This window comes from Lissotriton vulgaris, chromosome 1_1 (genome assembly GCF_964263255.1).
Source record: "Lissotriton vulgaris chromosome 1_1, aLisVul1.2, whole genome shotgun sequence".
NCBI lineage: Eukaryota > Metazoa > Chordata > Amphibia > Caudata > Salamandridae > Lissotriton > Lissotriton vulgaris.
Window position 1 is genome coordinate 640,409,056 of NC_141685.1, and position 72,089 is coordinate 640,481,144.

Sequence of the window (72,089 nt, forward strand, 5' to 3'; positions counted from 1 at the left end):
AAGAGGAACACCATTGTCAGTACCATCCAGACGTATGTCCAGGGCGGGACCAGGTAAGTCTTTTTGAACCAGGAAATGAAAAAACAAAAACATGTAGGGGACGGATCAAGAGGGAGAGATGATAGAGGAATATGAACAAGTTCATATTGTAAAAACTCCTGTGTTTGCAAAGAAGGGTCAAAGATAATGTTGACGTCAGCTGAGGTCAAAGAACTAGCCCATTGTATGCAACGTGGCTGCAAGGCTTTGGAATTCGGTACACTAGCCTTCATGACTGCTGCAAAAGCAGGCACTAGTGAAACCATGAAAATGTGTTTACCCTCAGCCAAAGAGTGTTCTTTTAGAAGCGCCATCTGGACCGCTGTCAAAACCTTTTCTGTAGAAGAGAAATGCATCTCAGCATGAGTATAAAGATGCGAATTACAAGCACTGGGGATGGTGTCCCTTTATTGAAAGTCATGCAAGTGAATTCTAACGCACCCGTTACAATCCATATGACATAATTAGTTGTATTATCGCTCATTAACTAGAATTGAGTCACAAGCAGATCAGACTGCTAAGTACTGTTGTATGTTCCGGAAGCCAGCTGAAAGACGAAAAATATGGTTGTATCAACACATATAGCAGATTGATACCCGGGCATAATCAGGAATAAAAGTTCTGCCAAAATTAAAAAAAATAGCAAAGATTGAAATGTTTTAAGTGTAGAGAGAAGATGCAAATTAGCATATTTCTCCAGAAAGTGGGGGGCAAACCCATTTACCTTTATTATTGAGTTTAGAACGAAGGAAAAGTGCTGCCTAAAAGGCAATATGTGATTTTGCAAAATTATAGCCTAACTTCTCAAAATATGTGACTATAAGATCCACGCGCAGAAGATGCTGAGTGCTTTCATCATCCGTCAAATGAATGTCATTGATTTATGAAAAGGCATCAGGGTCAATCTCATGTCAAATTGAAACAATGCGTGCCACAAGCATGCCGGGGCTATTCTTATATCCCTTTGCCAATCTCGAAAAGCGTCTCTGATTACCTAGGGCACTGAACGCAGTCAAATTGCAGCTTTCCTGTTGGAAATATCCAAAGTAGTTTTATAATTTTCGAACATTGTTGTTTACTAATGCAGAACTATGTGTTTCTGAACCGCAAAGGTACGAACATGACTGTTCAAATGCTTGTAATCTAAAACTACATAATATGAACCGTCTGGTTTAAACATCGGAAAAAGGGGATCATTTATCGATGAAACACAGGGTTCAATCACACCCTGATATTCCAATTGGGACAAGATGTCACTTACGAATGCTTTGTGCCACATTTAAGTAGATACTGCGGTCGGGGCTCATGCCTAGAACGTAAAGGAATTAAATGAACCAGGGAATCCTCTTTCCAACCCGCCTGATTGTGATATAACACTGGAGCTAGGGATAATGCCCACTCTGAAGCATAAGCAAGTTTATCCTCAGCAGGTACATATTGCGAAAATCTGGGTAGAATAACATCCTCCCCTCTAGAGGAAGCAAGAACACTGCTTTAACTGGGCATTTAATATCACCTTCAATTTGAAGGCTTACTACATTAAGCCTATCAGGAGGAGCAACTTGAGTATCAACTTTTTGTACTGTAATAAAAGTGTCAGTTGCTTTCGCCTCCAGACACTGGTGGAGCATCTGCCGCACTATGGTAACCTCTGCCGTGCTGGTGAGGAGGGTTGCTGCCCAACGACTGTCAAAGAGGAAGGTTCTCACCACCTGAGGCATACATTGCAGTCAAAGTGGCAATTTTTTTCTTCTGAAATGGGGTACGATATTGAGGTAGTTCTTCCTGCTTGACTTTCACGTCAAACAGGGGCTACGGGTCACGTCTCGCTTGCGTAGACTCGCCTTGTCTACAATGCTGACGCCCTCCTCCGCCAAATTGTTGATCTGACGATTCCTGAAGGGACGAGGAGAACGAGGATCAGGAACCTGGATCCTTTCCTGTGTCTTAATTTTTGAGCAATAACACAAATCATATCTATGTTCAGAAGCATCAGTTGGAGGTGAACCAGCACGAGAATCAGGCTTTCTGTTCTTTCTGCCGCTAGTTTTTGTTCCAAGCCTATTTAGGAAAGACTGGATGACCCTCCTTAAGTGTGGACGTTTACTCTGTGCCTGTGCAAATGGTCAAACCCTCAAGCTACTGCCACCTAAATATCTGCAATAATAATTGCCAACTCTACCCCTGTACTAGAGAAAGTGGTCTGCTTGGACAGTTGTCAGGCCTTAAGATTAACTGGGCCAAATCTTTACTGTTTCCACTAACGCCAGTTACAGTCCCAGTAGACAGTGGACTACGGATTTGGTTCAATATTTTGGAATTCAAGTGTATTCAAGATAATTATGGCAGGGCCCTCAGCAGACTTGAAGACAACATAGCCAAATGGATCAGGCTCCCTCTTCCATTGATGGGTAGAATTTCATTAATTTAATTAATGAAAGTGATAGCACCACCAAGATCCCTATTCCTATTTCAAAATATCCCCATTCTTCTCCCGGCATACATGTTTGCCTCCATGAGTTTTCTTTTGTTTAAGTTAGCTTGGGCAGGCAAATAACCCTGGGACAAGTTGCAAACACTCATGTTGCCATACTCTATGGAGGGTCTCAATGCCCCAGATCTAGAATTATATTACAGGACAGCCCAGTGTTCAAATGCTTCTGCATGGATACATGGCCCACAATCCCTCCCAGATTTATACATAAAAAAAGTCGCAGGTGATCCGAACACACTCCCTCAGGTAATATTTAAAACTCCTTCAAGAAAACATAACACCTCGGACTCTCTCAATGCTACTGTTCATGCCTGGCAGAATCTACTAGATAGGCAAGCAGGCGCCCTATTGTACTCGCAGTTGACCGCCTTGGAGTTGTGTACTTGGCTACTGACGGGTAGAGAAAAGGAAGTCTTCTCAGCTTTACAGAAGATAGGCCGCAGGGGAGGTTGGGGATCTGTTCCAAGACAGGGTTCTATGCAACTGGGAGGATATTCAGGCGGGGGCGTGCATATTCGACACCAGACCAATATCAGTACTTCAGAGTTAGGTACACACTACTAGACTTATTGGGTGAAGACCTACTAGAACCGGCTGAGGTACCAGTGCTTTCTCACATCATCCGATCTACCACCCCATCTAAAATGATTTCTAGCATCTACAGCCTTACACAAGCCCACAGACGATCGGCACTGCTAAAAGTGCAACAGGACTGGAAAAAAGATTTAGGTTGCACAATAGATGACGACAACTGGAGCTACTGTTGCAGGCTGCCTAGGGTAGTTTCACGGAATGGAAGACACCACTTCATCCACTTTAAATATATAACTAGGTTGTATTACATGCTGGGCAGACTACTAAGACATGGTAAAAGAGACTCAGCGTCCTGCTTTTGTTGTGCAGAGCCGGATGCCAGGTTTCTTCCCCATGCCTGGTATTGTCCCAAAATCTTAGAGTTCTAGAGTAAAGTGCCCTTACTCTTAATGACATCACTGGTCTTTCACTCTATCCTAGCCTGTTTCTGGCATTGTTGGGGTATAATCAAAGAATTATTAAAAGTGCACAGCGACTGGAGCCAATTGGTTTGCTACTAGCCAAAAGGTAAGTAGCTATGCGGTGGGCTAAAGGCCCTTCTCCAACTATAGAGGACTGGACAAAAGATATGAAATACTGCAACACGCAGATAGTTGTACACAGCAAATTATTACATCCTCAGAACTTGTCCAAAGGTTTCTGGAGCCTATTTCAACAGTATTTGATTGGCAAAGAAACAGGGGAACCTGAGGGGGTGGGTGGCAATGAGTCAGGCAACATGCATGGAGATTCCTGTATTGGGAAGGACATGCAGACCTAATTGATTGAGAGATGGGGTTTGGGTCATTGCTTCATTAAAATTGTACAAGAGAGCACATCAGCAGGGGACCCTCCAGCATTTTAACTGTATATGGGCTTGCTTTTTATATCTCTGTGTATTATGCAACTAAGTCAATGTATTGTGTACTGTACTCATAACTTGCCTATGTTATAACTGTAGTTATATTTTGTTATCTAAAAAGCAGTAAACAACATTTTAAAAATTATTTTAAAAAAGAATCGGCAACTGTTGCTGACAATCCACTTACATACTTGTAAGCAAACTGCCTCACCTTTAATGTTGGCTAGAATCACATTGGATGCAATAGGGAACATTCCGACTATCTTCATCCCTAAATCCTGGGCTGGACCAGCCCCGTGTTCATCCTGTACCCTCTTCAGAACGCTCGGCAGAACGCTCATGGGGGGGATACCAAAGCACAGAGTGTACACAGAGCTAACACCCCAGGTGGTACAGTCAGCCAAAGAAGGAATCAGACCACTCAGCATACTCATTGTAAGGATCCTGCGTTTTTCAACAGGAGTGGAATGTGGAAAAACCGCCTCAAGCTGTTCACATTTTTGTGTAGCCAAAACAGCAAGTCATCCTGATTTTGAGGACATCGCCGTGTCCTGGTGGTGGCGAAGCAGGTCCAGCCGGAACTGCCTGTAGGGCTTGTGACATAAACTGTATGACACGTCTATGAAGATGAACCAATTGTGTGTACAATAGATGCAGCTCCATGATAGTAACATTAAGATAATTTGAATGTGGTGTAAAACCAGCCAAGACAGACCAAGTGATCCCATAAATAGACAAGGGGCCCAATCGAACAAAAAAAAAACAGGGTGAGGAAGGGCACCATTAAACCAAATTGGATGCTCCCCGGATGTCAACGGAACTTCAATTAATGCATAAGGACGATACGCTGCTGGAGGAACAGCAGGCTTAAATTCATGAAACAAATTATCATTAGCATTAACTGCTGGAAATGTAACCCAAGGGTAAAATACTTCAAAGCGGTATGAGGGATATGCCTCAACCACGAAAATAATGTTTGACCCTGAATTGGGGATTCCGTGTTGAGTTAAGTATGCTGTAACCGCCGTGCGGTTATGTACCACAATAGCGACTGGCTGTGCCATGTTTATAAAGAAATCAACAAGTAGCGTAAAACAGGTCCAAACCTCCTTCTAAAATTCAAGCTTGAAAACCTATAGAAATAGGTATACCCTGCAAACATAGGAGGCTAAGCCCCCACCACCACGGACATCTCTGGGAACCAGTGAGAGGGTATCATGGACAAGCATAAGGGCGACTCAGGGGTCTCATGAATAAGTACCAGACCAAACATTGACAGCGCCATGTTGCAGGAATGCTGCCCAAAAACAGAACTATGCTCAGGATTATGGAACCTTGGTGTATGGGGACTGAGTCATCCTACCACTTTAATACCCATAAGCCCAGGACCAACTAGCTATAGTGTCTCACTTGCTCTCCTACTCAGTCACAGAGAAATAAGTGATTAGACACCCCAGACCACAACACTCCCAGAACTCTCAGGAATCTCTCAAGACACACCCTTTCACTCACACTCTTGTACTTGTCCACAATAAGTTCTGACAGAGACATGAAACACTTTAAAATATTTATTTCAAATAACGTGCCCTAACATGCAGTATACATGCCACAGTAAGCAGGAGAATACATAGTACAAATATAGTCAGCATAGCAGCTACAGCTAATCCATAATTCATGAAGGGAGACGTCATCATGAAAAGACAATAGAGCCTAACCTCCCTGCCCTGGCTAAGAAGCAGTATTATTATATATTAGAAGATCTCTGGGCTTTGTAAGCAGACCCCATTCCTTAGCCTATAGATGGTAGATCTACATCATAGGTGCTGTCTCGCTTCTTCTTCCTGGAAAGGTCCCGCTCCAAGTGTGTGCCACCTATTTGTGGGTTCCAATAAGACCAAAGTACCCTATCCCAAACAACAGCTGCATCAGTATGTTTTGTCTAAGGGCAAAGGCCTGGCCAGAACAAAATAACAAGGGGCATTGTTGTTCAACGTTGCTCACAATCTTCAGTCAAAATCCAAGTATCCTGCAGAGTGTGAACACAGTGATGAGTTCTCATTTGAAAACAGCCATAGAAATGATTGCAAAAATAAAGTCGTGTAGTAACTTGTGCAAATCAGCGGGCAAGCTACAGTGTGCTCATGCTAACTTAGAGAAGACGATAATGTCCCCATGGGCCATGTGACATTTCCTTCTTGACAGTTGTGACATCTATTTAGTTTGGGTTAATCACATGCTGTAGGAGTACCTTCCAGTGTTAGTATACATGTGTTACTAGGTGGAGCACCTAAGTATTCAATATTTACAAGTTACCAATGGAGTCACTTAAGGGATCTTCAAACGTGATTGGTCACTGTAAGTGGCACTCTTGCAGGTATTAACCTAACATAGCACTGTGTGTGTACGTGATGCTGTATGTTTTGTAGGGATGATAGAGTCAAACCATTGTGACTATTCTAGGATGAGGTTGGTGCCACACTGATGGTAGTCACTTACACACTTTCCCTAGCACCGTTTTGTAGTAGTATCACTGTTGTTTGCTGGCTAGTATGCAAGGTAATATCACCCGCCTAGGCAGAAACAACATTTAGTCTTACAACTGACTGATTGGCATTGTTGCATGTCATGCATGTGACCTTGGGTAATGACGTGCTAGTTAAGTAGCAGATGGGAATCAGATAAAATATTTAACATGCACTGTGCATATTTACCCCTAGCTCACAGAAACACATTATCCTTTAGATAATAGGTATTTTCTTACCAGTCAGCACATCCACCATGGTCTACTTACTCTAATCAAGACCAGCCATAAAACATACACATTCCAGAAAGTAGTTTTAGTCACACATGAACCAAGGAGCAAGTGGCAGTCCTTAGGGCAACAACCCAACATAGTTTGTGAGACATTGGATGTCCAGGCAGAGTCCATGGGGGATACATGTTATGCGACATGTTGAGGAAAGGTGTGTTCCAGTGAGGAGGAGGATCAAATTGCCATTCAGAATGAAAGTCCACATAGACAGTCCACACATGAATGAGATCAACAGGTGGACAAGCAAATGGAGGACAGTCCCTGTTGAGAGGTACACTGGCATAGCCATAAGCACAGGTCATTGGAGAAACTGACTATGTGGCACAGAGATATGCTACTGGACAGATGTTCTTTACAAAGAGCTGCAGTTCACTTCCTTTTGTGATGTATGTAATGCCTCCCATGAGGGTGGTGTTAAAGGTCCCGGAGCTGACGAAGGCACACACACATCAGGAGCTGAATATGTAAATCCCCTGTTCCTAGCTGCATGTCCTTGCAGCAATATTGCAGTGGTGGGAACTCATTGCTGCTATGTAGGAGTCCTGCTTCTGCTCCACGGACTCCAGGATATTGCTTATTGTCCCCAGCTGGTTGGCAACGTCGTTGTGGCCACTCTGGCAGGGCATTTGCTTAGTTCTTTGCCTCATGACACCAGTGATGTCAGTGAGGGACTTTCCAAGCCATGGAGTGGATGGTAGATGCCTCTTACAACCTCTTAGGTGTCTTTTTTGGGACTGAGGCGCCTACGGGCTCCCTCTAGGGTGACCGCCACAGCCCCCCATCTCCACTCACACATCATCTACCAGATCCTGCTGGACTCCTGCCACACAATGGTGGAAAACTATTTGAGGGTCCTAGGTGTCCTGGGCTGCCAGGTGGTGTTTGGTAGGTCAGAGGCTGTGAGAAAGTTTCCTCTTTCTGCATGGTATGCCCCCACTTTTTGCTGAATTGCTGATGTTCTTTGACTGAGTGTGCCCTTGGCTCCCACTAATCAGGTACCCAGGGCCTATGTTCCATCCCTAAAATTGCATTGAAGCCTAAACCCAAATGGCACCTCTGGCCACAAGTCAGCCCCTGGTAAATGGTACCACAGGAACTCAGGGCTCTGTGACCAGAGAAGGCCTCTAAGGACTGCAGCACTTATTGTGCCACCCTTAGAGGTCCTTTCCCCTGACACTCACACACTGCCTTTGCAGGCTGTTTGTCTTGGTGCAGAACAAAATGAAGAGTTGTCATGGTACACATCCTTGTGTGCCATGCCTACAAACCACTGCCCTGGTATAGATCAGTCACCCCTCTAGCTGGGTGGAGCATGCCAGTGGTGAGGGACCCCTACAGTGCCCAAGTCCATTCCTGGGCATTGTAAGTGCAGTGCTGCGATTAAGAGTATATGGTGATGGGTGTCATTACGAACTCCACAGCACCATAATGGCTAGTATCAAATTTCTCAGCACATTAAACCCACACTGAGGCCAGTGTGGGATTTAATGTCAAATGCACAGCAGAGGGCATCTTAGAGATGCTCCCTGAAACTTGACCAACTTCTAGTCACCCGACTGAGTGGCCACTTAGGTTGCCACCAACAGACATGTTTCTGGACCCCTGGGTCGAGAGCCTGGCACTCTCGAGAGCCTGAAACAATGCACATCCTGGGATGAGGTGCCAAGCCTCTTTCCCCAGGATGGGCAGGGTTCATGAAGGGGAAGCTTCAAAGGCATGCTGCCTTTGTGAGCCTGCCCAGACCAGTTGCTGCTTTCAGCAACCTGTCCTCACTGGTTCCACCCCCCCTTTGGGTGGGAGAACCAGCGGGAAAAACAGGTGAGGTAAAGAGGTGTACCCACCTCTGCCAACTCCCCCCTCAGGTGGGGGAGGTGAGCTCAAAGCACAATTCTGAGTCCCCACCATCTTTAGGATTGGGGGACCCAACCAACCAGGGACAGGCTCCTGTCCCCCTCCCACTAGAGAGTGGCATGTTAGGGGGTGTATCCCATTGGTCCCTGCCCTTTACCTACCTGTACCACAACTAAATCTAGTATTTAGGGGGCACCCTGAACCTTGCTTCCTCAGATCCAGAAAAAACAAGAAGAAGGACCGAACAGCCATGCAGCCATCTAACAAAAGAAAGACACCAACTGACTTGGCCCCAGCCCTACAGTCCTGTCTCCGCTCGAAACCTGCGAAATGCCAGTGTGTCCTGCAGCCAGCAACCTCGAAAACCCTGGAACACCTGCCTGCCTTCCCTTCCAAAGACAGATTCTCCTGTGAACACCGGATTTGTTCAACTGCAACCTCTGGCAGCAGTCGGAAAACACAAATCCAGCCCACTCTGCACCTGCCGATCCAGGCCCGAACACAAGTGGAAAAATACCACAAAGAGGTCACCCCGGTGATCCTGGCCCAAAATCCGGCAACCCCTGACCTGTCCCAAGCCTCCAGCCGATGCCTGCAGTCTAAATCCAGAAGGCCCCCCCTAACCGTGATCAGGAGCTGGTAAGAAGATCAGACCCCAAAATGCACCCCTGCACCTGACGACCCAAGGCCTTGTGTGCCCAAACCAACGGTGCCTAACCAACCATTAACTTCCCAACTTACCTCTCAAAGTGGTGGTCGCACCCAGAAGTCCTTGATCTCCCTGCCTGCAGTGCTTTTGCGAACCGGAGGTTCTCCATAGAAAATAACAGGACGCCCGACGTCGAAACAGCACTCTGAACCTGGCCGCCTCAGTGCCGCTGAGGGTGCACCTTTTGCGCTACTTTGTTTCCCCATTTGCCCTGACCTAAACCCTAGGAGATTTTCTCCACAACCCGTTGGCCTGCTTGCCAGCAGCCACGAAGCGGAGGCCCCATATCTCCCGTATGATAACATTGGCCCTCAACACTCTGTACCCGGCCGCTCTAGTGCTGCTGAGGGTGTAACAAGAGTGCATCACTGACCCTGCGGGACCCATGAGTCTAACCCCGGAACCTTAACTCCCACAGTCAATAACTTACCTTTGAACTGATAACCTGTTTTTCTTCCATAGGATAACATTGACAATTTTCTTCTAAAAGTTTCTACGTGTGGAGTTTTGAAATGAATGAATAAATGAATATGTATTTATATGGCGCATGGCTACCCTAGGGCATCCCCGCGCACTATAGGACAACTAGAACGTAACCGCTACTCATGGAAAAAAGAAGGTCTTTAACAGTTTCCTAAAGTGAAGATAATTGGGCAAAAGACGAACTGAATCGGGAAGTTGATTCCACAATTTTGCTGCATGGAGCATAAATCTCCGACCGCCAATGCGTGCACGGCGGATCCTGGGAACTATCAGTAGCTTTTTAATATTGGATCTCAATGTCCGGGGGGGCCTGATATAATTGAATCATCGGTAGAATCACCGATGGGCCATTATCGGTAATGGATTTGTGCACTGTACATATCGCCTTAAACCAGATTCTTTGTTGAAGCGGAAGCCAGTGTAATTGACAGAGCGCTGACTTAGCTGAGGTATGCCTCGGGACATTCAATAGAAGTCGTGCCGCGCAGGTCTGAACAACTTGCAAGATCTTAATAGTCCCCTGTGGTGCCCCTAGATATAATAAGTTAGAATAATCAAGACATGATAAAATAAGGGCTTGCACCAGCAGACACCTAGCGTCAAAAGGGAGGAGAGGAAGGATCTTCCTCATCAGTCTAATCAGACCATAGCAAGTGGCAGCCACTTTACGTGCTTGTACAGAGAAACTAAGGTTAGAGTCCAGCCATACCCCAAGACTCTTAATCTGTTTCCTTGGTAAGGGGGGGCCTAAGCAACTTGGCCACCAAGCGTCTAGATTAGAGGGAGCAGCATGTCCCAGTATCATGATATCAGTCTTGGAACCATTAATTTTAAGAAAAGAAGACTCCATCCACTCAACTACATTTACCAAGCAGGAATTCAGATTGTTACGAGTCATTCCATGTTGGCTGAGAGATACCACCAACTGGGTATCGTCGGCGTAGGTCACCAGCTGGATCCCCCAGGGAAGCACAATGCCTGCAAAGGGCCACATGTAGATATTAAACATGGTGGGGCTTAAAGAAGATCCCTGAGGAACACCATACTGTGAAGGGGTCTGGTTTGAGAGAGCCTCACCTTCAAAGACCCTAAAAGATCTGCCGGAGAGGAAAGACTGCAACCATTTGAGGACCGTTCCTGCTACCCCCACCTCCCTCAATCTTTGAATCAGGATAGAGTGATTTACCGTGTCGAAGATGATAGCTGCGCAGCCTCCGGCATCCACAATTTTTCTAGCTTCTTCCACGACCGAATGAAGGGCCGTCTCAGTTCCTTGCTTAGTTCTGAATCCTGTTTGGGTCAGATGTAGAGCATTATTGTCCTCTAAGTGTGCTGACAGTATAGAATTGACATATTTCTCAGCCAATTTACTAATGCCCGGTAGTAGAGAGATTAGGCGATAATTAGCCAAATCCCCAGGATCTAAAGTCGGCTTTTTTAGAAGTGCTTTAATTCTAGCTTGCTTCCATAGCGGGGGAACCAGTCCAACCGAAAGGAAAGCATTAATTACATTCCGAATTACTGGAACTACAAACTCTGATGCTAATTTCAGAATGGAAGGGGGCGCAACATCGGCCGGAGACCCAGACTTGAGGCTCTCCAGGAGATGCTGTGCATTAAGAGGAGACACCGGGGGAAAAACTTCCAGCCTTGGATATGGGAAGGGCGGGGAAGAATGTGTATCCACCTCTTTGTGTGGGAATTGCAAGTAGATGCTGGCAACTTTGGTGGCAAAAAAATTGGCGATCTCATCACAACACTCTTGAGCCTTGGAAGGGTCAGGAAGGGGGCTAGGAGGCATGATGAGGGATCTAAAACATTTAAAAATTTCCTTTGCCGAGTTAGCTGCTTGCAAAATTTTTCCCTGGTAGTAGCTGGATTGAGCCACCTTTATATTGTCCTTGTACAGTCTCAGAGCCGTTCTATAGTTCGCCTTGCTAGGTTGAGAGAAGTCCTTCCTCCATTTCCACTCGGACTGTTTACAGGCCTGTTTGAGCGCTCTGAGTTCAGGGGTATACCAGGCTTTCTTATTGGACCCCGTTCGCTGATCAAAATGTTTTTTGGGCAGGGTGAGATCTAAAGAGGACTCCAACCAACTAGTCATCATTGGCCTTAATATGATTAGAACAGGGGGCGGGGTGGAGTTATTAAGATTTATTACCCATTCCCCCACTAATAGTTTTGACCAGGTACGCCCCAGCTTTTTAGCTTTTGTAAAGGATTGAGGCAGGGCCGCGGGAGTCCAGGTGAAGGCAAGTAGGGAGTGATCTGACCAAGGCACTGGGATGATTTTATTCAAGGTAACATTGTCCAGGTTGGGGGGCGTGGCCAAGCAGCATGGCCGACAGGACGTGAGCTCCACCAGCTCCGTCCCGAAGACCGTCTAAATCCTGCCGTTTCTCCTGCCCGGACCCTCTCGTCTCCGGGAATGCACGTCGGAGAGGCAGTGGAAGTCCCGCCGAACTCCTGTGCCTGAGGGATCGGACCCGTGATCGACAATCCGCCGCGGTCTACAGCCTGGCTGATCCTGAGGGCGGCGCCGGCGTGCTCCTTCACGCGACACCGAGGCTTTGGCCTACTTGCTGGGCCGGACAGCGGGTGATGTGTGCAGCTTGGGTCCGTAAATCGATACCCGCCGGCTGCCCGCTGTGAGATCCTGGCCCGGACCGGGCGACGGTGGTGCCGGAGAACTGCGGCCCTACTGTGTTGCGGTAAGGAGGGGAGAGGGACGGAGGTGTCGGCCATCTTACGAGGCCCTGCCGGGCTGAAGTGCGGAGGGCCCGCCCCTCCTTGATTGCTGGAGCTACACGACCGGAGGACGGGGCGCCTTCATCTGGGAGCGGGGGCTGTGGAACCAATCTGCCCTGGCCCCCCCTGTGGCGCGGAGGTGCGTGTGGGGGCCCTGGTCTGCTGTGATCCTCTCAGCGCCCGACCACTCTGGATCTGCCACTCCTGTGTCCCCTCCCGCTGCCTAGTATCCTGTGCCCTGGGGCAGATCGGGATCCCTGACACTCGTGGGACGCCGAGGGGGCTCACGGGGAGGCTGTTGGACCCGTGGACGTACGGCGCCCCTCCCCCGGCTGTCTGCCCTTTGGACTTGGTTTTGGGCGGCCTCCTTGGGATCGGTGGCGACCGGTAGAAGAGTCTGACTGTGCCCCGCCCTGCCCTGCAAGCTGGTGGAGGTGAACCCGTGATACTGCGCTCTGGTGGCATCTGAACTGTGACCTGCGCTACCTACTGCGATCTTGGTCTTGTGAACCCGGGCACTGCCTGCCCATTTTCTTTCCGGCGCTGTGGTGGTGCGCACTCTGCCCTGCTTGGGTGCCTTCCCAGAGGGCCCCGCTGAGAACATTGCTCCCTGGGGCTGCAGATATGACAGGCCGGACTGGCCGTGGCCCTAAGGCTACCCAACCCAACACGATCACACAGTATACTACCCCTCGCCTGCCACCGCAGAGGATCACGCGCCAAACGGGCGTTGGAGATGGAGATGGGGAGTCACCGGAGCCGTCCAGGGCGGAACTTCTTAAGGCTATACAGGGTTCGCACACTGCCCTAGAGCGCCAGATTGAGACAGTGTCCGTGGACGTGAACCTTTTGAGGACTGACCTTCGCAAGGTGGCGGATAAAGTCTCGGACGCAGAGGGCAACATTACTCAGCTGCAGGGGGAGGTAGCGTCCCTACAGAAGTCACTCTCTCAGCTTGCTTCTACTACCCGAGCTTTGGAGAGACGCGCCGAGGATGCAGAAGGTAGGGCGCGCCGAAGTAACATACGGGTCCTGGGGGTCCCGGAGCGGCTGGAGGCGGGGAATCCTGAACGTTTCCTGGAGACCTGGATCCGTGAGCATCTCTGTCCGGACGGTTTGTCCAGTGTCTTTATTGTGGAGCGGGCCCACAGAGCCCTGGTGCCCCCTCCGCGTCCTGGCGAGGCCCCTAGAGCCCTCATTGCAAAAATCCTAAACTATAAAGACCGAGACTGCATCCTCAAGGCGGCGAGGGAATCGGGGCCCCACACGATCGAGAACAGTCGCATCTCCATTTACCCCGACTATACCCAGCAGGTGCAGGAGCAAAGAAAATCTTACTTGGGGGTCAAGCAGAAGCTACGAGCCATGCAGCTGCAGTATATGCTCTTATACCCTGCTAAGCTCAAGGTGCTCTCCCAGGGCCGGGCACACTTCTTTGAGACGCCGGCAGAGGTATGGGAGTGGCTCGAGATCAGAGGGGATGACCTGCCCCCGGGTGAGAGAGGGGGATCGCGTGAAGTGTGGGGGACCAGGCCGCAGAAACGACGACGTGGCAGGAGGAATCGCCGTTCTGGATCTCGTGATCCTCCTGAGACTCGGCCCACGGTGGGTCCGGACGGAGCCATATTGATGGAAGCCTCGCCTGACAAGACTGAGTCACGGTTGCATGGTGCGGCTGCACCTGATGACATTTTGGTCCCGGACACCCTGCTGGTGACGCCGGTGAACGCGGAGTCTGCGGGCCTAGTGGTCCCGGAAACTGCCTTACAGACTCTGGACTTGGAATGACCCTGGCCCTGCCTGCACTGACTCTGCTGTGCGATTGCTGTTGTTATGAGGTTCCCTATTGCCCAGTAGTGGTTTTAAAATCTCTGCTCGTTCAAAGGGGATGTAGTGGGTGATTGTCCACTGATCGATGCCTGCATTTGACGACTGGGTTGCATGTGCACCGAGTGGGGGGGTTGTGAGTGTGAGCTGCTCCTCCCGCGCTGCTGACTTAGGGGGGGAGAGGTGTCCGGGGTCGTATACCGGATTCTTTTGGGTCTTTCGGGGAGCTGGGAGGGGGGGTGGGTTGGGTTGTTTTGTTGTGTGTGTGTGCGAGTGGTGAGTGTTGAATGGGGTGGCTGTGCACGTCCTGGCACGGGCGGGGGAAGGGCGGGGTGGCGTTTCTCGTTGTTGCTATCCTATTGCTCGTGGGTGGTGGGGTTTCTGGGGTTCCAGTTAATATTTCGTATGTTGGGGTTGTTGGGGGGCGGGATTTGGGGTGTGACACTGATGACACTGGCATTTGGCGCATGTTGCTTCTGCTTAGCGGGACGCTTGCTTTGTGCGATGCATTCTTGAACTTCTTTGTGGCGAGGGCCTACTGGCGACAGCCTAGGCTGTGTGTAAACTGTTGCCCAGCTGGGCATGTATCGTGGTCATGGGGGTTAAATTCTTAACGTGGAATGTGCGTGGCCTGGGTACGTGCACTAAGAGACACAGGGTCCTCACCTTCCTAAAACGCCATGGGATTTCAGTTGCTTGTTTACAGGAGACCCACCTGGATGATGATGGTGCGCAGCGCCTAGCCAAGAAATGGAGAGGCCAGCTATTTCACTCCTCATACTCTACATACGCTAGGGGGGTCCTAATCTGGGTGGTCCCTGGGGTTCCATGCGCTGTCCAATATGTTGATGCGGATGTGGAAGGCAGGTACATATTGGCGAAACTCAGATTGGACGATAAGGTCCTTCTGGTCTTTAACACGTACGCGCCGAACATTGATGATCCAGCTTTTTTCTCCCGCATGCAGGACCTGGTGGCTCCTAGCCTGGACGCGCCCCTCCTTTGGTGCGGGGACTTTAACTGTGTCCTACATCATGAACTGGACCGTAATCCACCCCGGGCGGGTACTAAGCCCCGTATGACGGCGTGTTTGCGGGATGTGATGCATAATATAGGGGCGATCGATGTCTGGCGCGCGTGTCACCCCGCACAGAAGCTTTACACTTGTTACTCCCCGACCCATGGCACTCACAGCAGACTAGATAGAGTATTGGCGGCCAATCTCCCCTCCTCTCTCACGTTGACAGTCACGCACCAGGCTCGATACCTGTCGGATCATGCTCCGGTCACGTGCCTGGCGCAATGGCCTGACCGGACGGAACGTCCCCGCTCGTGGAGACTGCCGACTGATCTGCTTCAGGATCAGGTGGCCCGGGACCATGTGGCGACGTCCCTCTCCGATTATCTGGAACTCAACTGGGCGGGGAGTGACTTGTCCTATTCCACTAAGTGGGAGGCACTAAAGGCGGTCGTCCGCGGTGCATGTATGGGCCTGACGTACGGAGTCAGGAAACAACTACTATCAGACTTACAGACTGCGGAGGCGGAGCTCTTGCGTGTCCAGGCCCGCCCTGACCCGGACGTCACGGATCAGCGCGCGGAGGGCCTGGCCCTTGGATCGATCCATGATATTCTCACGAGGCTCGATCGCTTTACGCTGGGGCAATATAGACAGAGGCTGCATCGAGAGGGGGATAAATCTGGCCGCTTGTTGGCCTGGATACTTCGTCGGGAGTTCACGGCTGAGCGTATAGTAGCCCTGCGGGCGGCCAATGGAGATATGGTCCACTCGGAAGCTGCTGTACTCACGGTTCTGCGGGACCACCTGGGGGCTGTGTATGAGTCTGACCAGTCTATCTCTGAGGAGGTCTACCACCCATACCTCGAAAACATTGGCTTGCCGACCCTCCCAGAGGCAGCGGCAAAAGACCTTGATCTCAAACTGACGCTCGGTGAAATCTCCGCGGCGATTGCCGCCCTCCCACGAGCCAAAACCCCTGGCGGGGATGGATTCCCTGCAGAGTTTTATCATACGTTCGGGCACACCCTGGCCCCCCTCCTTTTGCAGGTTTACCATGAAGCCTTACGCACAGGTGACCTCCCACCCACCTTGAATCAGGGTGAGGTTTGTATGATCCTGAAACCAGGCGGTGACAGTACAGACCCCGCCTCGTATCGTCCTATCACCTTGATTAATTCAGACGCGAAAATCCTGACCAAACTGTTGGCCAATCGCCTTGCCCCGCACGTCGCTCAGCTCGTCCATCCGGACCAATGTGGCTTTGTTCCTGGTCGCAATACGGCGATGAACCTACGCCGCCTGAACCACGTATTGCACGAGGTCCGGGGGCGAGACACTCCCCATGTGCTGGTCTCCGTTGACCTGGCCAAAGCCTTTGATACAGTGCATTGGGGATACCTGATGCATGTACTTCTTAAGATGGGATTTGGTCCTGGCTTTCGAGAGTGGATACGGATATTATATAGGACGCCCCGGGCCAGGGTGCGTCTGGGTTCGGCCCGCTCTGATGAGTGGACGCTGGGGAGGGGCACCAGACAGGGCTGCCCATTGTCCCCCCTCTTATTTGCCCTCGCAATTGAGCCCCTGGCCATATCGGCCCGTAAGGAGTTGTGGGAGTGGGGTATCGTGGTGGGGGACACTACAAATATCGTCTCCCTTTACGCCGATGATGCGCTTTTCTACCTGACCTCTCCGCTGGAGGCCCTCCCCGCTCTGTTGCACCTCTTAGACCGCTTTGGTGCGGCCTCGGGACTGCGCATAAATGTTAACAAGTCCCTGGTGTTCCCGCTGACGCCTGATGATCTTGTCCCGCCGCCGGATTCTCACTGTGCGGGCCTCCGATGTGAACGTCTGGCGTTCCGGTACCTGGGTATTCAGGTGGCCGCCTCGGATGAGGCGCTTTTAACCCATAACATGGACAGGATCCTTGTGGCACTCCGCAAGTCCGTTGTATTCTGGAATACGCTCCCTCTCTCCCTTATGGGCCGTCTAGCAGTTGCTAAAATGGTGATGCTCCCTAGAGTTCTATATGTGCTACAGAATACCCTATGCCCGTTGCCCCCCCCGGGTGTTCCGCACACTGAATTCGCTCCTTACATCTCTCCTCTGGGCGGGTGGTCGCAGCAGAGTTGCGTTGCGTACGGTGACGCAATGTTGGGATGCGGGAGGCCTTGAGGCCCCTAGATTTGATTTATATTACTATGCTGCACAACTTCTCCCGGCGGCCAGATGGTTTGCTAACACTGAGAACTGGGAGTTGGCAATGTTGGCGGGAGTGGCTTCGGACAGGGTGCTACAGGAAGCACTAATGCAGGGTAGGGGCGCCGACGACGCTCTGCCCTATGTCGTCAGGCATACAGCCCGCATTTGGCAGCAATTCGTTGAACGAGTTTTGCGACGTGCGCCATTCCATAGGGAGCTCTCCCCTTGGATCCTGGCCCCAATTCTCAAGATGGAGGCGAATATGTCCTTCCGAGAGTGGCGCATGGGCGGTTGCGAGACACTTGCGGATCTCTATCCGGATGACTCGTTTGTGTCATTTGAGAGAGCAGCGGATTCGTTTGGACTGCGTGAGGGCCAGTACCTGCATTATGGATGTCTCCGGGATGTAGCCAGGACGACATGGCCCCAATTCCCAGAGGCGCCCGAGCTCACTAATACTCTGGACATCATCTTATCCTGTGGCAGGGGTAGGAGACTGATTTCCCTTCTCTACTCGGCAATGCGCAGGGACTCGACTCCCCCATTGATGCCGGCTTGGAGGGCCTGGGAGACGGACCTGGGGACTGAACTGGATCCAGCTCAGAGGAAACGATTAGGAATGTTAACTCAAAAAGTCTCCTGTAATGCGCGTTTCAAATTGATACATTTTAATTTCCTCCATCGCACATATGTGACACCTGCCTCCCTCCACCGTATCTCCTCAGACAGGAGCCATAATTGCCCGAGGTGTAGGGCTGAACGTGCGGGATTCCTTCACCTGGCCTGGGAATGCCCCCTAGTACATGACTTTTGGGTGGAGGTGGTGGCACATATTACCCGGATTACACACCTTGCGATCCAACTGGAACCGCTTCACTGTCTGCTAGCGCTGGTGCCCAAGCCCAGGAAGAAGGGTCTGTCCTACAAATTACTGCAACTCCTGTTGGTTCTGGCGCGCAGGCGGGTGGCCATTACTTGGATGGGACAGAGGGCGCCTGAAATCTCTAGTTGGTTGCGGGACGCTAGGGAATGGGCCCTAGCGGAGGAGACACATATGCTGAGCACACGCAGGGATGGGAAACTCCAGGAGGACTTACTCGTTTGGAGGGCCATGTGTATCGAGGGGATGGAGGAGGATGACTCAGACGCTACTAGCGCGGAGCTGTTTTCCTCCGCTTCCTCGGAGTCTGATGATGATGGTGGGGAGGGATCCGGGGTGCAGTGTCCTGAGGTGGTGTAGCAGTCCCCTGGGCCATGCCGATGTTCCTTGTTGCGTACGCTTGTTGATCATTGGGATTACCATTGACCACGTTCTACTGTGAGGACTGATCTGTAGTAGGCCCTCGCCTACCTCTCCTTATGTGATTGCATCAATGCCACAAATGCCATTCATGGGGTTCTTGTTTCGGTTATGTTTTTGTTTGGATTGGTATAGCACCATGTAAGAAAATTGGCGAAGGTATTGATATTGACCAGGGGATTCTGGGAGCACAAGAGCAATTCCCTTCATTGTTTTGCAGGTTTAACGAGGTGCCGCCCTGCCCCCGGGATGTGGGCCGCACCTGGCTGTGTTCCTCCTGTTTGGATCTGACCTTATTGGTCCGAAAGTGTTAACTGCTTTTTCACTTGTATAATTTGTGCCTCTTTATTTGCTTCGCCGCCAAAAATAAAGTTTTTAAAAAAAAAAACATTGTCCAGGTTGGTAAAAAATGGATCCAGTAAGTGGCCAGCTTTGTGGGTCGAACTAATTACAAGTTGTCTGAAGTGAAAGGCTTCAAGGCCTGCCACTAGATCTCGTGAAGGGGATGAGTCTAATTCGTCCAGATGAATGTTGAAGTCACCAAGAATTGAAAAATTTGAAGTTTGACTAGCCAAATCTATCGCAGTACCTAGAAGGTCGTTACAGAAATGAGTGTGTCCTCCAGGAAGGCGGTACAGAAGCATGCCAGAGAAGGTACAAGTGGGAGTGAAACTGATAGAGAAGGACAGGCTCTCACAATCCACCAATGGGCCCTTGATCGATCTGCAATTATAGATAGTTTTAAATATGATGGCAATCCCACCACCCCGTCCGAGCTCCCGATCCTGCCTGATCAAGGTATAGTTCGATGGTAGAGCCGAAAGCACATCGGCATCAGAGGCAGGGTTAGTCCAGGTTTCTGTTAAGAAGAGAACATCAGGGCATCTGTCCTCCAATAACAGGTGAATTTCACTAGCATGCTTGGGAAGGGATCGGCAGTTGATATACAGGAGGGAGAAAGAGGTGGCTTCTCTAATATCTAATGGAGGGGGCTCGGGAGGTAGGAGAGTGAACGCACAATATGGACAGTGGGAGCTATAATTACCTTCCTCATCTAATATCGTCGTACGCAGACAATCATCCCCCGGGACATCTCTGCACACCAATAGTTGCTCCTTGCTATAGCAAATATTGTTCCCTGGAGTTCGAGCAGGGGTTCCTGCCCCTTTCCCCGTCCTGGCGCGGACGGGCGCAGACGGGCTTGCCTCTGGCGCACCTCTGGCATGCCATCGGCACACCCGCTGGGCGCTTGCATTTTCCTGGTTAAATGCTGTGGGTGGGAGGCCCTGCCCAACCACTAGAGCGCCTCCCCAAAATGGCGGCAACTAATGTGCAGGTGCCTGCCTTCCTCAGCCAAGATGGCGCGGCCAGGTATAGAGAGTGTGTGACCCCGCTCAAACGGCAGGTGCAACGTTGAAGTTTTAGGTGCGGGTAAGTGGAAAAGTGTTCTTTCTAGCACTCAGATCAGAAAACATAACAATATCCTACTTAAATTAAAAGAGCAAAACTGCTCAAACACACTTTTAAAACAGCTGCACGCTGGAATTCTCCTTCTCAGTCCGCGAGATCGCGGTGCCGAATCTAATGTCCTAGGGCGCACGCTTGCACTTCCCCGATTAAGTACCGTGGGTGGAAGGCCCTGCCCAACCACTAGAGCGCCTCCCCAAAATGGCGGCAACTAATGTTCAGGTGCCTGCCTTCCTCAGCCAAGATGGCGCGGCCAGGTATAGAGAGTGTGTGACCCCGCTCAAACGGTACGTGCAAAGTTGAAATTTTAGATGGGGGTAAGTGGAAAAGTGTTCTGTCTAGCACTCAGATCAGAAAACACAACAATATCCTACTTACATTAAAAGAGCAAAACTGCTCGAACACACAATCTAAAAATATTCTTTAAAAATCGCATGAATAACCAAAACGTTTTTACTTACCTGTTTGCAGGAAATGGATCAGTGCTGAATCTAGGTATCCGGCACTGAGTTAGAAAAGTAACGTAAAAAGTAAATTACCTGTAATTTACTGAAAAAGGCTATTCATTTCAATGTACTGTATGGGAAACATTGTTTACAATGCGGGGATTACATCGCAATGCTATTACATTGCGGTTTTCAAAATGCAAGTCGTTACAACGACTTGCGCTAGATGGCGCTCTAGGACAAGTATAGTATCATTTACTATCCAACACCTTCCCTACTGTACGTAGACTGGAGTTGGAATAGTAAATTATACTACTCCTAAGTCCAGCGCCCTCCAACACAAGTCGTTGTAACGACTTGCGTCGTAAAAACAGCATTGTAATGTACCGCGATGTAAATGTATGCGTTGTAGCGTCATACAGCCTACTGTATTTGGTAAGTATTGCGATCTACTGCATCCCCTGTAAATCAAACACAGTACAATTCCTATTGCATTTTCAAACTGTTCTACAATCAGCAACGTATTACTGTAAAGTATTTAATGCTTACCTGTGCCAGGCTTGCTTGGTTCTAAAAATAAAACAACAGCATATTTTTTATACAAAAACAATTGGTCTAGAGTTCAGTCCTTGAGTGTGTGAATTCATTTGCTGACTGAGTGTGTACATCAAATGCTTAACACTGTCCTCCGATACTGCCTCACTGCTCAACCACTCTGCCACAAATAGAGAGTAAGGTTCTATCTAACTTTAACCTCTGCCTATCTCTGGGGTCACCTGGACTCTATACACATTAAGCCTCATTTTGGTTTAGTATATATTGAGCCAGTTTCCTACAGAGGCGGATCATTTGGAGACCTCTCAATACTGTCAGCCCTTACCGCGACTGAAGATGGTGTTTCAATGGAGTCTAGAATTTTCTGGATGGTGTCTTGATTGAGGGATTTGCAGTCTGTCATCCTCACAAGAATCCACTTCCAGGATATGAAGCTGGTTATGAGTTTGTGGTACATCCTCTGGAATTGAAAAGAAGTATGCTGATGGTGACCCTTATCAGTTGTTCACATGAGTTGATAGGTCGACAATCAAGGCCTCATTTACAAATTTTTGGCATAGGTCAGTGCCGCAAGCCTTCGTGTTGCTCTGCTCTAAGTCAAAAGAAAAGGGCATGAATGCACCATATCTATGAGATACAGCCAATTCCTGTCCTCTTCCGTAGCATAGGACATAAATGTCTGCCATCCACCAATGCAGGCACCCTTGTTCCATGGTGCAAGGGTGTCTGCATTGTAAGGGTGAATGTTTTTGTGCAGGAAGGGGCACCTTCCTTTTGAAAAAAAAATCAATTGTGGTGATTTTCCAATTTCTGTGTGTGCGGTGGAATACAACACATATAGGAAGAGGAAATAGGTGGGAGAAATAATATTAGTTTTCCTCGTTATGCCTCCTTTAAACCTCCTCTGGGGTGACCTCAGATATTGACACATTCCCAGGTTTTCAGCTATTTGTAAATATGGCAATCTGTTAAATGCCATGAGTGTTATGTGGAAACACCCACTGTAATGCCCATGTCACAGCTCCCCATCATAGTGTGAGGCAACAAAGCAGCTTGCACTGCATTGCCTCACTTCATAGCTACAAGGTCATGAAAAGCCACGCAGGGTAGCATTACGTGGACTTGTAAATATGGGTAAGTTCATTTTGCAGTCACAACATCATTAAAAGTGAATTTCCAGGTGACACACTGGGCTTATAAATATGACCGATTGTATTTGGAGTTATTAACACACCTACTATGCACATTGCACTTAATCACCCAGGAGTCTGCATTCCGTGTGACTAGTACTCAGCCTTCACTCCTGTGAGAGTGAAAATTAATTAAGAACCTGAAGTCTGCCTTCACACAGAACAGAACAGTACTCTGTCTTGTTTTGCTGTTTAGCATACACATTGTGCATTATTGTGGCCAGGGAGTCTGTATTTCACACATATCCTGCGCACCTCTGCACAGCTTCCAAGAGTGCATGCTCTTATTATGGTTTTCCGAGTGGTGTATATTCAAGTGAGTTCATTACACACAGAGTTGACTACATATTAGTAGACATTGGCCACAATGTAGCAACTGTGAGGAGATAGGGCCAGTCAAACTATGTAGATTGCTAGCACTGACGCTCACCCAATTTCATCATTGCAAGAGTAGTTTATCTTCAGATTATCACACACACACATTATTTGACTCAGGCCCCCTCACTTGTACGTGTACATGTCTCCTCTGGCAATTCTTATTGTGGACCAGGGACACAACTTACTGCCACACACTGATGAAACCCAGATCCTACATTGACTCTCATGTGCCTACAACACCAAAAATATGTGTGACCATATCCAATTTATGAGGACCCTGGGTCAACCTGAACCCCACATTGTGGTAGTGCTGGAAGTGGTGACATATACCTACCCAGATTTGCCACACACCTGGGCCCATCAACTTCAGACTCCTACCATCTCTGACTCAAGGGCTTTGTGGTGGGACCCTAATTATTTTTATACCTTGACTGAGCCCTGTTTCACATCTTCCAATTTTGATATATGTGGAATGGTGAGATACTTTTTCCTCCAGACTCCCTCTTGCCATGTCCAACATCTTCATCCACGGCCACATCACATGTAGGATGTAGTGCCCTAATGGGCTCCTCTCGGTCATCCCTTCCCAGCTAAGACACAAGTGTGATACTATCAGACACAGCAGTTCATGTGTATTTTTAAGGCTACTTTGCTGTACACATATGCCTTCTCAACTCCTTCTAATGCAATGTATCCCCATTCTCTCACACTGGCATTTGTAAGAGCTCAGCCACCGCCTAAAATGCACTACACTACCAGAGGCCCACTAGAGTCACACACCATCTATAGTTTCTTTCAACACACATGGTCCTCTAGTGTGCGTCACTTGCATTCACCCCCACACCAAGGCGCTTATTTACAAGCCCAGTGTGCCCTAGAACATCACTTTTCCTGACATTCCAGAGGCTTACAGCGCACACCCATCTCTGGGAGGCCATGCAAAGCCACATGGATGTGGAGTAAGGCAAGGCAGCGCTGTGCACTACTGTGTCTTAATCCATAACTATGAGGCCATTCAAAGCCATGCCGTGTGGCTTTGCGTCACCTCAAGCACATGATAAAGATGCCTTTGCCACTGGGGTGCCATTAAAAGTGAGGGTCCAGCAGCACAGGTCTATTGTGACTGAGGCCCATGTTTTTTACTTGGTATTGTGGGACTTGTAGTTCTGGTGACTCATGACATTTGAGTACAGGTCACTTTACACAGGTGACCATGGACTGGTGCTGCACTTCACACATGGAAGGGAGAAACATAACGAAGCTGGAGTGAGCTGTGCACATTGATGTGATGCTTACTGGTACATGGCCCACATACCTGCCCTTTGCCCTGGACAAAGCACTTTGGAGCACTGGTACTTACCTAGATGCACTGCTCAACATGACCTTCTTGCCAACATTTTCCCTTGTTACGACTTACCCTGTAGGTCTTGTTGTTACTCATGGGCTGCACTGTCTTGTCCTGGAACTCCTGCCACCAACTCCTCTGGGATGAGAGCTGCCACCATCTTCTCCAAGGCATCCAGCTTCTCCTGTTGCCTCAGACCTCCTCCTCCGGTCTGCATTTCTGCCTTCAGGTTGTTGGCCTGTTTAGCCTTCGTTCTGCTCTCTATGTTGTGCATGAATTTTTCAGGTCGTTGACTGTCCTCTTTGCTTGTCCCATACTTTTGATCTTGTCTACTATTGACTGCCAAATGGCCTCTTTTTCCTAATGGCAATTTTGAGATGTCAAATAGCTGATGTTGATGGTGAGTGACATTAGTGAGCAGGATCTCCTTCTCAGTGAATTTGCAATTCTTCTTCCCCTGGGAGTCTGTCTGGACATCCTGGCTGGTGATGGGGTTGTTGGGCTTTTTGCGCTGGCTGCTGCTCTCCTCTCACCATTCCATGGCTGCCTTCTGGGAAGTGTGCACATTTTTTTTTACTTTTGCGTAATTTTTTAATACATTTTTCATGTTACATGCACTGAAAAGTGACGCTAAGTTGGTTTGGATCACATCACGTGATTCAAATCTGCCTTACAACACTTTTCCAGCTGATACATCAGTTTTCACTGTGTCATAATACCAGAGTCATTTTCTTTCACGTAGCCCGAAGCTTAGGCCATGGTGCCCCATACCAAAAATATGGAACATTCATGCAGTTTAGAAATTAGGAAGTAATTCATAAGGCATTTTGACACATTGCTGATGCAGCAATGTGTCACTTCTTGTAATGAGGCCCAAAACGGCGAAGAAAAACGTCATAAATTCAGAGCATCTCTTTATGATCAGCACGTTGTCACATCTAACTGGTTGCCTTGTGAAGGGTGTAACACACGTACTTGCAGCCCCTATTTCGCAAGAGTGACCACTTTCTAAGGGTCCCACTTTCAAGTTATTTGTAAAATAATAAATGGCGGTACCCAGAGAACTCTTCAGAAACCTGCGGAAGATACAATTGAATGTCAACGCACCCCATAAAAGGCTTCAACGTCTCAAATCCACTCCAAGCCTCTATAATCCAGTACCAGACACTTACTGTGCCCTTTTTAGGTTTCGCCTAGTGAAGGCTGCGCTTGCGCAGCTCTTGCTGGGAGAAAACTGATGTTTTGCAGAGTGGGGCTTGAACCCGCCCCTGTTCTCCATTGGCTCGCTTCCTAAACGGAGGCCGGCCATTGGAGGAGAGGGGCATTACTCTGTTGAAGCCCCGTCTTTTTGGGATTTGGGGGGGTGTTTTTTGCGTTCTATCTCTTTTCTTTCTCTCCTCTTCCCATTGGCTGGAATTTTACCTTCCAGCCAATGGGAAGAGGAGAGAACGAAAAACATGCCCCGAATCCCAAAATGACGCTGCCTTCCTCCGAGGCATTTCTGCTTCGCATCGGAGGAAGATGGTGGTGCTTTCAAGACTGCACTCCAGCCTGGTCAACATACATATACCCCCGCCACAGCCCTCTCAAGAAATTGATGGGAGAGTGCATGTGTCTTCAAGTTGGTCTCCCTAAAGAGGAGCAAAGACGCGCTTGACGGAACAACTCACCGCGCGCTAAGCTGCTGATGCTGCCAGTCCGAGGCGTCGCTGGTCCGTGTATCGTTGCTGAGCCCGGAGGTTGAAGGGGCTGGGGGCGGAGGAATCAATGGTTAGGCGACGGAGGGAAGTGACTCACGCTCTATGCGTGCGCAAGTTCCCCCTTCTTCCTCCGGCGCAGAGGCCTTCGCTTCCCCTTTGTGACAGCCACCACGTTCCCTCCCGCCTTTTTCCAGCCCCTCCCCGCACTGTGTGTAAACGCACGAGCTCAGCGTGGGAACCTCAAACCCGCCACCTTTCCCAGCACCTTTGTCACAGGTACCTGGGCCTCACGTTGGTCTCTCTGAGAAGGGCGTAGTACACACCTGAGACTTGCGCCCCACCTCCCGGACCTTTTTACGTGTTGTCATATTTGTAGGCGTTTATCACACTTGCGTTCTTGTCTCAGAAATCATTCATAGAGTCTAGACGGTGATGTTTATTTTCGTTATTTAAAAAAAAATACTTGTCAGCTATGGCGTTTACAAATAGGAGGGAATGGGTGGAATACTCTCCGTCATTTGCTTTATACATACGTGTTTTATAGGTAACCTTGCCAGCGGGGCTTATGTGGTTTCTATTTGGTGGTGGCCATCATAAGGTCAGTCAAAATGTCTTGGGATGCTGATATAAGTTGATCACTACAGGTCGTATAAAAACTGACTGACCCGAAGGTGACCATAGCTGGTGAAGCCATCAATCTGGTCTTATATTAAACTCAGTATCTTGACGACATACTGGCACCACTGCCAAAATGAAAGATGCAGGCTGTGATAACATGGGGAAGGGAACCCGGGGAAGTTCAATGCACATCGCAAAAAGAAGTTACCATCTTGAAAATGTGGTTGTAACCCGCAAGTTCCGACATGAAGAATGTACATTTCTGCGATTGGCATGTTTGTGTAATAACAAAACTAAATGGCGCTATTTTGACTTCAGAAGGGTATCCCAGCATTTGTTCTGCAGGACCCGGGAAGCATAGTGGCTGTGGTGTCATTACTTGTCCCGCCTCCTGCTTTCCCTGTGTCTCCCTGGGAGGCGGGTGGTGGGTTCGCCAAGCTGGGGCGGACTTTGGAAAAGAGGCAATATCCTAACTCCTGGACCCTTTTCTGAGCTGCTGTACTGTAGAGGCCCTGGGAATGAAGAGGGCGAGGAGGAGACAGCAGGGAGCGGACCACGGGAGGCTGTAGCTCCCGGGGGTGGGAGCTGCAGTGTGGTCAGCGTCAACGGAGTTGCTATGCAGGGGTAGACCACCCCGGTCAGGGTCTGCGACACTGAGAACAAGGTGGAGGTTTTGGGGCTGCCAAACAAGAGCACCCCCGGGCCTCGAGGGCCAGGGGGTACTGGCTGCAGCGGCGGAAAAGGCTGGCAGTACAGGTACATTTACCCCTCCTTCTGCGAACTGTCACACTGTATTGTAGTTATTCATCCTCCAAATACAAAAAAAGATACGTTTAATGCACACCGCCTTAAGTATACCTATCACATTTTTAGCACCCCTGACAAAGAGCTGCAGTCCATCGACGCCCAGGCTTAGCTCGCAGTATCAAGAGCTGAAAGTGTGATGTTTTGCCCAGACATTATTCTGGCATAGCATTCATCCTATGGGCCAGCCAAACATGCGCTGTTCATAAGATCTAAGGAGATGAACTATCACCGAGGCAGCCAGTAAAGTTAGAGTAAAATTACAGTACATTTAGCAAATGCTGGCACACAGTCTACCCCATGCCCTCTGTGCAGCATTCGATCACTGTACTTTTTTCAGAGGATGAAGACATGCTACCACGCCTGGTACCGTCAGCAAGTAATTGAATGTAATCCCTTTACTTTAGAAGAATCAGCGAACTCCTTTGCCAGAAACTTTGTCCATTCCCTTGTGTGCATGACATAGATGCACATCTAAAGTTCTTAGTCACACATTGTTAAGAAAGTGTTTGTCAGTTATCCAAATGAATAGGCTAAAGTAGCAGAACCTCGCCTTCTAATAGTTGTATTTTATTTTTCACAAATATGCAACGTGCAATTGTTTTTTATAAGCGTTAAGTGAAAAAGTGGTGATTTGGCAGCTGTGTCAGCACACATACTGTATCTAGTCACAGTACTACTCTCAGTAGTTGGCAGTATACGTTGTGCTCACTTTTCTGCCCCCATGTTCCTCGTTGTGTGTGTGTGTGGCTCTGTGTGTGTGGAGGCCGTTGTGTGTGGCTCTGTGTGTGTGTGTGGGGGGGCTCTGTGTTTGTGTCTGGGGCACTATGTGTGTGATTCTGGGGCTCTGTGTGTGTGGGGGTCTCTGTGTGTGTGTGGTTCTGTGTGTGTGTGTGTGGGTCTGTGTGTGTGTGGGGGGGGTTGTGTGTGTGTGTGTGGGGCTCTGTGTGTGTGTGTGGGGCTCTGTGTGTGGGGCTCTGTCTGTGTGTGTGTGTGGGGCTGTGTGTGGGTGGAGCTGTGTGTGGGTGGGGCTGTGCGTGGGTGGGGCTCTGTGTGTGTGCGTGGGGGGCTCTCTCTGTGTTTGGGGTTCTGTGGGTGGGTGCAAATGCAATAGGTCTCGCATTTGCGAGAGATTAAGCTATTGACATTGTAAATGACAATGCCATTTATTTATCTGTTTTCAAAACCAACACATAAATAAAAAATGTGTCATTTACAATGCCAACAGCTCTAACTTTGGCAAAGGTGAGACCGTTGCATTGTAAATGCTTGTTCTCACTCGTGTGGATACCTGCTTTCTTCTTTTGTGATGGGTTTCCGTCTTTCTTTTCCTTCTGCTTTCTGCATTGTGTGTTTTTCTTACTCTTGTGCCCTTAGAAATGTCTGAAGAGGAAAAGTAAGCCCTGGTCTCCAAAAACGGAATTCCTGTAGGCCCCACTGGCAACCACAATCTCAAATCAAACACTGCCTCTTTCAGTTCAGACTAAGGCTATGAATATCTGTGAGATATGGCAGTCTCATGGGTCCTTTGCCGGATTCTGCATTGCACCTCATCTTGTTTTATTAGGCCATTGTGTTTTTATTGTTTCTTCATTATAACAAGGATGCGTTCCCTGGATTCCACATACTCTACTGAATATCCTGATATTCTTGTCCTATGCTTTGGTTGTAAACTACAAATTATCTCACTAAGTACGATCAAAATAAAATGTTGTAATCAACTGTTTTATTAGTTGCGAAGGCTGTGAGTCCTTCACAAGTAATTAATCTGCAATTGTATTTTTCCCTGTAAACCGAGTACCCCATTGTAGAACTTGACTCTCTCTGGGTACCGAAGCAGAGCAGTCCGAGGCCTATTCAGGAAATGTGGTGTGGGCTAATATCCCAAGCTTGCTGGTACATAACAACAACTCTCAATAAATCATTGCCAGTCAGTGCTTTTTCTTCAAAAAGGAAAAGCACTTTTATTATACATACTCCGCTAAATGCTACTCATTAAATTAAAAATACATTCATCTGGTATATGGAAATACTTTTGGTGAAACCCACACATCCCGTTACACCTTTAGTTGGTCCTGAACCATATACTCACAACACCCCCCACCCACACCAGATTCAAAATTACAATATATGGGGTGTCATTAAGAATAAAGCAGGCATATTGGTTTTGTCAGGTAGTCACAAAATTTTAAACACAGCCACATGATATATGATTCAACATTATAACACCACTGAAATCAATTGGGACTGTCTAAAAATGCATTTCACATCAAAATAATCCATTGACATCAATACTAATAGTAAGGAGTATTTATTGAAAGAGAAACATTGCATTGTCAATATCAACATTTTTTGTAAAGCATTAAAACTAAAACCATGCTATTTTTTAATTATGTGTTTCACTTTCATTAAATTAGTACAGTAGTCACATAATCAGCCAAGAAGAATCCCTCCATTTCCAAACGTACGGACAAAAATGCAATCTCAAAGAAGTGTTTTAAAGTCCAAACAATATCATCCAAGACAAGATCAGCTGTCCATTCCCCTGGAAGGCTAGTGTTTTTTGGATTTGAACCTCCTGCAACCCCCCACTACACATTTAACAAATGTGAGGGGTGCCCCTGCCCTTTTTGGGGCAACACAGATGCAAATTGGCTCGTCCGGGCTTATGGTGCCTCCTTGTATGATCAGCATGAATATTGACTGAGCAACTGTTTCCGTACTATTTCTTTTAAATAGTGGTCGTGCACTGCAGCTTCTTTTTGAATCACAGGTGCTTGCGCCGAGCAAGCACCAAGATGCTGCTGAGGAATGGGTGTGGCGTGGGGCCCCCACTCGAAAGCTGCCCCATCCGGCTCCTAGAATGAAAGGGAGTTTACATCTTTCTTTCTGCTCCTGCCACAACAAGGGCAAGTTTATCTTCTGATCCCACTTGTTGGTGGGACATGTGTACTTTCCTTTGCCTGTGACAAGAATGCCCAGGTGGAGAAGAGGTTTGCATGCCCACCATGCTAGACACTAGCAAGGCGGTGGGAAGTGTGACCAGAATTGGGCTCTGCCTAGGCTCTGGGAAATGTGGCCCAGTATACCCTCTTGTAATGTATTTCCTCTGGGAAGATGGGGAATGCCTGGGGGCAAAAACTGTGCTCGTGGAGAAAGCCCCATGCATGCCCATACCTTTAATCAGAAATCAATGTCATTGCGCAGTTTTCCAGGCCCTATCCGACCCTTCTAAAAGGCTGGTGGAGTGCCACATCCTTTGTTCTACCGCCAATACCACCAGGGAGCGAGCCTTAAATTCTTGTAAATTCAACCCTGTAGAGTCTATCTGGCTGACTTTGAGGTCCTTCTGCTCGTGGTGGCCATCCCTGATCATCAGGAGTGTTTCAGGCAGGCTCTCCGGCAACTAAAGTATGCTTTTTCTAGGGAGCTTGATTTTGTGGCTCCCTGCACCAGACCTGCCATCTGCTGTTGCTCCTAAGGCTCTCATCTGCTTGGGGCATCGTCAACCGCCTTCCACAGCCAGCAAGCAGACCACCTTCCCTGTCATACTCCCCAGGTTTTTAAGTGGGAGGGGTTTGTTCTAGAAACCAGGTGTTCCTGGCCAATCCTAGGGTGCCATATCATCACTCTACGCTGTCCCAATCCCCCTGCACTATAATTTGAGACAATTGCGATTCTCATATTAACATGACTTAGAGAATCTGGATTTCATTAAAGACTCGGAGGCTGACATTATCATAAACCTTTAATGCAGATCCCAGTAGCCGCATCACAATACAAAGGTTCCAATTAGAACAAAGGCAACAGCTAAATGCTATGAACCAACAACAGACAGCCTCTTTTAAATGGGGCTCCCAAGCAGATATCCTTATTTAGAACTTTAATTGTATTTTATGTACTATTTGGGGTTTCTTTGGTATTAATTGATGGGGTGTGTGCTTATGGTGTGGCAGTTTTTTTTTCCACATAATCTTTCTCACCCCTTCCACTACCTGTCTCCAATTTATGGAGATTTCCCTCTTGCGACCCTCCTGTGTGAGTGCCCTTTGCTGATTGCCGTTCATTATATTTTCAACAACATGTGACTAACCCCCGCCCCATCCGCCCCCCGGGGAAAAAAAATTCAGGTCGCTCCGCATCGAATACATTTTACATTGACTCACTTTGCGCGTCCCCTCGCACGTTGTTAGTCTGGCGATAACCAGCGTTTTGGCGATAACATTCCTTTTAATGGAGTAATCATTCTTCTTTTGGAACAGCTTCCCCTCTCGCGCTCCCCAGCGAGAAACTCGGACGCCTTAGAGGAATGACCCTAAGCAACGTCGACGCCGCGTCGTCGCGTTACTGAGGACGTTTTCTCTACACGCTTCGCATTGTCGGAGCACAGAGGGGAGTTCCCATGACAACCCCTCAGGCTTATCAGTCTCATTACGCGCTTGTGATCTCTGTCGAGTGACGGTTTGGAAATTTCAGTAAACGCAGTGTTTCAAGCGAGTGATTTTACATGTTTAATTTATTCACAATTTGTTTATTTGTGTTACATATTTGGCCTCATTATTTACTGGTGATATAGCTGTTTGCAATATCCCTGATTGGCCTCATTATCTATATAGCCGATTGGAATATCCCTGATTGGCCTCATTATCTATATAGCTGATTGGAATATCCCTGATTGGCCTCAATATTTAATGGTGATATAGCTGTTTGACCTCATTGTTTTTTTATTAATATACCCCTTGGCAATATGGTGACTTCATGTTGTACATGGAAAGAGCTTCCCTGAAAGCCTCAGCTCTACTCCCTGATGAAACTGATGCCTGATCCCTTCCAACCAATCCATCATAGATGAGTTCCTCCTGTTTCGGTTCTAGAAGCGAGACGCTTCACCTTTGTCTCTGTGGGACAGAGCTGTCCCAACCCAGGTGCAGTGTGACAAGATACACATTTTGGCCTCACCCCTTCTTTTCCCACAATCTGGGTCAAGCAGTGTTAATAGGAGGGCATCCTGGAATCTGATTATGAGATGAACCAGGGAAATGTGACAATTCCTTAAGTGTTATGTTGTTATGGACTATAAAACTATACTCAGGTGCACGTTTACCGCTAGTGTGGTACCTCAGTGGATCCGGTAGGCCTAAGTGTGGCTAAACTGTACTTTAGTGCAGACTTGTTCTATAATGTGTAATACATTGTAATACATTGTAAGCACTAGATACCAACACTATAAATGTTCACTCCTATTATGAAGCCTACCCCAGGCCAATATTAATCCCTGCAGAATCCCTTCTGTGACTGGCTACCAGTGCACAGATACCAGGCTCCACAAGGAGGTATCCCACCCATGTGTGCTTATGTGCTCATGTACAAACATCCCAGAGGCTTTAAAGGCAGATGTTGGTGTTAACACTCTCAGTCTGCTTTTTGTCCAAAAACTGTGAATTTACAGTGAGACTTAGGCGGCGAAACTCACTAATAGTTAAGCCCGGGTGGAGAACTCCGCACTCTTTTGGGAATGAGGAGTACAGGCAATAACTCTGACTCCTCAACAATGTTGAGTTAGCCCCTGCGTCCATGCCCATCTCAGGTAAAGCAACTCTACCTTTACATGCTAAAGAGCATATGGTCACCTCACAAAAGTGAGCTTGGAAATATATCAAGCAGTCAGAGAGGTGATGATTTGGGGTCCCCCTAATCTAGGGAGAGTAGCAAGCAGATCACTGTTGAGGTGCCCGGTGGCATGGGCTCCTCCATCAGACCCACCAGAACCACCAGACCCAGAGGAAACCATTCCTGAAGCTGCAGTGGCTCTCCACAGCTCAGTGGGAGAGCCAAAACTATGATATTCGGGGGATATGTACAAGGAAGTGGCAGAGTGCGGTCTTTGCCTCCTTGGCTTAACGCTACGCTCTGCCACTTCTGAAACGCAATGCTGCACCATATTTACAAGAATGTGATGCAGGCTTGCGTTTCCCCCTGCGATGGTGCTAAGTTTAAGAAGTAAGCGCCAACTCAGGCCCCCTTGTACCATAGTGCAAGGGGGTCTGGTGTAGGGGAGGACTGTTTATGTGTAGGAAAGTGTCCCTTTCTGCACATAGACAATCCTAAAATGCCATTCTGTCACTTTCATGTGTGCTGCTTCATGAAGCACATATGAAAGTGACAAAATGGCATTTTTTTAAAGCTTTGTTTATGTAAAGGAAAGGACACCTTCCTGTACATAAACAAACCATGGCATTTTGCTTTTTTCATGTGTGCTGCACTAGGCAGCACTCATGGAAAAAGCAAAAACGAGGAGAGATTATACATTTCTCCTTGTTTCGATGGATTTACCTGGTCTTCATTTTGGTGCTGCCTCCTATGTACGCCACTCTTGTACATAGGGAGCAACATCAAAATGAATGGTTGTTGGAGTGGAACGCCCACCACAACACCCACTGCCCACCCCTTTCACGCTGACCATAGTTGGAAAGGGGGCCTTATGTACAAGGCAGCGTTAAGCCACGTTAAACCCTTAATGGTGCCTTGTGCATAAGGCGCAGCCCCCACCGCCACCGCCACCATAACAATGGTAAAGGTGATGTTGTAGTGGCAATAGGGGCTTGTACATATGCCCCTTACTGCACTCTAGAATCTCGCCCTGTAATGCCTTGCGGGGCCTTTGGTTGGGATTGTATTTTTTGTCCATACTTTTGCTTGGGGTGGTCCTAGGAGGATGGGACCACCATCGAATCCTACAGCATGATGTGCTCTTTGTCTTTAAGGCATCTACTTGGTCTTCTCCCTAGGTTAGGGAGAACCCCAAAATCATCACCTCACTTGCTACTTGATATATTTCCAATTTCACTTTTGTGAAGTGGATAGATGGTCTTTCGTATGTAAAGGTATAGTTGCTTTACCATAGGTGTGCGAGGTTCCCATTTTTTTAATTAGGGCAGAGCGGAGTTCCGCTAAGTGTTTTTTTTTAAATGCCATGGAACTCTGCACAGAGGCACTCTGACCACCCTTACTCATAGTAAAAGTTCAAAACTAGGTAGTCGAATGTTAAAAAAATCATGGGGAGCGAAGTGAGTGAAACCCAGTAATTAATTTCAGCTTGTGGTTGCCAGTGGAGGCCACCAACAGTCATTTTTGTGGCTGGTGGAGGCCACCAACGTTCATTTTTTGGGACTGCCACTTATTTTTCTTCATCCAACATTTTGCAAGAGGGGAAAACACACAATGGAAAAAGAATGAAAGACAAAATGGAAAGCCACATAGGGAGAAAGCAGAAACCTGCAAGAGAGACATACTGAGGCAGGCAGTGGCTGGAAAATCAGTTAAAGAGACGTGAGGTTCATTCTAGACTATCCAGCATTGGTATTCTGTGCACCGGTGGCAGCCGTGGGCTTCTGAGCAAAGCTTTGGGCACTGGCACAACAAATTAAGCACTGACTGAACACATGTGCTACAAATATGCACAACAACTAACAAGCCAAGGCTCATAAATACAACGGGCATTTCTTATATTTCGTGGGCTGGTTTTAGCCGTTGGTAGCACACCAACATGTAAAAACAGAATTCCAAGTATGATACAATAAAGAACGGATTGATTCATGAAAGTATTGCATAAATTAGGAAATAGACGTGTCCAGTGAAATAGCAAAAACCTTAGAAGAACAAGAATTATTATGAAAGAATGTTGGTTATTTCTAAGAATGAATAGTCCTATTTACAAATTGATAAAGCCAATTCGCCCACAAAGTAAGCTTAGACAGAGCATGTTTTTCTATGCCAATACTTGCCAAAGGCCATGAAATATGCCTGTTTTTCTCCCTGTATTACAAGCATCCTAGCACTCACTGTTTGAGTTCCAAACTTTTTGGTTAGCTAGTATCCCACCAAAAGAAGATAGCAAATTGTATCTCAGAAAAGATCACATGTATCACTTTGTTCCACTGCGGTATTTTCCCACCCACTAAATTATCAGTAGTTGTCTGCGCCTGCTTATTTTCATGTCCATTTAAGAACCTATGACATCTTTCTGATCCCCCATACTGTGGCAACACACCAGATTTATCACTTTTTCAGCTTTTGGAAATTACTATACTAGTTATCCTTCCCCTGAAAGGACATTTCGAAGAGTAACTGACTGACTGCTGAGAAGTAAGTGAGGTGTAACATACTAGTGTTATATTACACTTAATGGGCTTAAACAGAATTTGACTTCTGGGTTATCTCATCAGACATGTGACAGATATCCAGTCTGCCATATTAAAAGTGTCATAGGATGTAAAACACTTGCAACAAGGTGGACGGGGCATCTGAAACATTTGTATTCAAGTAACCCATCCACTTCATTCACTGTCATTGGGGGTCTACCCTTAGTGCCAAAGACTTAGAAAACAAAACTAAAAGTCACACTGCCTTAATTTCAAAGAGAAGTCCTCAATCAATCAATGAGATTAGTGGAAGATCCTGAATCTCTTACTACAGGAAGTTGGTCAAGTTCACTTTGGGGTTCTCCTTCAGATCAGTGTTCTGCTTCACTCTATCAGCCTGATTCATCAAGCCGAAATCGGCTCGCAAAGGGCCAGATTCTGAGAATCTGGCCCTTAGAAAGCGCTATTTTTGCATTTGGGATTCATCATCCCAAATGCAAAAATCGGTAATAGCGATTTCGCTATTTTGTGATGAATTACATTTAAGGAATCTCTATTTGAGATTCCTTAAATGCAATTCATCATCCATTTAAAATTTGCGAATTCGCAATTTCGTCCCGCTATTTACCGCGAGGTCAAACCTCGTGGTAAATAGCGAAAACTCAGAAAAATGCTTTTAAAAGCATTTTTCTGAGTTGCATGTTGCACACACACATGTCCTTTGGACATGTGTGAGCGCAACACCTGTTTAAATTAGCATTTAAGGGGTGCTACAGGGTGTCCTCTGGACACCCCTGGCACCCTTTAAATCGCTATCTTATTTGCGATTAGCTAATTGCTAATCGCAAATAAGGAATACTCCCCATTCATTCCTATGGGCCTTTTGGCGCATAGGAATGAATGGGGAGTTATTACTTATTTGCGATTAGCAATTTGCTAATCGCAAATAAGAAATCAGTAGGAATCGCAAAAAATGTTGCTATTCCTACATGAATCCCGTTTTGCGAGTCTGGAATAGCGATTCCTTATGATTCGCTATTTCAGACTCGCAAAACCTCCCAATGATGAATCAGGCTGTATGTCCCATATGTGCAAAGCCGTCTAACATTCCTTTATGGACCGAATCACATTTTTGGGCCGTTTAGAAATGCTAAATAGGCTTTTAATATGTACAAAAGGGGAAATGCATTTGCAAAGTGATGTCTACCAACTAGAAATTACATTTTGGGGTTCCCAAATTAGGAAATCACAAATAGGAATTTCCTATTTGCAATTTCCTAAGCAGATGTCCAAAGCATTTACTAAATGCGAAATGGGCATTAAGGAAATGCTATTACCATTGGATTCAATCCAATGGTAACCAGATGCAAACAATGCACCAAAAATGCAGTTTTTTACAGTGCCATATAGCGTGCACATGCCCGAGGGCATTGGAGTGCTTTACATTAGCACCACTTACTTTTTAATTTTATTTAATGGGGGCTAAGGGCCACAGGTACGAATGGTTTTGCATTTCCTAATTTGCGATTTCTAATCACTAATTAAGAAATGTAAAACCATTTGTACCTATTGCTCTTAGGCCTATAGGAAAGAACAGATTTGCCTTTGCTAAATAGCGATTTCAAAATAACGATTGGAACTCTGTAGGAATAGCTATTAGGAAATTGCTATTTTAGTGCATTCCATTTTGCATTTCCTAAAAAGTAATTTTTCAGGATTCGCGATTTAGGAAGTACAAAATGTGAGTTTCATACATATGATCCTATGAGCCTGGAGTGTTGTGACATTTGTTGAAAGGATCAAATATTTTTAATCACCAATTTTGTAATATACATAGGTAAAGTAAATAGACGTAAAAGAAGTACTGCTTTGAATTCTAGGTGAGTTGCAGAACAGGATATTCACATGTTCCACTCTTCATTGCGCAAGGGCTCAATTCAGAATCGAGTCTACTCAGTTACCTATGAATACAGGACTCATGTCACTATCTATATTCCTATTTACTCACTAGCCTAAGTGCTTAGAGCCCATTCATGCATATCTGCCAACATGTGAGAACAGAAGAGCGCAATTTTTGAAAAAATTGCATTTAATTTTCAAAAATAACTTGCATTGAAGTGGAGGAAGTTTTAATGAAGGAAGATTACATTTTGGCTTACAGATTTCCCACTGAAATGGGACTAATTATATACATTTTCAGGCTAGTGAAGGGAGCCTACTAAAGAAGATTCTGGGACACCATGTATTACAGAACGTTTAGTGTGCATCTCAGGGCTTAAGATCAGTTGGCCCACAAACCTAATTGGGTATTGTTCTCCAGAGTGCACTAGATAATTTGGGGAGGTACCACTATCAACATAATAATAGACAATCAGCACGAAATTCAGGCAGCAAAATATATTAAGGATCTTTCAGTTTGTTGCAGTGATCAAATTGTGACTTTGTGATGCTGCTTTTTCGGATATTGCTTTTTAAAAAATGTTTTTTATTGAAGCCGGAGTTTAAAAACATAAACATATACATATTGCACCATTATATCACAACAGAAGAAAAAACAACAAATCTCATCTAAGACAGTATAAGCAGAGCAAATTCCAAATATGTTATACCAAGGACCATGACAAGTATTTAAACAATAAAAAGCAATTGATCTAATCTAACACCACACCACAACCCAACCCATAACAGCATAAAACCAGAATCTCCTACCTCCCCTAGCTTTAATCGAAATAGGTACCCCATATTTTATTAAATTTCTTAATGCTTCCCATCCGTAGTGCAAAAATGTATTCACTTTTCTTAACCCATCTCATCTTCTGACCCCACACCAGGTCCGATGGGATCAAATCTGTACGCCATTTTTGCAAAAGCAGTGATCTTGCAACTGCCATTGCTATGTACAGTAATTTAATCATTAGGTCTGTGAAGGGGAGATCCGGATCGAAACCAAACAGAATTAGCCTATCATTCACTTCCAGCTGGATGTTACATTCCTGTTCTAGGTAAGCAAATAAGTCTACCCAATATTCTTTAACTTTTAGACAATTCAGCATAATATGTGACCAATTGGCAAATGGATGGTTCATACAACGAAAACATTGAGAAGACTGGTTAACATTCATCTTCGACAAGGAGCAGGGAGTTCGATACAATAACCATTTGCTGACGAACAACATCCAACGCCAGTTTGCCCCTCCCAATGAGCTAAAATTAAGCCTAATGATGGTTAGCCAGATATGGGGAGACATATCACAATTCTCATGTTCTGCCCATTTGTTTATTGATTTTAACTCAAGATCCACCTCCTTTAAAGACGCTAGCTATTTCTGCCAAGCACCTGGTTTTCTATCCGATACTCTAACCAATAATTCATCCACTAACTGGTTCTGGTCCAAAAAAAACCCAGCATCTATTTTTTAAAAATATTTATATACAATACCATAAGAATTAATCAAGATAAAATCATTTGAAATGGATTGGGCCGTTTGTGGTACTGTCAGCCAAATTCCATTCTTCAAAAAATCCGACACTTTACTATACCCAGCTATCGCCCATTTAGACGCCAGATGGAAAGGCTGTCTTACCCCTGACAAAGGCAGGATTCCTTCTAATAGAGTAGCTGAATTAATTGCTGGAATAGAATATTTTTTGAAGAAGGCCTGCCGTTTCTTGAAAAACCAATGGAGACACTTATAGCGTACCAGCTTCGGAGATCTAAACATTAGCAGGGTAGAGTGGATTTGGCTGTCCTTACACATTAAGTTCATAAAATTATTACAGTAAAAATGTGATTGCGGTGGAGGCTTAAATCTAGTCAAATACTGTGCAAAATATGCGTCATAATAACCCCTAAGGTTAGGAAGTGCTAACCTTCCCTGGTCCAAATCTTCATACAAAGTGCTAAGTGCTATACGTGGGGTTTTCTTTGCCCAGAGGAAAGCTGTAAACATGGACTCAACCTGAGAGAAAAACGAACCTGATAAAGTGCATGGAATTGAAGAGAACAGAAAATTGAACAACAGCAGGACAGACATTTTAATTAGAGCAACTCGTCCCAGGATGGACAAAGGGAGCATACTCCATCGAGAACACAGCCCCTGCATTTTCTTAATAAGAGGAACAAAATTCAATGTATATAAGTCGCCAACTGACTCAGAATAATAAATCCTCAGGTATCTCTTTGGGTTTGTATTAACCGAATTGAAGATGTCAGGGTGCAGATCTAAAGCTACCCTCCCACATTGTAATACTTCGGTCTCTCCTTTATTTATCCGATAACCCCCTAATGCTTCAAAGTCTTCAAACAACTTGAAGACTTTGGCTTGAACCTCAACTGTTGGTTTAATTTTAAGCATGATGTCATCTGCATATAGTTTTAATTTTGGCATTGATGGAATTTGGGGGTGAATATCAGCACAGTTCCGAATGGCTATTGCCAAGGGCTCGATGAAAAAGGCAAACAGAACTGGTGATAAAGGGCACCCTTGCCTTGTGCCACGTTTAATTTTTAAGGATTCTGCCGTATTGATGATTACATTAGATACAGCATTCTCATACACATTTTTGATTAAAGATATGATTTACAACGGTATATTAAAAGACTGTAAAATTGAAAACAATGTCTCCCAAACCACAAGGTCAAAAGCCTTCTCGGCGTCCAATAATAAAACTAAGGCAGGTATCTTCTGAATATCGAAGTAGTCCAAAGCCTCTGCTAGAAAGTGGGTATTGGTGGCTAATTGTCGGCCAGCTAGAATTCATTTTGATCCACATGGATCAGCTTCGCCGCATACCTGTTAAACCTCAGAGATAAAGGTTTGGTGACAATTTTGTAATCTGAATTTAACAGCGGAATCGGGCGATAAGAATTGGGGTCCCTCTTGTTCTTCCCCTTCTTTACAAAACTTACAATGTCCCCCTGTCCAAAAGATTCAGGAACTACCCCTCCTTCTAACAAAGAATTAATAAAAAAAAATGAAAAATTCTGACAATGCCTCAAAAAAAACTTTATGGAATTCCGATGTAAGTCCATCTGGAACACAAGCCTTACAATTAGGTAGACTCTTCACTACTTCCTAAAACTCTTTAGGTGAAAAAGGATTGACCGTAGAAGTTTTCTCCATTTCAGAAAGCTTTGGGGGTGGATTTTCATGGAGAAATGTTTCAAGTAAATGGTCATCCACCATCTGTAGTTTACCATAAATTGCCTCATAATGGGCAAGCATAATGCTTCCTATCTTCCCTGGATCCTCAGTGCACACTGCCGTCAGGGGACAGTTTAGTGACTTGATTTGGTTTGCGGCCGCCTGCTCTTTGGCCTGCCATGCCAAAAGTCTGCCCGTGAAATTACTCTCTTCGTACATCTTCTGTCGAAACTGATGATAAAAAGTTTCACTTCGAGTATAATACACGGAGCAAAGCTCACGCTTAGCCTGCTCAAGCTGTGTTTTAATAGAAACAGAGAGACTATGTAAAAATGCCTCGTGAAGGGCTTGGATCTTGTCTTCAAGCTTTGTCTTAACAAGCCTAGCTTTTTTTGCAATTGCTGCATCTTTACCCATTATCACACCCCCGAACAAATGCCTTAAGGGAGTCCCAAACTACATTTGGGGGGGCGGACAGAATATTCTGAATTAAAAATTCTTTAATCTCTAAGCTCATAGACTCCACCCACTCTGCATCATTGAAGTATTGTTTGTTAAAAACCCATCGTTTCGGAAGTCTCAAGCCTGTCCCTAAATGGATTTCCAATGTCAGCATTACGTGATCAGAAAATCCATTAAAAAAGATTTTTTGTTGAAAAAAATCCAGGCACTGTGAGATCCAAAAAAAATCAATACGAGAGGAGGAGCTAAACCGACCTGAGCAATACGTAAATTTATTTTCCAAAGGAAATGCGGCTCGCCAAGGATCGTCCAGATTTAGCATTGCTCCATAATTTTTCAAAATCTTAAAAGACTTTGGTTTAAATCTGCCTTTTCCCATGCACTGAGAAATCTATAAGGGGGTTCATCAAAATATTAAAATCCCCACCCACAATTAAATTCCCCAAAACCTGAGTTAATGATTGGCATAGCTCCTCATATGCTTTAGCGTTGTCCTCCACAGGTGCATAAAAACTCACAAATGTAAGAGGAGTGGAATTTGTTCTGAAAGAACACATAACCAAGCACCACCTCCCCTGTTGATCTTTACAAGAATTAATAAACTCTGCTTGTAAGTTTTTGTTTAAAAATATTGCAGTCCCTCTGTGGGAGGCAGAGGCCGATGAAAAGCCCCTATAGGCTGCCCAGGATTTAAACATAGAGAATTCTGGGAGTTTGATAGTTGAAATGTGGGTTTCTTGCAGAAGAATTACCCCAGGATTTTCTGACTTTAACCACGCATCTTTCTCTGATTATTCAGCCCATTTACATTAAATGAAACAACTTTCAATGTTTTCATATTATCCAAGAAAAAATGATTTCTCTTCCCCTCAACAACCTAAACCCAACAACCTAAACCCACCCCTCTTCCAACTAGAATTACTCAGGAATAGATGCAATAAAACATCATACCAATGCAAAACAATCTGCTTCATTTTTTCCCTTTCCCCACAGTGACCCCCCCCCCCGAAAAGTGAATCTTCCTCCCTCCACCACACCCTCCACTTCTCCTTTCCCCAGTTTAACTCGGGTGTCCTGTTATTACATCCCAGTGCCCACGCCCTCTACCCCCGACAATGAGGCTACCTTTCGCTCATAATACCGTAGACAAGAATCCTGATAAATAAATCTACTAGTTGGCCTCCAATTCTGATCTCCTAGCAAAAAACATTAAGCGATTCATTACCACCCTGCCCACAAAAAAGAAAAAAGAAAGAAAACCCAACATAGCCACAAATTGAATCCTGCTAATTGAGCAAGGGCTACAATATACCCTCCTAAACCTTTGCAGCCTGAGAGATCTCTTTTAGGAACTCTTGCACCTCATATACATCCGTGAACATAAAGAACTTCCCCTTCACCAAGACTCTTAACTTGGATTGCTGGGCATTTGAGGCTTGTGCCCCATTTGCCTTAAATAGATGAAGGATTTTAACGAACTCCTTCCTGCGGCGAGCTGCAGCAGCTGTCATGTCCGAAAAGATTCGACACTTAGAAGTCTCATTCACCATAAATTGCCGCTGTTGAATCGCTTTCGTTAAGATTGCCTCTTTTATCCAATTGATCAGTATAGTACGTGGAAGTGACGAATTAGAAAATGGATGAGCCGGGACACGATGGGCCCTTGTAATTGTAAGATCCCCTTGAAAGTCACGGATAACTTTTTGTTTAATAAAAGTGTTCACCCAATTCAGGGTTTGAGACCCTTCCACTCCTTCTGGAACACCTACTATATGAAGGTTCAATCTTCGTGAATAACTCTCCAACTGTTCCATTTTATTCTCCAGCACAATTTTACTTTTAGTAGCTGCCTCGACTTCCTTCCTGACAGAGGACAACTGATCTTCTAAGGCTGAAATCCTTTCCTCAGCCTTCTGAAGCTTAACTGGAAAAGTTCCCATTGTATTTTCAAAATATCCAAATGACCTTTAGAGTGTAAATGCCCCCATCCTGTATCTACAGGACCCAAGGTATTAGGAAACACGCCATATTGGTCCATCCAGACATTACCAGATCCAGGCAGTACCTTCGCTGGCTACTGTCTCACATCTCACCTTGTTCTCTGATAATCAATTTATTGTTTGATTAACCTTTAACATAATGTCCTGGTGAAACCTGAAAAGGAAGTTGCAAGGGATCAAGATTGGAATAGCGGTGGAGGGAGTGAGATGGGAGAAATGCAAACACATACAGTGTATCCATCAGTCTGGATCACTGGACAGAAACGTCTTAGAGTGTGTGTGGCTGGACATTAAAACTGTTTGAAGTGTTCCAAAATGATAGAGTATGAACCTCAGCTCAAAAATATCATCTGCATCCCCAGGGGCCTCCACCAAGGTGACTTATGGGCAAAGGATGTGAGAAGAAATACAAAAAAGTTTAAAAACATAAAACTATTAAAGAGCACACTCTCCTTGCTGTGATTGTCATTTTACAAATTCACTATTTTTCATTAACAGTAACTGTATAAGCTTTTGGTATCCGGTAGGCAGCATGTTGGTGCTATAAAAATAGATACAAACTGTTCAGGGCTAGATTGAGATCCCAAATCAGCCTTGGTAATGTTATCGGACCAGCGCAGGGGCAGGGTGAGGCAGTGGGGGCAGGGTGTGGGCAAGGGTGAAATTGTGAAGCACTGCTGCTTAACTAAACCGGACGCCAGCACTGCTGGCTTTGTTACTGGGGGCTGATATTGCATCACTGAGGCAAAACCAGCCCCCAGTAACAAAACCGGTCCCCACCCTTACAGCCTCCCGGGGAAAAATTCTTGATGCCCGCTACAGTCAGTCCAACCCTAAAACTGTTCAATCAACATAATACCTAGTACCTAAATGCAATTCTCTGCATGTTAAAACAGTGCAATATTATGATACGTATATGGTGTCTTCTTAGTGGGTTGTGTGTGGTTCGCAATCCAACTGGATTTCTAGTTCACATTGATGCATGTAACTAAGTCCTTGAGCCGGGGGGTTTGAAATCAGACCCCTGCAGCTGTAAGGTGGGAGGAAGTTCAGATTTCCCCAACACTAGGCAATGCCTCAGATGTTTCATGACACCCCTACCTCCTTCAATATTGGAAACAAAAAGCTCATTATACTCTGGACATAGTATATATGGTTTAGTCCATGTCCTTTTATTCATGCGCAAGGGACTTGTGCTACATAATAGCACACTGAGGAGGTATTGTGACTGTAAGGAGGGCTGTTTCTATAGGTAAGGTAATTAAAAGTAATTAGCGAAACACTAAACAATGATTTTTTGTGAACTTCATCCTACTGTGGTAGTAAACTGGAATTTGGTCTTTGCACTGTAGTAATAAATGTCTGAATGTTTGTTTAGTAGTACAATTTCTCTAAATACTAGTTATTGGTCTACGTTTGTTTTCACGTCTTTTGCATGAATGTTACTTTTGGAAGCCAAAGTATACACTTAGTATGATACCTAGCTGAAAATGGACCATCATTCTTAATTTGATGGAAAGTAGTTAGATGTGCAGTAAAGAGCAAAGGCAATTTCAAGAGGTCAGCAAAATGGTAGAGTACAGTTCCAGAACTGCATATTGTTAAGTCCTCATGACAGAGCTGTCAAATCTAACTTTAGAAACTCCCTGTTTCTGGTTGTCTAGTGTTTAAGCCATCACAACGTGTTGGTGTTTGATTTGGCTAAATGAGCCAGCTTAGCTGCCAACCTACCTTGGCTTCCGCAGGATTTACCAGTGAGAATGTAGCAGATGTTGGTGGATGGTGTGTAATTCACTCTTTACAACTCCGTCAGTGTTTCAGTGGAATGCTTCGCCCATGCCTAAGGACTGTCTTACCATTGTATGATAGGACACCTTTGTCTTGAGTAAAGGCCAAAGTTCTTCTACATGGGACTCAGATCATTTATAAAAGTCAGTGGTAGCCATCTGGGGCATGGACTCTGAGAGAGTGAATGCTGACCATCAATAGATGCAAAATATGCGGCCAAGATGGAATGTCTGTGTGTCCTCACAGAAAGTTGGAAGATGTGGTAAGGCTGCACTGAATCGGAAAACAAGAGTTCATGGAGGCTCCAGTAGCTGGGAATAATATGAACACGATTCACTCAGTCTGAGTTAATAGTTAAATAGCTGAATCTGAGCTACCGAACAAATCTGGAGACAAAGGCATTATAAAATGTTGGCAGAAGGCAAGGGGGGCGGTTGTTGAGAGTGAGGCAGAGAACTGCTTAGGAAGCGTCCACATATTCCATAAGTGGAGAGAATGCAGCACACAAGCACGAAAGCGATGGTATGGATGTATCAATCTACCAACACAATGCCTTGACTGAGCGAGCTTGCATTGTAGTGCGTGAGAAGCCTGATTTCGCAATGTGACAGATTCCCCTAATCCATCATTACAGAGAATCATCCGTCTCCCTGGAGTCACAATGCCCGGTGCACGCGGGCAAGGCGGTGCAAGCTCCTTTCCAATGCCTCGTCACAGAGAACCATGGCACGGACTGCCAACAATGGACTGAGAGTTGTGTTAAAAAGCCCAAACTGCCAACATGTCTTGGCAAATTGAGTTTTGCCTCCAAAGGAGTCCCTGGGAGTCTTTTCGTTCATTTTAACTTCATTTTTCAGTCGTCGCTAAATTCCTTGTGTCTACTACACTTCGTACCAATGAAAGGCATTAGACATCCTTGGTTTAGCGCCTCGCTGTTTCATGTAACGTGCCTTGCATGGATAAAACAGGGCACACGTTTAAAAGAATTTAGGGGCATATTAGCAAGCTGAAGTATCGCCGCTTTTTCGGCGAATTGTGCTGAGAAAGCGGCGATACTTGCAACGCCCTATTAACAAGGGCATGCTAACGCCTGCCTCAAGCCCACTTTGCATGTCAGCCAGAAACATCGCTAATGGCATGCAAAGTGGGCGTTCCCACGTCCAACCACATGTAAAATGTGGTTGGAGATGGGAACACCCTATTACCAAGGCAGGCGTTGGGAGAAGAGGACCTGCGATAAACTTGTTTATCGCAGGTCTCCCAACGCCTGCTCTGACCAGGTGTTAAGGCATTGATAACATGGGGGTGTGGATCATAACGCTGAATCCACCCCCCCCATATTATCAAGGCACACATTAGCGCGTGAAAACAACGTTTGTTTTCATGCGCTGATGTTCCATATCGCCGACTATCGCCGGATTTAATTTCGCCTACGTGTTGTGCATTGATAATTACGCGCTAACACGGCGAAAAAATCCGGCGATAACCGGCGATATGGAAATGTGCGATGTGCGTTATATAACGCACATCTAGATAATATGCCCCTTAGTTTAAAATGTTAGGAGTCCTCATTTAAGTTAGAAGATGAAAAAGATCCCTTAATTGCTACGTCCTAAAAACTACGATCAGGATTCCAGCTCTTAGGAAACCATGGGGGATATGTACACAGAAGGGGCATATCTTGTCATTAGCCTCCTTGGCCTAATGACACGCTTCGCCACTTATGAAAGGCAAGGCTGCACCACATTTACAAGAATGTGGTGCAGCCTTGCGTTTCACCCTGCGATGGCGCTAAGTTGAGCAATTTAGAGCCAACGCAGGCTCCCTCTGCGTGCAGAGGAGGATTGTTCATGTGTAGGTAGGTGTCCCTTTCGGCACATAAACAATCCTAAAATGCAATTCTGTCACTTTTATGTGCGCTGCTTCATGCAGCACACATGAAAGTGACATAATGGCAATTTTGTTAAAGGTCTGTTTATGTAGAAGTGTGGCACACTGGTTAGAGGAGGCAGACCTGGAAGCAGAGGTCAGCCCGGGGCCAGGGTTCAATTCCAGGCTCGGCGGGGTCTTGAGTCCTAAAATGTCCATGGACTCGACAATTCTCGCTCCGGTGCCTACTCAATTCACAGGTTCACACTCTGCGACTCTGGGAAATAGCTTGCTTAATCTCCACAACGGCCCCTCGCGGTGGGATGCCTGGCTTTCACCTTGCGGATACCCTGCCGGGGTTATCTCACAGGGGAATACCAGGACGGGTTCCCTAAGCAAGCGCTTAGAAACCGCTCGGTGGTTTGCGCTATATAAATTCCTGTACATTTACATTTACATTTACATTTACATTTATGTACAGGAAGGGACAACTTCCTGTACATAAACAAAAAGACCATTTTGCATTTTCCATGTGTACTGCACTCCCCTTTCATGCTAATCATAGCGTGAAAGTGTGCTAATGTACAAGGCAGCGTTAAGCCACGTTAAGTGGTTTAACGCTGCCTTGTACATAAGGCGAAGCCCCTATCGCAATCATAACATCCATAAAAGTGATGTAAGGGTGGCAATAGGGGCTGGTACATGTGCCCCCATGTTTGAAGTTGGCCATGCTTCCTATGAATGTTGACACATTTGCAATAAAAACTATCTGGATCCTTTTGTGTGTGTGTATGTGTATGTACATATATATGTATATATATATGTATATATATATATATATATATATATATATATATTTTTTTTTTTTTTTTTTTTTTTTTTTTACTGACCACTCGTTGGTAGAATAAAGCATTTTGTTTTTCAAGCCAGTGACAAAAGTCAAAGAATGCTCCCTTCCATTGGCATGAACTACACTTTGAATGTGCTTAAGAATAGTTTTTAGTTGTTAGTTAGTATAAAATGTCAGACATTGAAAGAATTTACCAATACAGGATAATTATTTCACAATTACATAGAAACTATTGTTGACAGCAAAAGTCATGAAGTGGCATATATTAGAATAGTTCCACAATCGCTCTAGCAGCAATATATTTTTTGCACTTACCCAATCTAAATGTGGGGTGCACATTGAACAAGCATTGAAAATGCAATAGGTCTCGTCTTTGATTAAGTTAACGCCTTTTGCTTTGCTAATGGTATTGTATAGGACAGCAAATGGCCTTAACTTAATCAAAGGTGAGAACTATTGAATTTTTAATGCTTGTTTTTTTTTTGTTTGTCAGCGAAAAAGCTTTTCTTGACGATTCCGAAAGACATCTGCAAATTTAATTGGAAAACCCAGTAGGTCGAAAAGGTAGACCTTTTGGCTTTGTCAATGCATATTCAGATGGAAAATAAGTGTTATTGAGCTAACTAATAGTTTTATTGCCCATGTTGTGCAGGGAGTAATAGCAGACATTTAACCCCAGTTAGCCCTTGCACACGCATGTACTGAGTTCATGAGACATACAGTGTACTGTATACGTAAATACATTTGCTGCCCTGACCATGTACATACATACACTGATTGCAAGAGAGGAGCTCTTACTCAGGGGCAAAGCTTCCATTGGTGGAGCAGGTGCAGTGGCACCGGTGCCCAGCACAAGGGGGGGGGGGGGTAAATTACTGTATTTTACTATTCCAACAGAAGTCAAAGGGGTCGTTTTCCTTGTTTGCATCAGGGCCCATTGCATTCTTATTTTGCTACTGCTCTTACTAGCATAACAACGTATATACTGAGCGTATGAAAATGTAAATTAAAAGCATCTGACATGCCTCTTAGTTGCACTGGTAACATACACATTCTGACAGCAAAAGAGGTGAGGTGCTTTTTACTGATTATATGAATGATACACTTTTGCTGGTAAAGGACAGGCATCATCTGGATATGTGGAACTCTCACAATGTATCTAAACAGTGTTTTGAGAGGTTGAGCTGCATTTCCCTGGCACTGGGCTGAGGCGTTCTGTCGTAGTAAAATTAGTAGAAGAATATTCCCTTTCATGATATGATGAAAACATAATCCTAGTTAATAAGGGCATCATATAGCCACAGCACTTTATTTATTCACAATTTTTTTTATAAAGTTAAAAAAATTATACATTTAAGAAAAACGGTGCGTTGTGTTACAAATGGGAGTCAAGGGCTCTCTGGAATAAACCGACACGGCCTCTACATACATAAATCCAAAGCTTACTTCAAGACCACTTTCAGCCGAGCCTCCTCTCATGTCCCTCGAATTGATAAAAGATGGGGTCAATCTCCCTTTGATTCACCACGTCACCACGAAGGTTTGCTAATCTTACAGCTGCTCCGTGTCCTGAAGAGCGACCTCTCTAGTCTTCTTTGCATCTTCTTTTGCAGACTCTTAAATGTGCTGCCATTACCGCCTTGTCCGTCTTCATGCAGCAGACATCACCAAGCGAGCGGTTCCCCTGCTTGGCAAACAGTGACACCTTTACTGTAAAGGCTGTATCACCACTCGCCAGCTAACACAAAATGATGGGGCCCCTGCAGTTAGTGCCTTGTATTGATTCCGTTCACACGGAGGAGCTATAGCATCCACTCTCTCGATTTCAACTACGCACTTTATTATGTACGTATTAATGGTATTCCCGAAGGGTTGGACGGGGAAATGAATCATGGGCGGTTTTAATATATGAGGCGACAAGGTACTTGTGAAAGCGCTAGCCGTACCTAAGTCACGTCAACATTCCTAAAGTCAAGCCTTCAATACGGGAAGGTCTAGGGCCAGATGTTGGCATTTACCGATTCGTAAAAACCAAATTCTACCGATTCGGTATTTACAAATCGGTAAATGCTTTGTATGTATTTTTACCGAATAATTTAACGAATCGGTAATATTCGGTAATTACCGAATCGGTATTTACCGATTAGGTAATTGCCATTGATTCCAATGGGCCTTGAGGCCCATAGGAACCAATGGCAATTACCGAATCGGTAAATACCGATTCGGTAAAATTACCGAATTGACAAGGGGGACAGGATGTCACTTTGACACCCTGTTGCACCCCTGATTCAGGCATGTGTGGCATGTGACACACATACATGCCCTTAGGGCATGTAGTATGTGTGCCACATGGCACATGTGTACATGCACAGATGTGCATGTACACAGGAATTCGTTATTAACCATCAAATAGAATTTGATGGTAAATAACGAATTCTAAAGGGCCTGTGGCACTGTTTTCAGTGCCACCTACATCCAGATTTACCGATTCGGTAAATTTACCGAATCAGTAAATTTACAGAATCGTTAAAATTAGTGCCCCCTACATCTCAAAAACCAAATACCGGTCAGTAACGGCCGAAATCGGCCGTTACAGACCGGTATTTGCCCACCTACATCTGGCCACTAGTTCGGTAATTTATCAGCGACTGGCGGCCGTTCCTTCGTCTTCTGATTGCCCAGTTAGAGATCTGTCTGCTCTCTGGACCTCTACATCCACTACAAGGGTCGGAATTGACCCTGTAGGCTTTTCAAATCCACGCTGCCTTTAATACTTCCAGGGTCAATAAAAAGAGTAACAATACGTATCTGCTGTATGTCAAGAGCGCAAAGACGTCCCACGGGGGCCGTGTCCTCTATTATTACTTAAGTTACATTCTCTATAGGAACGGGTAGGAGAAATGTAGGACGGGGAGTTGGTAATACCTTTAAGAGCCTTGGCAGTGGAAGGCGCGCTTCTGTGCTCACAAAGGCGCTGGCACCGCAATGAAGGCTCCGCGGGATGCAGGCATTCTTTCTCCGGGCCCCCGCTGCCACTGCAGAGCTGAGAGACCTGCCGCAGCCAGAGCCCACGGGACGGTGCACTCCGGGAGCCATCCCGGTACATGAGGGAGACAGCAGGCGGCAGTGACGCACAGGAACCCAGCACTGTGCAGCCGCAGAGACCCCTTGGCTTCGGCCCCCACTGCCACATTCCTCAGCTACGCGTCAGGCACTCTGCCCGCCGGAATGTCAGCCTGGGGCTGGAATTGCCAGGCATGACGTAGAGCCCTTGTGAAGACTTTTCTTATCTGCTTGTTAAAATAAACAAGCAGATAAGAAAAGTGTTCACGACAGCCGCAAACCAGGCCATTGTGTTCGGAGGGGCTGTCTGAAAAACGGACAGGGTGGCACCCAAAAACACTCCTTTCCATTGGGAAGCCAGCGTTTACTATGAACGCTGACGCTACCCAATGGAAAAGAGGAGCGGGGCTTAGAGCCCCTTTTATACATCTTGTATTTACAAGATCTCTCTCAGAGGTGAAGCAGGGGTCTGCCCTGCCATGCCCACACGACCTAAAAGCACATGGCACCAAACACAACTTTCCATGATGTGGAAGGATGCAAAAACGTTTTCTGCAATACCCACACTTTATACATTTTTTCCATGCTAAGGACTTTTATATTCTGTAAATGGGTTGCATTTGAAAGGGAATTCTGCCACCTAATGTTTGACACGACAGCATGCATTTAGGTCACCTATTAATCTGTAATGGGGTGTATTCAGCATGCAATTTTGTGAGAGAGCTTGGACCTATGTACTACCTCCAGTGATCTAGGTGCACTTTAAGGTCAAAGGTATTTTTCCTCGGAAGTTGATAAAATTAGTTTTATAGAAATAATATCAGAAACTATTAATTTCAGTCCTATCTGGGTACAGAATAAAGCATAAGAGCATCACTGGAAAGACAAGCCTTTGTAATCAACAAAGACTCATCTTTTAGATTCATCATTTACCATCCCTCTCGCTCAAGTAGAAAATATTTATGCTATAGGGATTTTTGTGACAGTCTGTGAGGACCAGTCTGAGTGGTGGCGCTCACCCTCTATGTTCAGCCCTCCGTTTCTAGCCAACTAAGACTGTAATGCATATTACCACTACACGTAATCCTGTAGGCATGTCCATGGATGAACCATGTCTTACTATACAGTCCAGCAATGTTGCATCATCTCTCTTGGGTCGTACTATATATTCCAGCCATGTTGAATCACCTCTCTTGGGTATTCCGTCGCTAACAATGAGGTGTTTTAAATCAAATTTATTAGATAGAAGTGCACCAAACTTAACATTCAGCTGTGGAGAGTGTCATAATTTAATACTATTATCCTGCACCGTTAAAAGGATAATTCAAGTATAAGAAACAAATAAGTTGCAAATCTTCTACCAAGAAAAGTACCAGTAGGCCGGACAAGACATGCAACTGCTCCTAGAAGAAATATATCTGGTTAGCCAGTCTGGGATCTCGAACTAAGGCAGTTGATCCTTTGTAGTGGGCTGATGCTAAGGTCTGACTAGACCTAGAAGCCATTGCTGATTTAGCAAAATGGCCGGCCACCCACATGCCTGCGACCAAATGACACCTGAACTGCTTGTTTCCTCTCAGTGCAAGACGTCAGACAAACAATAGCTTCAGGGTATCTCTTATATGCCTTCTTGCTAAATAATGATAATATTGTCAGGATTGATGCTAAGGGGCCGAATCCGATCTCGCTAGGAGAGCCCTCTATACGACTCGGAACTGGAGGGCTTTCCTAGCGAATCGCGCTGTGAGAGTCCGACCGAATGAGTGCGATGCATCCATATGCTGACGGTCGGGCTTCAATTCAACTCAATGGGAGCCTGATTACTGACAGCGTGCACATGCTCTCATAGCAAAAAGGGGTGGGTTGGGAAAAGCGTACACCCTGTGGTGGGCACTCCATGGGGCCTGCCGCACAGTGGATGTTTGAATCAGGAGGACCCATGGCCACCCCCCTGTCACTGATTCGGAGGGCCCCGGGCAAAGGGGGGCCTGGTATGGACCCCGAAGTCCGTTTTTCCCACAGCTGTTCTGTCTCGCTGAGACCAAGTCGATTCAGCTATCCGAATCGTGTATCGTACTTGCTCATTCGGAATCTGGCTCCATTGCGTGGCACGATTTGGCTGCGAATGAGTCTGGCGGACAGGATCAGGTCCGGAAACGATTCAGTTGACGCAGACAAGATCTTTGCATCGTACTTGCTCGTTTGGAATGGGGGACGATTCGATCGGAAACATAGGCTCCGAATCAGATTTGCACATTCCGGAACCCATCTGGAGGCCTTCCTAACAACACATTGCTCTAGGTTCCAAGAGCAGGACAGCATTTTGTGCCTCACTAGATTCAGAGCAGTGGCACGCATGTAGTGCATGGACTAGGTGGGATGAAAAATTAAGCTTCCTTGAAGATAAGAGGATATGTTTTTACAGTATAAAGGGAGCTCCCCTTACATATGAAATAACTTAGGGTGGAGATAGAAAATTGAAGCAGAACCTGTGAAAACCATCAAAGAACAATTTTGCGCATCTTACTTGTTGCTCACCAACAGCGGAAAGTTACACAATAAAATATATACTTTGAAGAAGGTTTAAGGATTAGCAGGTCACTATGAAAAAGAGATATCCCAAGTTCAATGATCAGTGTGAACCATGGGGCTTATTTACAAGCCCCTTGCACCACTGGTGCCTCACTTTTTGTGAAGGACAAGTAAAGCCACCCTATGTGGCTTTTTGTGTCCTTGTAAATATAGCCCCTTCTCACACATCACTTTGCATGAAAGGGGCGTGACATGGTTGTTGCTGCGGGCACAGAAAACTCCCATGTATTCTACCGCATTTCCAGATTTATGAGAATTCCCCAGGGGAGGCGTAGCAAGGCGCAACAAGCAGAAATGTTTACAATTCTCCTCATTTTTTCCTCTTTCGATTTGTGCTGCATCCTGCTGCACACATAGGATGAGGAAATCACCTCTTGTGGTTGTTGATGTGCAGGAAGGTGTCCCTTCCTGCACTTAAACAAAAATTTAATAAAATGACGTTTTTCAACTTCTATGTGAACTGCATTAAGCAGCATATGTAGAAGTTGAAAAACATTTCATATTGTTTATGTGCAGGAAGGATTCCCATCCTGCACAAAAATGTTTGGCGCATGGCAGCCGATTGTACGCCAATGCAGGGGAACGCGTTGTAAATATGACTCATCCCAGTGCTTTGAAAGTGCTGCAGTGTAGCACAGCTAAAGGGCTTGCGGTGCCACGCTGCAGCACTTTCTTGTAAATAAGGACCCATATATTTAAAAGCAGCTGTGCCAGGAATAGCTGGCTTTTGTGAAAGACAAAATCATCAAGATTGGAGACCAGCATACATCAAGCATATTGTGAAGTAAGCTTTCTTAAGCATACACTTCTGGTCAAGTAAGAGGGTAAATCCAAGAGCGATTAAATTTAAAACCATCATTCGGAATGAGAGAGAAATCTTAACCAGGAGGTAGTTTCAGGTTTCAGCCTTGGAGCAAAGCATAGTTTCAAATACAGCTCCATGCATAGCACAATCATAGGGCGACAAACCTCTGCCAGATAGGAGGTGCAACGTCATCTGATTCTCTTTAAGCTGCATTATACAAACCTACCAGAAAATCTGCAAACATAAGGCATAGGAAGTAGTGGCGGCCACCATAAACAAAGGGTGGTGAGGTGGGTGGAGCAGCGTGGGAGGCGTTACGTGGGGGAATTACAATATATATTTTTTAACAACTTTTAGCACTGCCTGCCGCCAGCATCACATCCTGTCACACCGCCTCTCCTCTTCCTGCCTGGACGGAGAATCTGTCCCAATAGCACCTGGGACAGATTCCCCGTCCAATCCCCACACTGCAGAGCACTCCTCTCCCCTCCCAAGTCTTGGCCCGCCCCTTCCAACACCACTGACTAAGAGCCAGCAAATGCAAAGAAAAAATGATGTAAGAACATCAATTTAGTTCAGCCCTGCTGGTTCTGAACCATGCAGTGGGGCGACGCTCCTCCGCCATTGCAGTGGAGCTGCCACTGATAGGCACAGTACTGTGTGACTAATTCACAGTAGTTCAGTCAAAGAGTCCATAATAAAAATATGATTATCAAAATATATTTAAGAGAGACCAAGTATAACACAAACAATATTCTCACCAGCTGTGTGATACATACATATCATCATTAATAAAGCCTTCACTTTTAGTGTGGGAATTCCTGATCCGTCAGTAATAAGTGTTGTGGCAAAAAAAGGAATTTGATCATGTGTCAAACCTTGCTAATGTTGTCCCTGGAAAATAACTGGAATTGACAGATTGCTGGTGAAATTCAATGACTAACATCGATTGCCCCAGTAATTCCCCTTTCCTATCGGGAGACCTTGAAACGGCCTGATAATTTTGCATCCTAGAATTACCAATCCATGTTGAATTAGTAATACCAGGTGTGAAAATACCACAATGGAATTCCTTTTGCCACAGGGTGAGGGCCTAGGAGCCTAACCTTCACTGTGTGTAGAAGCACAAACCTTTTATCAGTTTGAGGTATCATTTCATCTGCAGAGAATTTTAAACCCTAAGAACATTAAGGCAACTGTGTTTATAACTCACACTTCTAAGAGACATTTTAGCTGATAAGGGCTGATAAGGGCAGAATGTTGAAGTATATTACCGTGTATTACCAGAACTGTGCAGAGTAAACAGACGGTAAGCTTATTACCCAGTGCACATGCCATTTAGAGAGTTGATTTAAATGCTTATTTTGTGTGAAAGCTGTAAAGTAATGTTGAGTGGTTCTTACAGTCATGCGAGTGAAGACTTCTTAATTAGCTTAAGTACACCTCTCTAGGTTATTATTAGCATACATTTAAATGATAAGAGAAGCACTTACATTGCTGCAGTTCCCTGCCTCTGCAATCTCTGTTAAAATATGAATTTGGGTAGAAAGACAATAAATATTTGGACATTTTTTAGAACATGGTTAGAATGCAATGGGACCATTCTGACCCCTGAAAAGGACAAGAAAGCGGTTGGACATAATGGTGGTCCATTCAAAGACATGTATAGTATAGGAGTGTGCAGCAAACAAGCAGTACGCATGTATGCTCTGTTCGTATACAATGAAGATCGGAGAGAATGGCTAATATCACCTTCCTGCAAAACACCAATTCATTTTTGGTATACAAAAGCAATCATAATGCAGATGGTATCTTACTTAAGTGCATTCATTTAGTCTATAGATGGACATGCAGGGCCGGACTGGCCATAGCAGGCTTTTCAACCGGAGGGATAGGAGCCAGTTTTCTCACCGTGGGGGCCGGTTTTGTCACTGGGTGCTGGTTTTGCAGCAGTGGTCCAATATCGAACCCCAATAACAAAAGCGGGAGCGGTGCTTTTTACTAGTACTCCACCACAACTTCCCCCCTGCTCCCAGGGCTGATCGGAAAAACAATGGTCCCAGACTATTGTAATTTATAATTCCCAACGAATGCTATGTATGGTCAGTAAGGCACATACGATCGTAGACACACACAGAAAAAAACTGGGAAAAACTTCAAAGGAAGACTGATAACTAAGTTTATTCAGTCACATAAAGAAAATATTTCAATTTGAACACAATTCAGTCATTTCAACACATGTAATTTGGCAGTTATCATCAGCAAGGAAAAAAGTGCGTGGAAAGTTGGTGCTCATGTGAAAGAATAAAGAAAAAGGAAGGTTGGAGATTCAAATTTTTGCTAGTACACAAAAGGGGCATATAAAAGTTGAAACACAGTCTCCCTTATAGTATTGCAGCCTAGCCCTATAGGTACTGCTACGTACAAAACATTAGTTAAACTGTTGCAATTCACAGTGTAACTTCATCTGGTCATATGCACCTTTGCACGGCATGATTCATGTATCATAGTATTTATAATAAACATATATGTTATTATTTCGGATTTATTAAATCGCATATCCATATAGACTTGAGTGAAGCTTCAGCATCTCATTGTCGGGGTACATGGAGAGAAAAAGGTTTTCAGAGCAAAATTCGAAAATTACTTTTATAATTCCTGCTTTGCAAAGCTGTTGATGGTTGGTATCCCTCTGTGTTTTGAGCCTTGTTTATAGACAACAATACTATTCTGACTAGGACTTGACAACATTACTAGACCCACATTCTAAGTGTGGACAGATATCTTAAAATCATGTACCATTTTATTTAGGTGGCTTCAATATGTCTATGCTAAGACTGATTCAGGGAGATGGCCAACTCTTAAGCTGGGACACATTGTCCAATCTAACTAGGGGGGCCCTGACGCGGTTTAAATACTACCAATTGTCAGGCTGGTGGACAACGAGATCTGGGATACCCAATGATAATAACCCCCCTAACCCTAAATTTGATGCGGTAGCTAGAAGGGGTAAGTGGAAAAGCCAAATATCTTTTTGGTATTCGGCAATGTTAGAAGGGGAGGATGTGACGGAGGCTGAATTCAGTAAATTGTGGTGTAACGCTCTTACCCCGACTAACGGGCCTTTTTTGGATTTCTGGCGCGACTCCTTCAGGGTGTTAAATGCCGTAATCAAGCCGGCTGCGCTGAAAAGGAATCACTTATACACCATGTATAGGGTCTATATAACTCCGAAGAAATTGGCAAAATTCTCAAATATTGACTACAATTGCCCAAGGTGTGGCCTCTTGAGGGCAGACGATGTTCATATGTTTATGGATTGTCCTGATTTAGCGAACTATTGGGGGAAGATAAAGAAATTTTTGGAAGAAGTTCTCTCAATGCCTATAGCACTCCCAAGGTTTACAGTCATGTTTGGGCTTGTTATGAACTATCAAGTTAATGACCTTCCCACTAAATTTGTATTTTTTATCATCCTCTTAGCAAGGCGCGAGATTTGTAGGGCATGGAAAGATCCAACTCCCCCAACCTTTGCTAATTGCCTGAGGCAGATTATGTTAACTTGTAAATCAGATGTGGCATGCGATCCCAGAAGTGTGACGAATGTTTGGGCAGCCTTGGTGGCATGGCAATCTCGATGATTGGTTTTCCAATGATTTGTCTGGAGCCCTGCTGGTTCCCCGTACTCCTAAGTAGCAAGGGGCGCACACAGATCGGCGAAAGAAAAGGAGTTTGGAGGGGAAGGTAGTGGCTGCTTGAGGGTACGGGCAAACCAACTTGCATCAGGCCAAAACCAACAAGGGTCGGTGCAGAATGGCCAGCAGTGCATGGAGGAGCCAGTGTCCCATCAAGAGTTCCATTTGTGATATATGAGGATTACCAAAAAAATTTATTAGATGAAAAAAAAAGACTGATTCAAATATGGTTGGTCAATGTAAAGTAAAGTTAGGACTTTTAGTACTCCTAACTTTAGGACTCCTAAACTGAGAAAAATCCTAACTTTAAGACTTTCGGTATTCACAGAAGGCATTTAGGAGTCCAAAAGTTAGGACTCCTAACTTCTGTGAATACCGAAATGAGTAAGGGCCTTCTGTTAATACCAAAATGGTAGTAAGTTTAGGATTTTGTCTTAAGTTAGTTCTGTGAATCGGACCCACCATACTACAGTGTCGTCAGGATGGTGGAGTGGAGTTAGAAGTCTTCTGTCAAGGGAGACTCAATACCACTGCACAAAAGAGGGATAGGCTTCTCCACGTAACTACCAATCAGCCTTTTGGCATTAGCACTTCTATTGGACAGTGGTGTAGGAAAAAGCTATGAGACTTTTTTTTACACTTCAATAAGATCCTCTGTCTCCTATTATCCACACACTAGAGCCAAATCCACTTCAAAGAGTGTCAGGAAGGCATGCAAACCCCACTGAAAATGACAACAACTTGCATTACAGTCATTCGCGTAGTACATAGTCTCCTAGCCTATAATATTGCTGCACACTCACTGGTTGCAAAAAACTGGTTGCAGTTTGTGACCAGTATAGACTTTTACAACCCAACCTCTCTATATAAATCCAGTTCAGAGTAGGTAGACATCTTACCTACCTCATGAATAGTAATGAGGTAGGTCACAAATTGCATCTCAGTCCAATAAGTGGCAATCAGAGGGATGGTGGCCTGCTGGGTCAGCAGACAACCATGTCTGTGATTGCATGTATATATAGATATTTTTTTAATTCAGTTTGTTTTTCTTAAAGGGGGTGGTGCTGTGTTGCTAAAAAAAAGATGACACTCTATTAAGGGCAAAATTGGTCCTGGATTCCTAGTGTTATGTTTCATGGAGGAGTGTCGCTCACTGATTAGAGTGGCAGACCCTGATGCAGAGGTCTGGCCCGGGACCAGTGTTCAATTCCCGACGCGGCAAGGTCCTGGGCCCAATAATGTCCACGGACTCGATAATTCTCGCCTTGGTGCCTACTCTATTCATGGGGTCCCACGCTGCAACTCTGGGCAATAGCTTGCTTAATCTCCACTACGGCGGCCCACCCGCTGCGGTATGCCTGGCTTTCACCTTGGGGATGCCCAGTAGGGGTTATCTCACAGGGAAAAAGCCAGGACGGGTTCCCAAGGCAAGCGCCTTGATGCCTTCGGGTGATACGTGTGCTGTATAAGCCGCAATACATACATACATGGAGAACCAGGGCTGGCATTTCTGGCTGGACTGTTTCCATAAGAGCAGTGTCAAGACTGATTTCCATTTCACTGGATCCAAACTGAGGTCTCATGGTGGGTGAAAAATGATGGATTGGGATGCAGACCGAGAGATTGCTAGTGGCTGAGATGAATTCAAGCATTTCATTCATCACCTCGTTTGTGATGCCCTAAGTGTGACAGGTATGGCCAGATGTGGGTCCCTTGTTAAATGTGCCTCTGGAACTCAGCTGTACCAGGCTGGTGAGCCCTAAAAAGAGTGATACTGGTCCTGGTTGCTTGTGCTCTGGTACAGGAAGAACCTGGCCTGTTAGTTAGGGCAGGACTCTTCCCACTGGAGCAGGGTCCATACTTATTTGCATGCAGCTGGGTCGAAACTGAAGTTGCATGATGGGTGAAAACCGATCGATTTGGGGAGCGGCCTGAGCAGTTGCCAGTGGCTGAAATTAATTCAAGCATTCCACCCATTGCCGTTGTTTTTGATGCTCTTAAAAAAATTGACTTATTTTAGGTTTGTATGAGAGTGTCCAGTGGTCTCTTGAAATCGTTCGCTTTTGTGGATGGGTTACTACTCTAATTTGGGAGCTGGTAACATTTCAAGGTTTTGCAACTGGATTACAGTAGCAAAACACTGATACGTCATATATCAAACCATTCTTTAGAAAGAACACCCATAGTATATTTTCGCAATCACAGCATCTTTAAAAGGACCCTGCAAAAGGCAAAGCTTTTCATAGTTAGCATGCTAATTCATCAGCCAAGCTAGCAGCACAATAATGTCAGATTATATCTGAATTGTGGGTTAGGGGCTGTGGGAAATTGTCTGACATTCTAGTGCAGACAGGAGTAACTTGGCTCAAGTTATGACAATAAGAGCCTTTTACTAATGGTGTGCTGGGGTCTTACCTTAATATGGAGCCTAAAACTGAGACGCTGGGACATACATTTAGTGTTTGACCTACAGAGAAGTGAAGTCAGATAGTCGAAGGGTTACTCAAGGAGGTGTTGTGGGTTAGAGACTCAAAACTCACAGAAATAGTTATTAGCAATTAAGAAATGATTGTCCAGCCAATAACTTTATTAAAAGAGAAATAATTATTTACTTCTGTCACACAACACAAATCAGGTAAAGAGTTATAAATGGAACAATTGCTGTGTTAGTGATTACTGGTTACTGCTATTCCTTGTGCTAAGGAACAATATGTTATCTTCAGCTCAAGCTCATCTAATTTTTCCTATCTGTAATCTGCGGTATACAGGTCTTTTGCCTCGTCGCTTTGAGTTTCAACGATCCACCCCTCCCACAGGATATTGTGGCTAGGTTTATGATAGTTCATATCAATATTTAAGGTCACAGTCCCCTTAAGATTTCCCCTCGCTCTCTACAATACTCTATTTTAGTTCTGAGTGTATTAGAGCACAGAGACATCCTGTGTTCACAGCTGTGCAGCTCCATGTGGTCTGTGCTATCACACTGCCCAGCAAAAAGTGCACGGACTCAGCTCTGTCAGAGCTGACACTGTAGGAGTCGCTGGCCTTGTGTCAAGTGCGCAAGCGAATTCTGGCAACCAAAGTGGGGTGGCGGGTGCCTAGTTTTGATGAAGATCACACTTTGCTGTCACTGCTTGGATTAAGGTTTTTACTAACACACAACCCCCACCCACTCATAGTATGGAATCCTGGTTGCAAATCTTTTCCAGCAGGGTTAGTGAAAGACTGCCAGTTGCTGTGTCCAGGGTTTTGGTAGCACCCGCTCTCTTGATGTACTTTGTTTTGACTGTTGTGACGACTGAAGTGCAGTCTCGATTCTTCACTAGCCTCTGCAGTCACAGTCATTTTATAGGGGAGACCACCAAGCTGCAGTGACGATCTCCATAGGAACCTAGCCATCAAAGGTGCTTTGAGCATCCAGTGCTGCAGTAGGGACCATAGGGTCTCAAGGCCTCACCAAAAGACCTGGCAGTGCAGACCCTTCAATGAGTTGCAGCGGGCGGGATTCTGTTCGTACAGACTCAGCTACTCACAGTCCTTCTGTTCAAGGTAAAATCGTCTTCATGCAAGGATATCTTAAAACGTCCTCCTTAACTGTGCCTCCACCTAAAGAAGCTTCCCGGTCCCTACTGATGTGGGTGATAGTTTCAGCCCCATACTTATTCTAAGTTTGAAGTTACGATTTGTGTTTCACATTTCCACTCTTGTACCTATTTCAGGTGTTTTTTTTACTATAGTTTATTCCGCTGAGCGCAGGAACCGACCAAGAGACTTTTGTACTCTCAGAGCGCTTGGGTAAAGGCTCTGTTACTCTGTTACTCTGTTTTTAAAATTATTTCTTCTCATTGTGATTATTTTGTTTTTAAATATCGTCGCACTCGCCGTATTGTTTAAATTGCACTCTGTTCGTGTCCCGGGTCCACCACCAAAAGTTTGGATTGTGTGGAGGGACGGAGAACATAGGAGGAAGTGACTACGACTTCCTGCCCTGCAGCCAATCAGAGGCCAGCAGCTGACTCCCCTCTGACATAAAAACTCTTCCCCACAGTCGCGCTTTTGACACGCTGAGCGCAGGAACCGACCAAGAGACTTTTGTACTCTCAGAGTGCTTGGGTAAAGGCTCTGTTACTCTGTTACCCTGTTTTTAAAATTATTTCTTCTCATTGTGATTATCCTGTTTTTAAATACCGCCCCATTCACCGTATTGTTTAAATTGCACTCTGTTCGTGTCCCGGGTCCACCACCAAAAGTTTGGATTGTGTGGAGGGACGGAGAACATAGGAGGAAGTGACTATGACTTCCTGCCCTGCAGCCAATCAGCGGCCAGCAGCTGACTCCCCTCTGACATAAAAACTCTTCCCCACAGTCGCGCTTTTGACGCACTGAACGCAGGAACCGACCAAGAGACTTTTGTACTCTCAGAGAGCTTGGGTAAAGGCTCTGTTACTCTGTTTTTAAAATTATTTCTTCTCATTGTCATTATTATTATTTTAAATAACATCGCACTCACCGTATTGTTTAAATTGCACTCTGTTCGTGTCCCGGGTCCACCACCAAAAGTTTGGATTGTGTGGAGGGACGGAGAAAATAGGAGGAAGTGACTACGACATCCTGCCCTGCAGCCAATCAGCGGCCAGCAGCTGACTCCCCTTCTTCCCTTAATCCCGATGCTTTTCCGGTCTCGCAGCGGACGCGCTGAAGTCAAGCCTAAGTCCAGTCCGTCTGCGCCCGTCCGCGACCAGACGGGGCTAGGGGCAAGTCTCTATGCTGCTACCTCCACAGATCCCCGCAGATATTCCAGAGAAGCCCTTCTCAATCTCAGGTCCACTCAGTGCTCGCTGACTGCGCCCCTTAGCTGTCACCTAACTCCATCCAAATGCTCAGGCTGTAATCTCTCCCTCCTATCCCTACCTTCTACACTCAACATGTTGACTTCTGATTTCCCACAGCCTCTGCACAAGCACAAATACATTGACTCCCCTCATGAGCTCACTTTTATCAGTTTGAACTGCAGATCACTGCCGAAGCACAAAAGAGACATCTTTGACTAACTCACTACCACACACCCAGCTGCCTTATCTCTTACAGAGACCTGGCTGAATGACAGCTGCGTCCCTGACTTAGCGTCAGCCCTCCCCGATAACTACACTTACATCGGCAGAAACAGAGTGGGTAAGGATGGAGGAGGGATAGCAATCATTTTCAAAAATACATACAATTGCAAATGGGAGGACTTAGATATACTGAATTGTGAAGCTGGCCTTTTTAAACTCCTGTTGTCCCCTAACTTCACCCTTTCCAATACTCTTATTTATCGTGCCCCAGGTCCAGCCAGCTCTTGGGCTACTTCCCTTCCCGAGCATATCGCGCCCCTGTTGTTAGACGCTACTAACTTTCTGATTGTTGGAGACCTCAACATCCATTTTAACGACACCTCCTGCTCCACCAGCACCAACCTCATTTTGGATCTAGCAGCGTTGAATGTCACTCTCCGTAACTCGGGCCCTACTCACAAGGCAGGTAACTTACTTGACCCCATTTTCTCAAATCTGGACACCATCACTTGTAAACCTCACCTACCCATCCCCTGGTCAGATCACTGTATGGTGGAATTTTCTATAACTATAGATCGGTCCCCCAAGACCATAGCACTCCCCTCAGGACCTAGGGTGATTAGAAACTGGAAAAATCGGGACACCAATAAACTTAACTCTTGTCTTGACAACACCAGGCCCCTTACAACCATAAATAACATTGAGGAGGAAGCGGACATTCATAGCTGGCTTACCTCAGCCGTTAATGCATGCCTTCCACAGCGTAAGAAGAAGTACAATTTGCACCACCCACCCGCCCCATGGTTCAATGGTTCACTAAAAAGGGAAAAAACCCTATGTAAAAACTTAGAGCGGAGGAGGCGCACCCACTATGACCCCTGCATTAAACAATTGTACAAAGCAGCCTTAGCCAAATATCACTTTGCAATACAGCTAGGGTAGAACACGTCAACCTCATTATTTTGAACGCACAAAATCGCCCCAAAGCACTTTTTAAAGCTGTACAAGAACTCTCGGGCACCACATGCCAGCCGAAAGCCCCATGTCTGGATTCCATGCAATGCAATGCTCTGGCAGAATTTTTCATCACCAAAATCGATAACATCTATGCTGACTTCTGCGACCCAACTCCTACCTTTACACCATCGGAGCGGCCTGAATTGGCTTCACCCAGTGAACTTGATTCACTGGACCAAATGCCTAGTAATTCCATCCATAAGAAAAAAATTACCTACGCCTGTAGTGACTTCACAACACTTATTCATATGAAGTAAGATGAACGAAGTCTAATACGTTTACCTTAGCAGTAATTTTTGCCTTTTATTTCATTATTTTTTTTAATTAATATCTTTGATCACAAAAAGAACACATAGTTAACTAAACAAAATACCATTATATTTCGTTTAGTAGACTATGTGTTCTTTTTGTGATCAAAGATATTAATTAAAAAAAATAATGAAATAAAAGGCAAAAATTACTGCTAAGGTAAACGTATTCGTTTTCGTTCATCTTACTTCATATGAATAAGTGTTGTGAAGTCACTAGAGGCTTAGGTAATTTTTTTCTTATCTAGTACAACTGGCCCTACCTACCCTCTAATCCTTTGGGCCAAACCCCTCCTTTTTTGACAGTAATTCCATTATGCAGTTAGCAACATGGGACCTTCTTAACATTACCACACTAAACGATATTATCATTAATATCAAATCAGGTTCTCCTATGGATCCTAATCCCTCACAAGTCCTACAAACCCTGGATACCTCCAACCTCAATCTTATTTTAGAAGTTCTCAACTCATCCCTAAGGGAAGCTAAGGTCCCCAATGCATGGAAACATGCTATGATAGTACCTTTACTAAAAAAGGCAAACGCAGATCCAGAAAACCCATCTAATTTCCGCCCTATCTCACTGCTTCTGGTCTTTTCTAAAATTTTAGAAAAAGACATCAATACGCAACTCACCAAATACACTGAATCAAGGAACCTCCTCCATCAATCTTAGTCTGGCTTTAGGTCAGGATTCTCGACAGAATCGACACTGCTAGGTGTCTCTGAGACTATTCGCGGCCCGGTTGATAAAGGGGAAACTGTGGCTCTTATTTTGCTTGACCTAAGTGCCGCATTTGATACGGTTTCCCATGCCATCCTTCTCAACACCCTCCAATCCTGTGGTATCACTGGCTCAGCTCTAAAGTGGCTCGCAAGCTTTCTCTCTGACAGAACTTTTCAAGTTTTTTCCACCACATCTGCTTCCAAAATACACTACTCTAAATACGGTGTCCCTCAGGGCTCTATTTTGAGTCCCCTACTTTTTAATCTGTACATCAGCCCTTTAGCCACTATTGCAGAACAAGCTGGGCTCACCATCTATTCATATGCTGATGACACCCAGCTCATCTATTCACTTTCCGCAAACTCACATTCTAATCCATCTTCCCTATGCTCTGGACTCAATGATATTGCCAAATGGATGTTTGAAAACAAATTAAAACTTAATGGGGGAAAGACCGAACTTCTTCTGTTCGGCAACAATACAGCTCTGTGGGGCTCACACCATTGGCCGCCTCAGATGGGTCCTCTTCCTTCCCCCTCTAAAACTGCCCGCAACCTTGGCATCATCTTTGATGACCAAATGTCTATGAAGCAACATGTGGTCAGAGTCTCTACTACCTGTGTTACTATCCTCAAGTGGCTGAGGAAGATCATATGGATGCTTCCTCATGATACACAAAAAAACGTAGTCCAGGCTCTAATAACATCTAGACTGGAGTACGGTAACGTTCTTTATTTAGGCGCCTGCAAGGAAGTGACGCGGAGACTTCAGATGGTGCAAAACATAGCGGTCAGGTTACTCTGCAAACTCCCTAATAAATCCTCTACATCGACCTCCTTACGAAACCTTCATTGGCTCCGCATCAAAAGTCGCACAAAGTTCAAGGCCCTGTGCTTTATGCACAGAATTAACTCAGGTAGGGCTCCACTTTATCTCAGAACATTAGTTCACCAACACTGTCCTTCTCGTGTCCTTCGTTCCTCTAACCAGCATAAGTTTCAGGTACCCAGGATTAAACAAGCTAGAATGGGCGGACGTTCATTCTCTTACCTGGCTCCCTCCCTCTGGAATACTCTCCCACTTCACCTGCGCACAGAACCTAGCTACCTTAAATTTCACAAGGACTTAAAAACTTGGTTGTTTAATCAATAGGTTGTTCAATCTCCTGTTGAGTCTCAATTATGCCATTTCTCTGCTCTCATCCTGTCCCTAGCGCCGGGAAACCTCCGGGTAGCTGCGCGCTCTACAAATTTAAATATAATAATAATAATAATTCCCCCAAGACTGATCCAGCCACAGTCTTTGTACTACAATGTCAGAAGGATGGTGGAGTAGAATTAGGAGTTTCCTGTCAAGGAGGACTCAAAACCTATGCACAAAAGAGGGAGATACTTCCCCATTTAACTAGCAGCGGCCAGTGTGGGTAAGCGTAGAGGAGTGGTAGGGCGGGGCAGAGGAGGAGGTTGACAGACCAACGAAATAGGATTTATTTATTTATTTAATTTTACCTATCCCATTATCTGTCCACATACCCCCACACCCCCACCTTCCCCACCCCGCTTACCTGCACCGGCCAATGCTGCCCTTAACCTCTAATTAGACTGTTGGCATTAGCAATTTGATTGGACAGTGGTGAAGGAAACAGTGGGGAGTTTTTCTTACACTTTAAAATAATCTTGTTTCTTATTTTCCACACCCTAGAGCCCAGTTCACTTCAAAGAATGCCAGGAACGCATTGCAGAAGCCCTGCAATTCAAATTGCTGTCTAGTGCTCTCTCTCACCTTCATGTTATGTACCACTTTGGGTACATGACTTCAAAATGGACTTTTGTGTTGCAGCAGTCATACACCAGACAGGCATTCGTTTGTAAATAAACACCAAAACCACACATATAGCTTGAGCCAGGATACAATTTGGCCCCAAACATCTATAATTACGCAGTGAGGTGTAATGGTGTCATTTTGAGAACTTCATGCAGCAAGCATAACGCAAAATCCCATAAATTAGGCAAATTATGCCATGCAATTGAAATTTCGCCTTGGCCTAAAAACCCTAATAAGGCTTGCTAAAATGTTTTTGTGGGGACTCACTGAACGAATAGAAAATATTCTTCGGAGCTATGAACAGCAGAAGGCAACAAGGAAGAGTTAAATGGAAACCTATTTCCAAAATATTTAGGGGGATATGTTCAAGAACTGCAGCTAACTAATGCTAACGCTAGTTACCAGCAGTTTTCTAAACGCACCTATCACCAAAAACTATTGCCCTGTTAGCGATGTATTTATGTAATACGTCGCTACATGGGAATAGTTCCAGGTAGCTGCGGTGAAAACTGTTGTTAACACTAGCATGAAGGCAATACAAATTCTGGTGTTAGCAGGCGAAAACGGACGAAAGGCCAATTTGCAGTCAAAAAACTCACGTTAGTCATCCTAACGTGAGATTTTTTGCTTCTAGAGGCAAAAATAGTCCATAAGTCCACCCCCAATGAAAAATAGGAAACAAAACCAATGGAATGTAGATTGGAGCAGCCAGGGCCAAGTGCAGCACAGATTAACAACCCCCCAAGCCCTCCAACATGCAGGATGACCAGCCAGGCGAAGAGAAAATCCAGGGCTACAACCATGAAAAGAGGCGCATCGTTGGGCAAAACCATTGATGCATCACTTATCATTGCGCACTCCTTGCAACACCATGGCATCCAAAACCTTGACAGTGCAGACAGTCTCTGGGGCCTAAAGGCATCGCTGGGCCTGCATCTGGGCCCTGGAGTGGGATGCAGGTGTGCTGTGGAGTTGCTGGAAATTGGTGATAGATATTGAGGCGTTGGTGATCACCCTTACCTGGGTGCCAGGTAGCAAGGAAACACTATGCTAACCTGTGTGAGAAGACCACCTTGCAACCCTTGGAGCTGTGAACACTAGAGGCGCTCCTGTGCACGCATGTAGAGAGGTCTGCATTGTAAACTACGAGCCACCACTACACCAGGGTGCACAGAGGAGATTACCAATGGTGGGCGGCGCCCCTCTGCATCACAGGCCGGATGATGGTGTGCTGACCGGACACTGTGGAAGGTGAGGACCCTGAGCTGTGCTGAACTTGTATGGTGGGAGAGCTGCAACTTCACGCCTAAGAGGGCCCTGTGGCATCATCTGCATTGGGAGGTTCCCCTGCAGACTTGGCGGCAACTGCTATACCCAGGCTTGTGAAATCCCATCTGGCTAAGGCTCCTGCTGGATGAGGCACAGATTTGGAGCAAGTGCAGCAGATTGCGCCTCAGTGTCAATGTCCAGGTGAGGAGAAGGGGGGAGGGACGCCTAGCGGAGGAGGCCTGGGGGTCTAGTCACCCAGGGCTAGAAAAGGTGGCTGACACACCCCCAGTGCTAGCTTATCCACTATGGTGGAAGAGTGTCGCCCCACTGCTTTCAAGCAGTGCAAGAAAAGGAAAAATAATAACATGATGATAACTTTCTGAGGTACTCATTCTATGTTTCCTTTGCAGGCGGGAGGGTGGGTGGGGATACCCTACTTACAGAGCAGGGCAGGGGCAGAGTTGTATGCCCACTCAAGTGCACTATGACTGTTTGGTTGGCCCTCTCAGGTCACCCAAAGCAGTCATGCGCACTTCCCTGATCACAATGCAGGCTGCATTACAACCTGCATGGAGAACATTACCATCCCTCCAGCACCTGGCTATATGCCTTGTCACGGCACTCAAGAACAATCACAATGCATGCAGCATTGTGATTGGCTTAAGGGAGGGAGCCTGGCTGCCTGCTTCCTGTTCCTGGAAGCAGACTCAGGAAAGCCGGAGGACAGAAGACCCAGGACATGACCTCAAGGTAAGAATTATTTGAAAAAATATTAACAACCCCCGGTCACCCCCTCCATGTCCCCGTCCTCTTCAGTATGCTTTCCCATGTTTGCCGCATCCCAGCTGTCCAGTACCCCCCACAGCTCTACTCAATAGCGGCCATTGTGCGGCCATGTGCAGCAGGCGTACATCTGCTCTGCCAAAGGCCAGCCATAGGCAAGCCTGCCTGCGTCCACCTGCCCTTGTACCACACCCAGCATGAAGGACGCTTCATCTCAGACACCACACTGCAATGATGCCAGCACCCTCCTCGCCATGAACCCTGGATGCCACACCGCCTGCCATCCAGCAACACTGTATAATTCTCTTCAACCCTGCACCTGTCAAATCTACAAATACACCTTCTGCAATATCAGAACACCAGCGCCTCCTGCAGTCCAGCCGACCAACAGCGCACCCGACCGGCTCAAATGCATCCTCCCCAATGTGTAGTCCCACCACAAACACACAACACAAATGTGGGACCTACTCCACGCCTCCTCTTCAGACATCGCCTTCTTCATGGAAACCTGGACCAACCTCTGCTCCGGGCTGGACATCGCCATCACCATTCACGACAGCTACAAATTTCCCCGGGAGGACCACTCAATAGCCCATGAGGAGGCATTGCCATCATCTACAAAAGCACACTCCGATTGACCGTGCACTCTAATGACCCAACGGTGACCATGGAACACCTCCACTTCCAGATCCGGACGAACTCCAACGCCATCGTCTGCGGCTTCCTCATCTACAGGCCCCCCATGCCATGGACCCCCATTCACCGATGCCATGTAGACCTCATTGCACCCTAGGCTCTCCCATCCACCAACTACATCCTACTCGGAGACCTCAAGTTCCACCTGGAAAACCTCAGTGACCAGAACCCGGAGAACCTTGCCAACATCGTACTCAAGCAGCTAGTCACCACACAAACCCACATAGCCGGACACAAGCTAGAGCACATGTTTTCTGCCAGCTGGAACTTCAGCTACAACCACGCCACCGGACTCTCCTGTATTGACCATCATTGTACACATGACGTCTCTGCCATGCCCACTGTACACCACTGCCATCATCACCCCCCCTTCGCAGCTGGTTCAAGGCTACCGAAGAACTTTTTGTCAACTTCCTCAGCACCACCACTCCGCCAACGTTTACAGATGACAACACCGCACCGCGCAGACTCCACCAATGGATCTCCAACTGCGCCGACACCCTGGTACCCCTCAAGAAAAGACCAGGCTAAGAACACTCCAAGAAGGCCAACTAGTTCACTCCCGCCCTCCACTAGTCCAAACGCCCTACAGACGTCTCAAGAAGTGATGGAGTCATAATATCAATAAACTCAGCAACACAGTCACCCTTGCACCATGGTGCAAGGGTGCCCGTCTTGGCGCATGGCAGCCATTGTGCACCAAGGTAGGGGAAAAAGACAGGGAGGCTTATTCATGAGCCCCTTATGACAGTTTTACCCTGCCAGTGCATCATTTTCTTGACGTACTTGCAGCGTGATTCTTGCACCACTTTGACCGTATTGACAAAGTGATGCATCTAGGCATATGCGTGGCCTTGTGAATCCCTGTGCCACATTATACCTGCATCAGGTATGATGTATGCAGGGTGGGCGTTCCCACACAACAAAGCCTCATAGGAGTGGCACAGTGAAATCCATCAGATTTCACTACGATAATTCTAGGACGCCACTGCATCAGTACCTTACGCCTGCCGCATGGCAGGCGTAAGGGTGACGCAGTGCCACAGGGATAGGCTGGCCCCATGCATTGCTGAAGTTGCGCCATGATTGTGACACAACTGCAGCAATGTGTGACTTTCGCACTGGCAGATACGTCAGGATTCCAGACGTATCTGTCATTGATTGCAACATGGAGCGCCGTACAGTGAATACAGCGCCTCCATTGTGTCGCAAAGTGGGTGTAGTGAAAAGTATTGCAACTCTGTTTTATCGCAGCGATGCAACACTTTTCATGAATGAGGCCCAGGAATGCGCAATATCTTATTGATGGTGCGCATTCCTGCCCTGTAGTTTTGTCGCAGGGCAGCGTAGCAACATTCCTTGCAGCGCTGTCCAGCACCAAAACCTTTGGAAATGAGCCCCCAAGTGTTTGGGCCAATTTTAAGATTAGCTATTTTCTGGTAAAAAGTGCCTCTAACTGCCGTTAGATGCAGTTTTTTGGGTTTTGCACTATACAAGAAATTCCTTGTAAATATCACGAGGTCGGTTTAGCAGCAGTTTTTGCACAGGAATACCTACCTTGCATCTCATCCTCGTGAACTCCAAAGAAAGGCGATCTTAAAGGACACGTTTTCTCCAGAAAACTGCTGCTAACTGAGGTTAGTAACAACTTGTAAATTAGGCGTTAAGTCCTTGTACATATATGCCCTTTCGTTTTTTGTGGGATTATAAATATTACATTAGACAAGCCAATGGAACTTGGCAGAAGTAGTCATTTGAAACATAAAGAGCATTGATACCAATTGTCTTTACAAATAGAAACGCTATTTAATCGTCACTTTCACGAGACTCAATACCTTCAGAAAAAAAAGCAGGTGTTCTAGTCTCACTCTAACCCAGTGGCATCTCTAATAGTAATTTTTATGTGGGGCACACAGTGGGTTACGAGTGAAACTGGTGGGGCCACCAACAAAGGGTGAGTGTGGAAAGTGTGTGTGTGTGTGTGCATTCATGTATATGACCACACAAACACACACACATATATAAATACATTAAAATGTTTATACGTGAATTTGCGTACATGTATGTAGCTATAGCTATGCAGCCATCGGAACACACACACAGTTTTATATATTTAGAGTTATATAGTGGCACATGTAGCGTCTTAAAGAATTGCAGGTTTTCCGTTAAACGGTAGTCGGACACATTAATGTGAGTTACAACTTCGAGGTGCGGAGTTGGTTTTTCTCTCTGTGTCTCTCCTGCCATCTGGGGCCCCCCATTAGAGGCACCTGTTTCGCAACAAATGGAAACCATGGGGCGGTTTACAAGTGTATTGTGGAACACGTTATATTACTTGACTCTCCAGTAAATGAAAGCATTTCCTGGATTTACAACCCGTCAGAATGGTGAAATATAGATTTCATGGGAGAATTACTGGGCAACCATTTGATCATGGCAGAAAAAATCGTTTGACAAATTGTCTAAGAAAATATAAAAAGGCAGGACTCTGTTCATAAAAATACTTGTGGACGGGTTCAGCAAACAGCCTCAGGAATGGGAGGCAGAATTGTTTAATGGAGTTGTTTCTGAGTAGAAT